We start from the raw sequence: 72089 nt of genomic DNA, 5'->3' as shown, positions 1-72089 counted from the left end.
AACACAAAGGTCTGCAATGGAGTACAAACTACCTAGTATTAATCCACATATTCTATACAGAAGGGAATACTGGGCATGCACACACAATCAGAGAAATGAAGGCAATGTCAGTTAACAACATACTGAAAGGTCATACAGGGCATGCTCACACATGTAATCAAAAGATGCCAATGTGTGCAAACAACAGTGGACCAGACATATCTGGCAGTCCCAGATGTTAGTGCAGACACTCCTCAGTATGCACCACCCATGCTTTGCACACACAGTGGATAGGAATACATGCATATATCCAAGGGCAATACACTATAATAAGCCACACATACATGTACATAGATGTGTGGGAGAGAGCGACTGTGACAAGGAGCCAACCATTATGAGGCTTGTCCCACCCAGCACACAGCCAAATTACTACAGCCACATAATGCTCAGATGTCACTCACTGTAGAAATTAGCCACAAGTATCTGTCAGCATTACAGACTGTGTGGTACAAGTGCTAGCTGTGCAACATGACCGTACAAGGAAGTAGTCATCTACCAGCTGTATACACATACCTATGGAATATAACCATGCGTGTGCCCGCATGTGGTGTGTCAACCTCTAGATGAATGGGTTATGGCCCATGCACACACACTGCCCTCCCCATAGCCCTACTATGACAAACCCGCTGAGGTCATCCACTTTAAAATACACCCTTAGGAAAAGTGTAGCCCAGTAATCTCTGTAGCATGTCCCATAACTGCGTACCTCTGTAGTGTGATAAAGTAGCTAGGTAGGTATTCTAACCCAACTTGGCAAGTGTGTATGTGTGTTAGTGTGCGTGTCTGTCTGTGTCTGTCTGCATAGACAGCAATGCTTTTTATGGTAGCCACACTCCTTACAACTCCCATACTCAACTTTGGCAAGGCTGCTGATGTCACCCACCTAGAAATACACCAACGGGAAGGTTGTAGTACAGTAATCACTGAAGCACATCCTGTAACTGCGTACTGCTGTGGAGTGATAAAGTAGCTAGGTAGGTGTTCTAACCCCAAATGTGGCAACTGTGTGTGTGTGTGTGTGTGTGTGTGTGTGTGTGTGTGTGTGTGTGTGTGTGTGTGTGTGTGTAGAGAGCAATGCATTTTAGTGTAGCCACATGAATTACAATTCCTACAGGGGCAGATCATGCTATCGGACTGCCGGACTGCAGCCCTCCCACCTAGAAAAAAAAAAATCTGTAAAACAAGAAAACAAAAACAGAAAAAAAAAATCACGAGTCCCTACTCCTCTGTGCAGACACATTAGAGATCTCAGACTGCCTTTATCAGCAGCCCGGATACAGACAAAGAGGTGCCCAGCAATCATTGCTGTGAGATACCCAGGAATCTGTGTGGTGACGATAACACAGAGGATCTCCGGACTGCTTCAGATGCAGGCAGAACCAATAAGGACTGAGGGATGAGCTGCTCTCACAGGACTTTTATTGCACAGGCTTCATTTGTGGATTACTGCTTCAGGTAGGTGTTTGGTCACTGGCTGGATTGTGGGCTTGCTACGTTTGTGAAATGGGTAGGACATTTATTTACAGCAGATAGGTGAAAGCTTTGTGACAAGAATTATACTGTGTGTGTGTGTGTGTGTGTGTGTGTGTGTGTGTGTGTGTGTGTGTGTGTGTGTGTGTGTGTGATGCTCCAGTTACTATATACTGGTGGCTAGAGAGAACAAATGGTGGTGAACAAAATGATACTCAGGCTTGAACCCTGTACTTTGGATGCAGGTGGCAAGGACCTAAATTCCCTATCCACCACCATTTCTAAAACAATTTGCAGATTTTTGCCTCATATTTGTTCTGTTCCTCATAAAATCTGTGGTTTCTGTATCTACATTTTTCCTTGCAAAGTCTGTAGTGCAGTGGTGCACTGGTAGCATTGCTAGCTACAGGTTCTCTGGTTTGATTCTTGGCTGGGGTGCCTTCTGTGTGGTGTCTGCATGTCCTCCCATTTTACAAAGATGTGTCTGGCATTTCTCCCTGCTCTGCTGAAAATTGTCTTTTGTTCCAAGTCAGACTAGTTTCCTGGTTAAATGTTTAACAATAACAGGTATTTGAATTTCAGACTTCATATTCTTCAGAAAGTACATGGTAACACAAAACTGTTTATTCTAGCAGTTGTCTAAGTTTATAACATGGATATTTGAAATTTGTCCCTATTTTTGGGACTGTATTCCCCCATTATTGGCTTTGTCCAGGTATTTTCTGCTAAGGTTGAGTGTTATCTATGGTGAGAACTGAATTCATTGAATGTTTGGGGGCTGTATCCCCCCCATTACTGGCTTTGTCCACATGTTTTTTGCTAAGAGGTTGAGAGCTATAGTGAGAACTGAATTCACTGAATATGTTTGGGGGCTGAATTCCTCCATTATTGGCTTTGTTCAGGTGTTTTGTGCCAAGAGGTTGACAGCTATGGTGAGAACTGAATTCACTAAATAGTAGCCATTTAAGTTTGTCTTCCTCTCTTTCACAAAACAGCTGATTTGGCATAGTGGTATGTTTCTCTGACTTTTGCACAGGGTCCCCTGGGTTAAAGGTGTGGAAGTGAAATGTATGGTGGTAACACAGCATTTTATTCTAGCAACTTTCCAACATTATACAAGCAATGTTTAAAATGTGTCCCTGGTTTTTGGGCTTTTGACCCCCCCCCCAATAAATTTCGGCTTTTTCCAGATTTCTCATGCTGCAAATTTCAGAGATACAACTGTGTGTCGAGTAGATTTTACAAGGAGCTGAGAGCTGCAGGGGAACAAAACTTTAGTGCTGCTTATGCTGAGTCCACTTGCATTGTTAATAGCATAACAGGTAATGTATGTGCTTTTTATGCAGAAGGCTGTGGGTTCTATTCCCACAGTAGATAAATGCATTACTGATACTGTACTGTGTTGTAAAGTGGGTGGATGCTGCAGTCCTTTTTGGCAAAGATACCTAGAGTAGTAACTGAACCTGTTATCAGTTTGCCATACAGTCCCTATTGTGATATTACTAGCTTATCATTTTTTTAATGCATGCAACATAGGCAATTTATTCCTCAAGGGCAACAGGCACTTTATTTGTAGATGAATAAACAATGACATATAAAGTTGTTTGCTAGCAGCAACCTCTTCATTGTTACAGATTTCTTTAATGTGAAATTATTTAGATGTCTTTTACTACTTCAGAGATTGTGCATATTTACTGATACTGGTGGACTGTAGAAGGTTGAGCAGACGTTTATGATGGAAATGTTCTGAATTGGGTAGTTTTGTCAGTGGTGCATGCATTTTGTTTCATTGTTTAATGGAAAAATGTTCAAAACAACAAATTTAAAATACCGTCTAACAACTGTACTGTATTGTTCAAGGAATATAATTTAGTACAATCAGGAAGGTGTATCAAAGAGCACATGTATGTTTCATATGCAAGGGGCCTATGATTTGAAAACAGTCCAAAGTTAATCTTTATCTGCCACTGGCAAAATGTATTTTCTTTGAATGTGGGTTTCAATGCTGTTTCATTGAATGTGAGTTTCAAGGGCAGAGAAGTTTTAATGCTAAGTCTGTTTTTATTGTGACATTGCATTGCTTTATTTAGCAGATGTCTTAGTGTTTGTGCTGTAAAATGCAAAATAAAACTTTCAAATGAAATCCAAATCATCATAGAAGTAAAGCAGTATGCACATTAGTGTTTATGGTAAATGGAGTGAAATAGCCAAGTAATGGATCATTGGAATGGCTGCAGGGGGAAGGGCTCCATTCGACCATGATTTTGTGAGGGGGAAAGGCAACAAACTCAAAGACAGCCCTGGCTGAACTATACCTCCCAATTGTCCAAATTTTCACAGAATGAATAGATTTTTGCTTCTTATTTTTGGTTTGTTCCTCATAAAATTTGTGGTTTTTGGGAAAATCCTTTAGGAATTGTCACTAAATAATGACACGCTGAGTTTCAGACTTCATAACCTTCATAAAAATGCATGTTAAAGTAAGACCTGTTATTCTATCAACTGTCTCAGTTTATACAAGAGCAATTTTTAGTACTGTTTAGATGTTCCCCCAAATATATTTGGCCTTGTCCAGATTTATTGCATTAACAGGTTGAGAGGTACATGCAAATAAATTGCTTTATAGAATTAGACATAGCCAAACCTATCAACTGTCCCCAAATTTGGCTCAAAATGTTGCTCTTTTAATAATCCCTCAGCAAAATAGCAATTTTGCAAGAAAACAATTAAGAAATAACTGTAATAATCAGAGTTATAGATTACTTTTATTTCAGAAATGCATGTAGATTCTTTTATTTTGTCAGCTGCTCAAGTTAGCAGTGCTAATATTAAAAAAGTGTCCCTTCTTTGATAGGTTTCCAGCTGTATTGTGTGGCTATTTTATATTTTTGCATCACATTTTTGGTCCATTTTTCATAAAATCGTGGGGGTTTTTTTTGGCAAATTATTGGTAAATCATCAAAGACTGAAGTTAGAAAATAATGGCAGACACTTGCGTTTCAGATTTCATATCCTTCAGAAAATTCATACTAATGCAAAACCTACTATTCTATTATCTTTCTAAGTTTATAAGAGCAATATTTAAAAATTGTCCTTATTTTTGGGCCTTTGTCCCACTTCTATGTATGGCTTTGCCCAGATTTCTTGCTCTGAAGTTGAGAGGTATGACAAATTTGCCAGGGCCATCACAGTCAGCCAGAGACATTTCAAATTGTGACATACTTGTTGCACCCCACTCCCCCATGTAGTGACTCTGGATGTGTCCAAGCAAGGCAAAGAGCAGTTATGCAGTGTAAATGTGCAGGGTATCCTCCCATCCAAGGTAGACACAAGTTGTACAGTGGCTTTTCATTTGCTCTTGATTTTGCAGAATGGTCTGGTTTCTGTCATATTTTTGTACTGTTGATTTATGCTTATTACTCAGAAAGTGCCTTTTGCTCTGTGTTTTAAGTAGCAATGCTTTAATGACCATCAGGTAAACTTGTCTGAGATCATAGCATGCAAGTAAGCTTTAATAAGCATACTGTTAAAGAATTGCCAACATTGAAGCCTTTCTGTTGTTGCCATGCAGAGAATACTTAACTAGATAATGTATAAGCGTTGGGTATTGAAATGCATACGGCAGTATTTGTAATGAAGGACAGGATTACATTATTTTAAGAAGCTCATTACACTTGTTGGAGACTTCCAGTGATCTCTGAGGGCTTTACTTGTAAACTAAACAGAATGCCATTCATGTGTGGTCCATAACCTGCACAGTAATCCTTTAAGCAATATATCTTGAGCTTGTTTCTTGTTTGCTTTTCATTTTTTACTTTGATCATGTTTTCCCCATGAAACAAGTAGATAGTTGTCAGGCAGCAGGTCTTTTTTGGATAAGAAATATTTTTACAAGTGGGGGCATCACAGAGATTGCTACTTTCAGCATCTTACTTGGTACTTTAATAAAGCTGAATATACATTATAATTAGAATTGCAGTGCAAGGAGAAGCGGTTTGAATTTAGTGCTGCTTGTTTTTCTTATACTTGATTTTGACTGGCATTCCAGTAATGTATTTAAAAAGTAATTTATTTTTTCATGCCTCACAACCTTTTTGTTTCCATCTAGATATTAAGTAAGCTGTCATGCAGCCAATGCATTGAAATATTTTTATTCTTTTACACTTCGTTTGTCTTGATTGAACTCTCATAATGAGGGTTTGGCACCCAAGGCAGCATATTTAATTAAAGTTAGTTTTTGTGGTTTTGAGCATAGCTCCTCCCCTTTCTAGTTGGCAGCACCCCTTCCCATTGACCCCACCCATTCAGCTATCTCCTGCAGCCCCCCCTTTGATTTGAAGTCACCAGCCACCACTGAATTCCTATACTCGACTTTGGCAAGCCTGCTGATGTCACCCACCTAGAAATAAACCTCCGGGAAGGCTGTAACCCTCTAATCACCATAGCATGTACTGTAACTGCATACTCACTGTAGAGTGATAAAGTAGCTAGGTAGGTGTTCTAACCTCAGACGTGGTAAGTGTGTGTGTCTGTGTAGAAAGCATTGCATTTTAGTGTAGCCACATAAATTACAATTCTTATACTTGACTTTGGCAAGCCTGGTGATGTCAACCACATAGAAATACACCTCCGGGAAGGTTGTTGCCCAGTAATCACTGTAGCATATCCTATAACTGCATATTGCTGTAGAGTGATAAAGTAGCCGGGGAGGTGTTCTAACCCCAGATGTGGAAATTGTGTGTGCGTCTTTTTGTGTAGAAAGTAATGCATTTTAGTGTAGCCACACGAATTACAATCCCTATACTTGACTTTGGCAAGCCTGCTGATGTCACTCACCTAGAAATACACCTCCAGGAAAATTGTAGCCCAGTAATCACCATAGCACATCCTGTAACTGCATACTGCTGTGGAATAATGAAGTAGCTAGGTAGATGCTCAAACCCCAGACTGTGTGTGTCTGTCTGTGTAAAGAACAACGCATTTTAATGTAGCCACATGAATTACAATTTCTATACTCAACTTTGACAAGCCTGCTGATGTCATCCACCTAGAAATACACCTCTGGGAAAATTATAACCCTGTAATCACCATAGTGCATCCTGTAACTGTGTACTGCTGTAAAGTAATAAAGTAGTGAGGTAGGTGTTCAAATCCCAGACGTGGCAACTGTGTGTGTGTGTCTGTCTGTGTAGAAACAATACATTTTAGTGTAGCCACATGAATTACAATTCCTATACTCAACTTTGGCAAGCCTACTGATGTCACCCACCTAGAAATGCACCTCCAGGAAGGCTGTAGCCCAGTAATCATTGTAGTGCATCCTGTAACTATGTACTGTTGTAGTGTGGTAAAGTAGATAAATAAGTGTTCTAATCCCAGACTTAGCAACTATGTATGTGCCTGTCTATCTGTGTAGACAGCAATGCATTGTAGTGTAGCCACATGAATTACAATTCCTATGCCCAACGTTGGCAAGCCTACTAATGTCACCCACCTAGAAATACACTTTTGGTAAAAGTATAGACCAGTAATTACTGTAGCACGTCCTGTAACTGTATACTGCTGTTGAGTGATAAAGAAGCTAGATAGATGTTCTAACCCCAGATGTGACAATTGTGTGTGTCTGTTTAGAGAGTAATACATTTTTGTGTAGCCACATGAATTACAGTTCCTATACTTGACTTTGGCAAGCTTGCTGATGTCACCCATTTAGGAATACACCTCTGGGAAGGTAATAGCCCAGTAATCACCATAGAGTGTCCTGCAGCTGCCTACTGCTGGAGTGTGATTTAGAACTGTGGCAGGGTTCCATCCTCACCCATGGCAGTTCTGGATGTTTTGTGTGTGTGTCCATTTCTGTATATGGAGCAATGCATTATAGGCTAGTCACATGCACTACATTTCACATGGCCCACTTTGGCAATCCAGCTGATGTCATTCTTTGTGAAATACAACTTTGGGGAAGGCATTCTCTAGTAATCCCCGTGATGCGTCCTATAACAACTGCATGCTGGAGTGTGGTATCTCCACACATGTCAGTCGTGGATGTTTTGTGTGTGTCTCATTGTCTATGTAGGGAGCAATACATTTTATGGTAGTCACCCACAGTACATTTCAAATGGCCTACTTTGGCAATCCTATTGATGTCATTCATTGTGGAATACACCCTTGGGGAATGAGTACTTCAGTAATGTGCATGTCGTGTACTATAACTGAGTAGTGCTGGGGTGTAATAAACTAGTTTGTTAGAGATTCTACACCCAAAGATGACAGGTGTGTGCGTGTGTGTGTGTGCGCATGCATGCGCGTGCGTGCGCATGCATGCACGTGTGTGCGCGTGTGTGTGTGTGTGTGTGTGTGTGTGTGTTTGTATCTCATATCCTGTGTAGATGTTGCTGTGAGCATGTGACACCTGTGGCCAATGTGGAGCGGGACTTGTATAAGTCATATATGGTGGCCCTACTATATAGCACAATGTCCATCATACAGGGATAACAGATGTGAAATAGCTGAGAGGCTGGGGTGCAAAGGCATACCCATACATGTGACATCAAGGTAAGGCAATCACATTTAGCAACCATGGTATTACTCAGAGCACACTCTCAACACGTCTCATACGCATACACACATGCCTAGGCAACAGCCAATATGTGGGTAGTATACTGCATATTGGCCACTGATAGTAACTATGGAGTGATAGCAGTGGGCTGCAGAGGGCATGTCCCCTATCCATCTGTCCAATATGCACGTACATGCTGACAGTGCACCTCCCCTATGTTCCCCAATGGACACCTGCACCACCTGTGGTGCCAACACATGTGTCCCGCAATGGACATACCATGCCTGACAGCATGCCTGTATGGACAGTTGCCACTAACACCAGGGAATACTGTCAGCATGCCATCAATGTAGGTGCAGGTAAACATGCTGCCCATTACTGGTCCCTGCCACAGGGGGCAAGACTGGCACATATGATGGTAATCTGTGTGCACAACATGGGCTAGATACCCCAGGTACAGATCCACATGTCACTGTACATGCATGTGGGAGGTGTGCACATCCCAAACACTGTCCATGTCATGGGGTAAGGAACACATACATGGCAAGCGAAGCACAACACTGACCAGACACAATAGTCACCCAGGTGACTGGATGGGGGATACAATACCCACCTGTATGAGCAGGAGCGGAAACTACAGCCCTGGGACACAATGCAGACCATTGTCATGTGGCCTAAGGCCAAGGTATACCAATCGCCTACTCTTGTATAGCCTGCTGCCACAGTCAACCATCACACACCCATGCAAACATGCACCCATGCATGTCAGTACTAGCACCCTGTGTGTTTGGCTATTTGTTGTATGGTGCGTATGTTCACAGTCACATTCACTACAACCCCCATGTGCATACAGAAGCATGCTGACAGATGTCAGACACCTCATTCTACCCTTTGCCCATACCACCTCCGTATGACCCATGTGGTGCATGTGGTACCTGCACCAGTGATGTGTTGTGGCAAACCCACCACTGATGTGCTGTACCCCTGGCCCTGCCAAATGTGTCGATGTGTGTATGTCCCTGTGATAGTGTAGCTGTGTTGAGTCTGGCACCGGTTCATGCTGATAGGCACGTGTAGGTCAGTAATCATTGTAGTGCATCCTGTAACTATGTACTGTTGTAGTGTGGTAAAGTAGATAAATAAGTGTTCTAATCCCAGACTTAGCAACTATGTATGTGCCTGTCTATCTGTGTAGACAGCAATGCATTGTAGTGTAGCCACATGAATTACAATTCCTATACCCAACGTTGGCAAGCCTACTAATGTCACCCACCTAGAAATACACTTTTGGTGTCCCTACCGTATCCCTGTTGCAGATGTCACGCACCATCACAGATATGTTCTGAGGGCTCCACAGCAGGAACCCATGTGGTGCATCCAATAACTGCATCAAACTGTGAATGCAGTACATAGTTGTCAGGAGTTTGGTACCCTGTGCTGGTAGGTGTGTGACACAAACAAGCTGTAGTTTTACTCCACCACCCTCCCTGACATGTCTCTGCCTCTGTCTGCCTCTCCCACTCCCTCTCTGCTGGATGTGGAGACCTACACCAGCTTTGCTTAGGCAGCAGCATGTGTATTTTAAGTGATGTTCATGATCAGCTAATGGCCTCTGCATGAATCGCAGCCCTCCCTTGGCTGATTGCATGTGGAACAGCTGTGGTAACAGTCCCATAGCCAATTGCATGGAAATGCACTCCGATATCTAGGAACATTCATGCTGATGTTGGCCCTTGTCATTCACTGTGAGCAGGAAATAGATCTGTTGGTTGGCAACCAGCATCTGTGATGGATTGGGGATTTACCTTCAACAACATACACTGTGGAAACAGGGAAACACACAGGAGGGGGATGTGTCTGACCCGCCTACAGACTGTAAGTGCTGCTATACTGTATGTGGCGTACTGTTGGTTTAACAGTATGTTTCTGTATTGATATGTCTTTCCTACATGTCTCCATACCTGCCATGTCAGTTCCATGTTTATGTGGAATCCCCATCTGCAGGGTCATCTGCAGACAGGGCAGTGTGTTGTGCCATTGGTTCCATGCGTTACCTATGCAGCATCTATCTGAGGACTGCAGATGGTAGTGTGAGGATTGCAGTCTGTAGATGGTGAAAGCCGTGACAGTTACTGGCGTCTTATGCCTCATTGGACATATGTTGCCATGGACCCTGTTACAACAGTAAATGTATGAGGTTATCACAGCAACATGTCATTAGTGGTCCTGTGTATGTGCTGCCAGCCACAACTCTGCCAACCTGTGTACATATGTCATGCATGATGTGGTGTGTATTTGCTGTACACCATAATTAGTGTCATCATATCCGCTAACATGCCAGTGAGATATCAGACAGCCCCACATATTATGTACAGTAGGGGTTATATTTGATGACATAACCTCGACATTCTGTGGATGTTTATACAGTCCTATGTGTGTGTGGGCATCAGTGTTACAGACAGCAGGTATCAATAACTTCTACAGGAGAACTGGCACACTCAGGGCAGCTACATATGTGTAGGAGGCTCAGGAACTACAGACAGAGTGTGAGTAGAGTTGTTTTATGCTTTGTATAGTACTAGTTTCACAGGGTGTGTGTGTACCTACTAGTTTACCTGGGAATGCAGTCTGTCTGCATAGCCCTCAACTGTGGGCCTATCCTCTTGGTGGGCAGAGGTGTGCCTGACATGTGTTGTCTGTCCACCACATAGGTCCTGTGTCTGATATCCCACTGGCAGTGTTTGTGGAGTGCTATCAGTACATGACCTACATATCAAGCTTTGCACATATGACATGCTGTGTGTGGGGGGGGTGTTCCATAGTGGGCTGTGAGTATATCACACTGCCATTGCTGCCATCAGTCCACATCTGTTGTATCCCCCACACATATGGTGGGGCTGGGGCCATATATGTGTGGGCGTTACCTACACAATACGTGCGTGCTCTTATGTACAGTGGTATATGGGCCTATATTATTGAGCCTGGGGGGGCACCATAAATGTCTGTAGCTTTTAAATATGTGGGGTTATCAGGGGTGAGCTGCCATAAGGTTTCTGGATGTAAAGTGCCATATACTTCACCAATACGTACATCACGTACATATTTTTGGTTACTGCAAACCTACTGCCACCCACCAGATGGACTGTTCTGTTTGTCAGTGTGCATGTGATGGTGCCAGTTATGCCTTGTTATGTCACAGTTACAACCCATGTGGTCACATGAAGTCCTTACCTCCCACTGCTGTTGTACAGAGTGTAGTAAGCAGCTGCTGAACTATACACCTGCATTGCACACTGTTGATCGTCTGGTATCCTGTGGCCCAGTCAGTCCTCACTACTGTACAAATCTAAGGACTTGGCTTGGACAATGATGGTTGTGAACCTTACATGACTATTGCTATAGTATAACTGTTTCACGGCTGCATTCCTCTGATTATACGGATGTCACTGTCTGAACAGCTATATGACATGGCATGTAGAAAAGTCATGGTACACAATGAAAGGTATTCCATTTCTGCATGCCTGTGTGTGGAGTTTTCCCAATGACCTCTCTGTGGGTATATGTTGCAGGCAACAGTCGTCATTAGTATGGATGGCCCATACAGTGTCTGGCTGTTCAGGGGTTAGCTGTAGGCATAGTGGCTGTTCCATATTGTGTGCACCGACTACATATGTATCCTGCTGTACATATATCTGCGTGTGTATGTGTAGTCACATGTATGTATATATATATATATATATATATATAATATATATATATATATATAGATATATATAGATATAGATATATATATATATATATATATATATATATATATATATATATATATATATATATATATATATATATATATATATATATATATATATATATATATATATATATATATATATATATATATATACATATGTATGTATGTATCTGCATATCTGTGTCTGTGTATCTGTATCCTGGGGATCTTGCTGGCTACCACAGTTTACATTACCTATGGGAGGCAGACTGTACTGCATAATATGTGAACAATACCAGCCTGACATCATACAGGTAGGATGTTGTACTCTAAACTTCCTGTGCCCATGTTGTGCCAGGTCCTGGTTATGGGATCTGCAACACTTGGTAGTGTATTGTGGGGCGTATGTGTTTGGCTGTGGGGGGGATGCCTACTTGTACATGACATACAGTGTGTGGGGCCTCTCAACCCCAGCAATGGTGCATGTGGACATATGTGTGTTTGTTAATCTGCCATTGCTCTCTACAAATGTACGGCCATATGTACCGATATATATATATATATATATATATATATATATATATATATATATATATATATATATATATATATATATATCTACATATGTTGACATATATGTAACTATGTCCATATATATCTACATAGCTGTATATCTGCATACACATATGTAACGTGCTGTGTATATGTAGACATATGGATGTAGACACTTATATGTGTCGATGTACCCATCAGCATGTATATATGTCCATATATAGTGATATATATGTATATAGTGTTAGAAAGCTATACATATATACATATACAGATGTGTTGTAGCAGTGTAGATAGTAATATATTTATACACATACATCTAGATGATGGTATACATTCTCTGTACAGTTGCATGACTGGACTGGTTGATATGTTTTGGTTATTGCCCTGACTTTCTACAGCTGTAGTGGCTTACTGTTAGACCATTGTAGCTGTGTTGTGGAGGTTCCTGGGGTCAGGAACAGCATGTGCTGGATATTGCATTGCACAGCATATCTGTTACAGCTGTGGTGGGGGGGGCATAGCAGTCATCACCAGGTTCCCCTCATGTGAGCCCCTAACCCCATCAACTGTGCATAAGGTCAGTTATATTGTGGTGGGGGTTCCGGTTGTTATTCCTATCTGGTGCTGCAATTCACATATCTATCCATATATCTGTATGTATATCTATATTAATATCTAAATATATGTGGACATATGTATCCACCCACCTACATACCATTGATGTGATGCGATGTATGTGTGAGTCCAACTTTATATGTACCTGTGTATCTCTCTACATATACATATCTTTGACTGTCCATATGTCCATGCATGAGTGGCTCACAATATTGACCTGCCCCACATTCATCTGGCCAATTGGTGTGGATGATGTCAGGCATGTGGTCAGTCAGGAATGCTGATACATTACAGTTGCAGACATCATGCTGTTCAGATTATGTGTATTACAACAGATCACTGTTTAACTAGCAATGTTTTACATGTATATGAACAATATTTCACTTGTCCAGATATGTACCCCATGTTTGTCACACTGTGTCCACAATGTTTGCAATAAGAGGTTGAGTGTTGTGCTATTAGTACAATTCCCCTCATGCAGATTGACTGTGCTGCATGATACATCTGGGTATACATGGGCTGTCAAAGCTATGTCAAACCCAGAGGTGTTCGACATGCTCTACTTAAAGAAGTCCCAATCCCTCAGAGTTACACGCTCTAGGGACCAAAACCTTGTCACCACAATAAACAGTACATGCCGGAGGGATAGATTCCTGTTCCGGAGACTCCCCATACTCTAGAATAAACTACCTGTCTATATCAAATAAAGCTCCTCATTAGTGCTCTTCAAGAAAAACCTTGATGATTAGATGGGAAATAGGAAATTCACCCCGGGGATCACTTCTGTGGCTCTGCTCGACAGTGGCACAAGAAAATTATTTTTTTGGGTGGCAAAAGCCAGTGTACCTTTTTGGCTGGGCTTGTATAGGCCCTAGGGCTGATAGACTTGTACCTACCTATGAACCTATGAATCTATGTCTGTATATCTGACATGGTGTAGTGTTAATTCACTATGATTATGGCAAAAAGGGTCCTGGGTTCGGACCGTGCAGTGGCTGTCAATTATGTTGCAGGGTTGAACAAGGGTGGTGGGATGCAGGGTGATTAAGGCACTTGTAAGCAGTCTTGAGCATGTTTGCGTGATGGTATGCATCATCAACTGCAGGTCACAGTTACAACAGGTTAGCCCCGACATTGCTTAATTTGTGTATGCAGTGCTCACTGTCACGCAAACACAGACCTCTGGTTACATATGCCTACAGGTAGTTTGCTTCAGATTAGCTGACCCTGGAAATGTAAACAAGTGTGCTAGTGCTGATATATGCTTACAACAGCTTATTGCTGCTTAACCTAACTACTGTTGTGTGCATTATGATACCAACACTTCACATGTGCATTTCCTGCAGTACTCCTGTTTATATATATATATATATATATATATATATATATATATATATATATATATATATATATATATATGTATATGTTATTTTGTGGCCGCAGTACTCCAATTCATGTATATATGTTATTGCGTGGGTTATGCAACATACATATTATCCATAACATGGTTTGCCATGGGAAATTGTATGTTCCAGTACGTTTCATGTGTCCCCTCCCTCCTTTCTCGCTGACATCCACAGGCTGGGCCCATTAGAACAGGTCCATCCAACCATGGCACGCCTCAGTCCATAATGTTGTACCGATCATTCCCTCCCCCCTTCCCCCTCCACATCAGTCATCCTTCCTACAGATTCCAGCCTAATCTAACCACACCACTACACCTTACCGACTCTCCACTTCTCGGGTCCCTTCGCGTATGTTGTCTCAGCCTATGGATCTTCAGGCTTCCCACACATGTAGTCTGCATACATACGTCACCATCTGTGCTTACTTTTTAGGCATAGTATGTTACCCTGAGGACTCTTTTTGACAGACGTTTGTGGTCATCCCACCAGGGATGGACATGTGTTTGTTTAAGTGTAGACACTGTGTCTCCCACAGGTAGTATCCTGCCAGTAGTCTGGGAGCCAGTGCTGTGCTAAGCTTAGCGGTGCATATTATTAGATTTGCATGATAATCACCTTTTGGAATTGATTTCCCTTTTGCCACTTATTATATATGTGTCATGTATCCTGGACACATGTGTACGGACACTGACTGGGTCCTGGGAACATCTACACTTTATTACATTAACACCTCACATCTGGACTTACGGTTGTACTCCAATTAACATATGTATGTTCTGTAGTCAGTTATGGTACATATGACTGCATAAGGATGCCTTTCACAGGTTCAGTTTGGTTATAATATGGTGGAGTCATGTTTACTACTACCCCATTCTTCTGTATGTCTGTCATGGCTTGGTGGATAGCTACTTGGACTATGGTGTATTGGGTCCTGGGTTCTTGACCTGCATGGCTGTTTATTTTGTTGCCTGGCTGACAAAGGCCCATTGGATACAGAGTGATTAAGGCACTCTAAAGCAGTCGTATGGCTCTATGCCCGCTTACTACTGTGTACATATGCCTACTATTACCTATTTCTGCTTACACTTGCTTACTAGTGCCTTATTTCGTCTGACGCAGATACGTCACATGTGCATTTTTTGCGGTACTCCAGTTCATATATATCAGTTATTTAGTGGGCTTTGCAACAAAAATATTGCTTATAATGTGCTTTGCCATGTAAAATAGACTGTGCTACAGTGGGACCCAAACTGGGAACACCTGCTCATTGGTCGGGTGCTCTACCCACTACACTATTGCTGTTTTGCTTGATTTGCATATTTCTAACATATTGTACTACCCGTGTTTCCTTCCCCCAGCCCCCGAGCTCAATGTACACAGCATGAATCCATTCTCCAGTTGCTAGGCAGCCATAGCACACCTCCACACATTTCCCTCCCTGCACGTGTCGGTACTCCTCCATTATACTGTCTCAACCCAAGCGTCTGCAGGCTCTTCATCTGTTTAGTCCACGTACATTTGAGCCTTCCCTTGATCCTCCTCCGATACTGGTGGGAACATCTATGTGACCCACAAGGTTTGGTTCATCCCGTCAGGGATGGACCTGTTGTTGTGTCACGAGTAGACTTTGCTGGTCTACACTGTTTCTCCCACTGTTAGCATCCTGCCAGAGGTTTGAGAAGCAGTGTTTTGCTCATACACCAGGCCTGCCTCATCTCCCGGTTCCACGGATCCAACTCCCCAGGTGTGACATTCTGTGCATGAAGCATGCCCACATGCCCCCACAGCGTGCACAATTTTTAATTCCTCTCTTCAGTATTGTGCAAGACTAATGTTCTCACAGTATGTGTGGACAGGCACTGTTCATTGATATACCTAGACTGCTCAGAATACTGTGACTGAGCAATGTGCATGTTTACTGGTATTGATCTACATACATACCTACACTTCCTACACTGTTGAATGACTGTGCTGGATGATATGAATGTGTATCTGTCATGCTTTTGTGGTAACTCACTTAGACTATAGTGTGCAGGGTGGGGGGGTTGGAACCTGGGAGTGCTGATTATCTTGTTAATGGGCACGACAAGAGCTGTTGGCTACAGAGTGCCTAAGGCACTGTGGAGGAAGTGTAGGCAGGTATGCACTGGTGTGCACGAGGCTCAGCCTTGCTGACCTCTAGTTATGGTGTCTTACACTGAGTTGGCCTCCACATTGCTTAACCAGTGTGGGCATTGCTTACCTCCACCAAAACAGGCATAACCTCGCTTGCTGCCGCATACCCTCACGCTACTTCATGTATTTAGTTCACATTTGTTGTCCGGGACAATCCAACTGATGCTTCCCCATTGTCAGCGGTGGCCCGGGGAGTGGAGATCCACAGTAAACCCCAGCAACACATTACAAATACTACTGAGGTGCACACATTCATAGAGAGTAACAGACTTACCATAGCTACGTACCACATTCTTCATGCTTAGTTCACATTAACATGATGGTATTGTACATGCTTAGGTCAGGCTTACATGTTGGGTATGACTGTTGACAAAGATGAGTTTAAGGTGAGGTGAGATTCCAGTTTAACAGTTCTGGATAGGTTATACTCAGGTATTTGGGTTAGGTTTGGTTATGCCATACCTGTGTGGTAGAGTAGAAGAGAATAGTGAAGGAGTAGGTAGGTAGGTAGAGTGGGAGGACATTGTAACTGTATAGAAGGCCATTGGAATGATTGGTGGGGGAGCAATAGGGAAGGTATGCAGGATGTTGGGATTTGTATGCGAGGCAGGACAGGAGGTGTCAGTTTCACTAGTTGGTGTAAGGGTACAGAGTGTTAGTTGGGGGGGGGGCTTTGCCAGGTGGTGAGCATGTGCTGATCCAAGTGTGCTTGAGGTGTTCCTTCATGTGTTATTTACATGTGTCATGTGGGACAACTGAGGTAATGCATCTGGGTAGGGGGTTCCATATTCTGCCAATATAGTTGGGTAAGAGGGTGTCACGTACTTGTGACTGTGAACATTAATAGTAATGAAATGGGTCGATAGGTAAGTGATGTTAATGGATCACACAGAGGGGCAGATAATAGGGGAAATGTCCAGGGATGTGCACGAAGGCTGACGGGAAGGTCCACAGCTGGCCATTTTTTCTACAGCAACAGCTGTGTATATACACTGCATTTGGGGGTAGGTGTGGACATGCACATCCCTGGGTGGGGGTGTTGACAACAATAATACCTTGTGATGCCAAGCAGTTCGGCTTACATGCCAACAGTGGGGTGTTGCAACCATGTGTTCTTTGGTGTTATTTAGTGGGATTTGCAACAACACATCTGGTTATACCATACTTTGCCATGTAAAATAGACTGTGCTGCAAATGGGACTCATACTGGGCGTGGCTGTTTGTTAGGTGGCGGTGCTGCCCAATGCACACTATTACTTACATCCCTGGGGCAGTCCATATAGAACTGCTCCAGCCAACACCTGCACTCCTAGGCCCATAATTGCATACCCATAGTTCCCCACCGCACCTCCTCTACAGCACTCATTCATAATCTGTGTGCAGGTTGGGTCTAAACACACCACAACACACTGCCCACTCTCCACTTCACGGGACCCATCTCATACGGTGTCTCGACCCATGGGTCATCAGGCTTTCCCACCCTTGTAGTCCATGTACATACCCACCCTGCCTTGATAAGTCATTGCACAGGCTGCCTCCTATTACAAAACAATTTTTGGGGTGTCCCACAAAGAACGCTCCTGTCTCTGTTCCACGATTAGATTTAGCGGGTCCACTGTGTTCCCCCTCCTCTGGTTGTATCCTGCCTGTTGTTTGGGGAGCATTGGATTGTTTACATTGTTTGTGTGTTTGTTTGTATGTTTCCACTGTCTGGCTGGGGGGGTGTTGATGCTATGTGTTACACATTTGTTGATTGGGCCCCTCACCCCCATTGGCACGGCCTGTGAACATATGTAATTCTTAAGTGCTGTATCATATCATAGATATATATCTGTGTATATATATCTATCTATATATATATATATATATATATATATACACATATTTTATATATATATATATATATATATATATATATATATATATATATATATATATATATATATATATATATATATATATATATATATATATATATATATATATATATATATGTATATATATATATACATATATAATGACATGTGGATGTATGGGTGTCTGCATATGTACATATCTATATGTGGGTGTTTATATATATGTCTGTCTATGTATGTATACATTTGTACTACAGAGAGGGAGAGGTATATATCTATTTAGTTATGGGTATATATACACAAACACATGCATACCTCTACATATTTAGCTACATATCCTGTAATGTTGACTGGTATTGCTGGATACTGTGTTTCGTGTGCATACCGGCCAACATTGTGTGCCACATATGCTTTGCAATACCTACAACTTAATCCATTAGTGTACATGGAGTCACATGTGTAATCTGTTGTTAGTACCAGGAATACATTTGTCCCATGTGGGACAACCCGAACATTGGGTATTTAACTTTCGTCTGCACCCAGAGTTATATAGGTACCCATGGCTATGTGCATGGACTACGGTGTGTGCCAGACCTAGGATACTTGAGTCAGGACAACATACGGGATGGGTCTCGAGGGGGGAGTGGAGGTGCGGAAATGTGTGGTGGTGTGGTAGTTATGGGCCATTAATCAGGGTAGGGATGGTGGCTGCGTGTGTGCAGCCGGTGGGGGGAAGCAGAACTGTGGTTAATGAATGTATGGGTCAGAGATGGACTGGGTTGGATGGGCCCGTACTGCTCGGCTTGCCTAGTGGGTGGGGGAGAGGGGTATGTGATCTCAACATGTGAAACATAACAGAGGGCTAATTTAAATCCCTATTTCAAGGACACACGTACAATACTATGAGCTTGCTAGTGTCTTGCAGGGTGGACGTTTGGCTGGGTGGGGGGTATGGCAATTCGTACGTGACATATATTGTTTGGTGCCTCTCAAGCTCATTAAAGATGCCTGTAGACATATATGTTTTTGTTCATCTACCGTTGCTATCTACAGATGTCTGGCCATAGATACCTCTGTGGGTATATATATTTGCTAACATATTTCTAACTATGTCCGTATATAAATACGGAGACATATATCTGCGTACATATATTTAAATTGCTGTGTATATGTGGACATATAGATGTTAACATATATATGTGTAGTTGTCAGCATTTGCATGTATATCTGTTCATATATCTGTGTATATATATATATATATATATATATATATATATATATATATATATATATATATATATATATATATATATATATATATATATATACATATATGTATATGTATATATCTGTGGCTACATCTATAGCTATGTTATATCCATTTAGATAGTAATATATTTGCACACACACATCCATCTAGCTGTAGGTATACATTCTCTGTACTGTTGCATGACTGGGCTGGGGTTATGTTTCTGACAAAATACAATTTATGCATATCTGGCATAGCTTAGTGGTAAATCATTTTGTGTATGGTGTGCATGGTTCTGGGTTCCAGCCTTGCAGAAGCTGTTTGTTTTGTTGCTGGGCAGAACACCGGCCACTGGATACGGTGCGCTTAAGGCACTTTAAAGAGGTTGTAAGCAGGTTTGCACAGAGGTAAGCACTGTGAACTTCCAGTCACAGTGTCTTACACCCAGTTAGCTTCTCCTTTGCTTAATCTGTGCCGGCAGTGCTTAAACCCACTCAAATGCACTTACACATGCTTACTGGTGCTTACATATGCTTACTGCTGCTTGTCTTTGCTTACGCCTGATTACTGCTGCCTTATTCATTATGATGCTGACTCTTCACATGTGTATTTCCTGCAATACTCGTGTTCATAAAAATGTGTGTCATTCAGTGGGTTTTGCATTAAAAATATTGCTTATACCATGCTTTGCTGTGTAAAATAGAATGTGCTGTGACTCAAACTGGGAATGCCTGTTCATCAGGCGAAAGCTCTGCCCACTACACCATTGCTGACATGTTTCATTTTCATATATCGTCTTTGTTATCCTCTTCAGTCTTTTAGGCTGCTTTCATCATGGCTAAGCAATGGGCACACCTTTGCACCTACGGTTAGCTGTACTTGGAGCTTTAGACACCACTACAAGGGTTTCTCCTTTTGATTTTTATGTCCTGTTGCTGTTGTATACATGGAGGACTGTTGATGGGGATATGTGGGCATCTATGAGCGGTATCACTCATTTATTTCCACTTTCTTCTGTTCAACATTGCAGGGGCATGTTTATTCTGAGAGCTTTGCTCTCAGACACACCCCCTGCACTTGTACATGCTCCATGTAAGCCTGGGGGCTTGGACAGCGGACCTTCATTACTATGCATGGTGCGCTGCCATCCTGCTCCTAAGTGGCTGCTTCCGTGTAGGACTAGACTAGTCCTGCAATAGTTTACGTAGACTCTCAAAAGTCAAAGGCACTCTTGCTAAACCAAACTAGGAACTCTGAATCCTGATCAAATCAGCTAAAGCCAGGTATTAGATAAAATAGCTGCCCAGACAACAGATAACCACAAAACCTTATTTAAGTATGTTAGAAATCTCAGAAGCAATACCCAGCACTGTACATAGATTATAGTGAATGATATAACAAATTCACATCCAGAAGACATAGCCACTCTACAGCCAGATTAATTCAGCTCAAACTTTACCCAACCTTCTCACCTCCAATATTCTCAGATCAAATACCCACATCTAACTACTCTCCAATCTCACAAGAACAAGTTCTCGAGACATTATCTAAGGCCAAAAACACTACATCCATGGAGCTAGATAATGTGCCAGTTTACCTACTGGCTAGACTGAAACATGAATTGTCAGATCCCTTACAGATGCTATTGTACATTAGCCTCAAAACAGGGTTTGGGTCGGATGACTGTCGGACAGCAATTGCCACACCCTTGCACAATGGTGGGATACAGCAGCCCTGGTAATTACAGATCCATAAGTCTGACCAGCATAATCTGGTAGTCTATGGAAAGGATCACTGTGTAACTAATAAATAAGGATATGGGTGACCTACATACTTTCAACCCAACACAGTTTAATCCTGCTTATTTAACCTGGTTGACATCTTCAATAAAGTCAGAGAAGCAATGGATGAAGGCAACTCAGTACAAATTGCCTATCTGGACTTTGTAACATTTTTCAGCACCATCCCACACTCAGGAATTATAACTAAACTCTCTCAGATAAATGTTAACCCCTATATAACTCACCGGATAGCAAACTGGCTTACAAATGGAGCACGGAAATTAAGGGTAGAAGGCCTCTAAGGCTATCCAAAATATTTTGATTACATTTACTAATATAATACATAGGTTTAAAATGGTAGGATATGTAAAAGTGATTCTGAATACGGGTACAGGGAGGCTACTATGCAGAGTTGATGCATATGGTTGTGTACGTTTGGAAAATAGTAGGTAATTTTGACATCCCTCTGCTCTATAAGACTTACACCCAGACTCAGTCACAAAAATCCTTTGATTTTAGAAGTTTTGTTTAATTAACACTACAGAGGGATGGGTGGTTAGGCACACAAAGGGAGGGGGGTAAGAGAATAGAAGTCACTATGCGGAAAATACTAACACTAATACACAACAGTATATATTTATATTATCACATTGCTTATTGTGTTTTATTAACACTAATCAAAAAATATTTTTACACTTTCAGAAATTATATCTTTAGATTCATGGAACGTTAAGGGAATTTCAGACAAAAGTAAACAGAATCTAGTCATGTATATTATATATCAAAGTAAAACAATGATAACCTTTCTTCAAGAAACTCACCTGATCTCACAACTCTGAATCAGGGAGAGAAAAAGCAAATGGGTTAAGCATATAATAGCTGCTGGACACGATTCTACTTCCAGAGGGGTTGCTATCATTATAAACAAAGCCTATCAGGGGGAAATTGTTTCCTTGAAGACTGACTTGAATGGTAGATGGGCTATGTTTACCTCAAATTTCCATAGCATAAATAAACCTTTACTTTTCCTAAATATATATAGTCCCTGCTCTAACCAACAAACGTTTATTTATGAAATCTTTAACTTACTTATTGAATTTCCTAATCATTTATATATAATCGGGGGAGACTGAAATGCAGTAATGGAACCTGACAAAGACAGATCCAATAAAGAAACCAAGCAAGCACCTATCATAAATATAGCTCTTAGTGAATTACAAAATACTTTTAAGTTATTTGATCCATATGAGAATTTCCAACATGACAAAACAATATCCAGATATACCTTCTTTTCTATGGCTCATAAATCTTGGTCTAGAATAGACACCTTCCTAATCTCTCAGTTCTTTCGGTCATATAAGCTAAATACAGCATTTCACCTAGATCTATCTTGGATCATTCTAAAATTAATATTTTCATAAACCTGCTAAATTTCAGCCAAAACATATTTTATTTTAATAAGTGGACTTTAAACCAAAAAATTATTCAGAAACAAGACGTAGCTAAAGAGATAAACAGTATACTCATTCAATTAGATGAAGAAATCATAATTACTCCAATACCTTATGATAAGCAATGGGAAGCTGCAAAAGCAGTTATTAGAGGTGTCAATTCAAAAATCTGCCTAGTGTAAGAAAAAATATAATAATACCAAAACCACATTAGAATCACAAATTGCATCAGAACTACAATTACAACAAAAATATTCAAAAGAATTAGAGGAAAAATGTATGGAATGGCAAAAAACAACTACATAAGCATTACTTAGAATATCAATACTCAGAATGGGCTCAAACACCCTCAAGATTTCTAGCCAGGCTAATAAATAGTGGCCAACCAAAAATTAAAGAATTACATTATGAATGACATAAATTTCAGGAAAACCAAGACATATTAAATGCATTTGAGAACATATATAAAAGGCTGTACAACATGCACTTACCACCCTCAAATGACAAATTTAATGAGTTCATTCAAAATTTAAAATTTCCACAAGTTACACAAGAACAACAAAACTTTTAGGGGCACCACTACACCTAACAGAGATAAAAGAAGCAATAAAAAATCTCAAGCCAGGTAAATCTCCAGGACCTGATGGATTTACCACTGAATTTTATAAAAATATTCTCAGAACCGGTCTCTAAAATCCTACTGAAAGTATATAACTATATAATACAACATGAGATAACAGACTTATGTATAAATAATTCTAAGACCATCCTTCTACTTAAACTGAATTCTGTCCCAACGGATCCCACAAATTATAGACCAATAGCCCTCATAAATACTGACTTTAAAATCTTTGCTCAAATGTTAGCCAACAGGTTGAAGTATATACTTCCCTCTATTATATCGCATAATCAGTTAGGTTTTATGGTACGTAGGCAAACAAGTGCACTCTATTACTAGACACAGCTATCAGATTACTAAAAACAGATAAACATCCCAAATACGTTATTGCCGCAGATGCTAATAAAGCTTTCAACAGAGTAAATTTAAACTTTTTATTTAATGGTATGCCTTTATTTGGTTTTCCTAAAGAATTTATTAATAAAGTTAAGGTTTTATATCAGATGGCCTCAACTTCCATTCAGATTAACAATAATAAAACAAAACATATCCTCATTTCAAATGGCACAAGACAAGGGTGACCCCTTTCTCCTTACCTCTTTAATTTATACCTAGAACCCCTACTTCTTTATATATCACAGAAATCTTTTCTACACATTCCAAAAGTATTAAATACTAACATTATATGTTCAGCATTTGCTGACGACTTAAATGTATACTTACAACTCTCCACAACAGATCTTCCTAAAATACTGACAGCCACTGAAAATTTCTCAGAGATTTCAAATTACAAACTAAATCCAAACAAATCCCAACTTTTCCCACTAAATCCCATAGGACATATGCACTTTTACTTCCCAGAGAGCAAAATAAAGATAACGTATCGACTAAAATACTTGGGGGTGATATATACTCCCAATTTTAGTGAAATTATTAACTTAACCCATACCTGGAATACTATTGAAAATTATATGAACAGATGGAAAAATATCAATATGTCTTTGTTATCAAAAAGCAGTATCATTAAGATGAACATGCTACCAAGAATTATTTTCCAAATGAACGCTACCTTCACAATTATACGTCAAAATTTTTTTATAGACATGGAAAGAAGTATATCCAGATACTAGAATCAAAATTGAAAAGCTTATACTTCCTAAATCTAAAGGTGGGTTAGGGTTACCTGATTTTAAATTATACTACAGTATTATCCAGGCATATATACTATGTCAAATCTTAAATTATGAATCAAACACAAATGTATGGTCCCCCTTATGGTCTAAAATTTGGTATGAACAAATTAAGACACTTGGGTGTAATTCTAGGGCTCTCCTATTCTTAAACTTAAACCAAAACTCTTTTTATGTTAAGAATTTATATCCACTTATTAAACAAATGGTTTTAACTACTCAAAATCTCTTTTCATCTGTACAATAATTAAGTGCACTCCTTCTACTGCAACCTATACATCTTAATCCTAATTTGCTACTAAATAATAAATAGATAAACTTGCAAGAGTATCCCTTAATAAGAAATATTACAGTATGGGAAATTTATAAATGGAAGGAATGTGACATTACACAATTATGAGAGCCATTAAATCTCCCAAAGACATACGTAATTATTATGAACTCACTCAAATACCTTGTAATCCCTAAATTTCATACTGAAAATTTTGATAAACAAGATACTAGTTTGTCCCAGTTAATTCTAAAAAATCTAACTACCAAGGGGAAAACAATCTCTAGAGTCTATAAACATATAAATGATATAAAACATCAGAATTGTACTTTATTCTCCTCATACTGGCAGAAGAAAACCCCACAAATTACTGAACAAAATAAAAAAGATGCCATTGAAAACACGCTCAAATTCATCCTGTTCAAAAAGTTATTCTACACCCAACTTATGATTAACAATACTTTACCCCTCAAAAAAATGATTACATCTAATAACAAATACTCACCTGAATGTCCTCACTGCAGGAAACAACCAGCAGACATTCTACATGTTTTGTGGGATTGTAATAAAGTTCATAACTTATGGTGTTCACTAAGGGCAAGACTAGAGAAAATGGGCTACCAAAAAGTACTTTATCCTGGGAAACAGTTATACTGCACATAAATATGAATAATCTTCCCAGAGTCTTACAGCATGTCCTCACCACCATATGTTCTCTAGTCAAATTCTATATTACAAATAATTGGACTATTGCAGCCCCACTCACATGGGAAGGTTTTAGAAATGTAGCAATCAAATACACTACCTCCCACAAGCTACTATATGTTACTAAGAAATGTAAATATTACCAAGAGTATTGGGAATACTTATTAGATTTCATTCTCAAGAGGTAAAAATATTAAATCTAAAAGTGAAATATGCAATATATGTAAGACAATCAATAAGGATATACTTAGAACCTTTTTAACATTGTCATTTTATAAATATTTGCATAGATAAGTTGATTAAAAAACTACATACCCTATATAAAGAGGTTTTAGTTTGACTTTCCCTAGTATATGTAATAAACAACTAATGGTACTGTTTTATTCTTATTATCACTGCAGAATATGTGGTTAGTACAAAAACTGGATTTTGGAAGTGACTTCTTTGTATATATTGTATATAGAATGTTATGTTCTGTTGAATGTTGTGTGTGTATCTTATTGTATAATGTCTTATAGGTTATAACCTAAAAAACTGCAATAAAGAAATTAAAAAAAGGGGGTAGAAGGCCTCTCCCCCAAAAGAACTGTCAATACTTTTTGTAGACCAAAGCTAATGTTAATGGACTGTTCATGATCAACTGTGCTAATGAATGCAAACCTGGTGCCATAATAAATGCCACAGAGGACACTGTGATCCTACAAGATGGTCTGTCTCAAACACATTGGTGTTGCTAAAACCAGGGACTGAAACTAAACATCAGGGAATGTACATCCTTTGGCAAACATTAAGCCCTTTGCAACCATCACACTGGCAACACCCTCCTGAAAACTGATCCAGTAGTTAAAGATCTAAGAACCTTTTTTGACGAACTTTTATTTGATCAACTCTTATCCACTTTCATAAGTAAGCCTTTTTTCATTACACAACTGTGCTGTCTTTTTTCACTGCTCAACTTGTGTAGAACGAATGGTATGCAGAACCCTGGACATAATTGTTCTTCTGTACTTGGCACTCATTAGGCCAATTATTGAGTATAATGCTCTTTTTGGAATGTAAGTACTTGTCACAGCTGGAATGACCTCATTGCTTTCACATTAAAAAATACAAGTTCCTAAAATTATTAAGAACAATACCAACCACTCAGAAGCCTTATCTGTCTACTCAGTGTTATATATTGTACTAAGAGGTAACCTCCCCCTCATGAATAGAGCTTCAACAGACCTTGGTCTGTCAGATCTATTACACATTCAGAAGGTCAATGAATCAGAAACATCAACTCAGAGGACTTCAATCTCTTTTGCAAGATTAGCAGAATATGCTGGAGGGATAGTATGTATCACAGAGAACACCACTTTTATGGAATCACCTTCACCTCCACATTAAGCAGAGTACTTTTCTTTCTCTATTCAAGCATAAACTGAACTAATGCATGGGTAAACAAATCTACCCCTTTTTTAGTTCCAACGGCCATTACGAATAGGGAAACATGTATGCGCTGAACATATACTTGCGCGGCCTATCTTTGGAGAGTCATGCTTTTGTGGCCCATCGTTGCAGATTCATATTGCAAAATATAAGGGCGAGTAATTACCATGGGAATACAGGTTTAGACTTCATAAGATCATCCCAGATCAATAGAATAATAAGCAGCTATGAATCTATAAACCTAAGCAACTGCATATGGATTTAGAATGTAGATGGGAAAATTTACTCTGTAGATTGCTTGCAAAGCCACGTTTTTTTTATGACTACTACAATACTATCATTGCCAGTTTTTACTAATAGTAAACCTCAGTGTAGAACACTTGTGTATCAAACCTCACAACTTTACACTGCTCACTACATTCAAGTCTCTCTTTACTCTGTTCCATATTACTTCCTTGTTATATTTTAATCTGGCTCATTCTCAGATGCCCTTGTTGCCACTAGTGAATGAAAAAGGGGTGTCAGTAACCAGAGCACTATTATGCAGTGTATAACATGCAGTATAAACATATACATATACATATTTTTGATTCATTCTTCAGTTCCCTATAAATAAGCACTCTATGTTGGTTACATCCCGAACCATGACAGATGACAAAATACGTGCCTTTGACTTTTGTGAATGGTATGGAAAAGAGTAGCTTTCAAAATGCTAGGCAAAATGTATGTTTTTATATTTAAAGTTTACAAAACAGCCTCATAGGTAGCTCATTTTCAGTGCATGATAGTACATTCCAGGGTAGACATAACTTGTAATAACAGACCTTCCAGAGTCAATGAGGCTGTCTGTCTGCAGCATGAGGTCTCAAAACACCTCTGGGCTGTCAATTATTCCATAATAGCAGTAATGTTTTCAGTTACCATTGCTTAATATGACTTCTCAAAAGCTTCTATGTTTGGATAACTGCAGTATAAATGTAATTGCTTTACTTAATCTTTAAGTACAAGTGTTTGCTTCCAACAGTTCCAGGCAACTTTAATTTATATTTAGTATCTCAAAGTTTTAATTGTTCAAAGTTTTATTACAAATTATCATTCACAATTAATTGAATTTATTCACCCTTTTCATTACTTTTAATTCTTTACTAGTTAGACTCTTTCATGAAATATTCAAATCAGACTCATAATCGGAAATATTTGCTTCTAAGACACCCCATATCACCATTAATGTGACCTCCCTAGTTGTTAGTAGGATTATAATGTAGTATGACTTTTGTCCTGATCAGTAACTTCTCCCATCAGTAACACATAGTACTGTCCATCATGCGACTGCAGAGACTTCACAAATTTCTGTAACGATTACCCTTTACAGCACTGTTGTCTCAGTGATAGAATTTGCAAAATGAAAATAAATATGAATGGAAACATTATGAATAAAATGGAGCAGGAATTAAGAAATGCTGATGACAAAACATGATAATGCAGTTTTATTTAGTGCAAAGGATACACTTCTACCACTGAGTAGTTTTGCATGATTGGAATACATACCACTGCAAACAACAAACAAGGAAAACAGGTAGAGTCTTACAAACAATGAAAAATAAAAGGCAGCTGTTGCAAGACAAAAGCGACGCTTGGTAGGTGGCAAATCCTTTATAAGCAGAAAACTCCAAATCCAGAAAAATACAGAGAATATTCATCCAAGATAAAACAGTGCAAGCAAACACAGCAGTATTAAGCGCTTAATACTGCTGTGTTTGCTTACAATGTTTTATCTTGGATGAATATTGTCTGTATTTTTCTGGATTTGGAGTTTTCTGCTTATAAAGGATTTGCCACCTACCAAGCATCGCTTTTGTCTTGCAACAGCTGCCTTTTATTTTTCACTGCAAACAACATAAAACATGGACCCAGAGCTTAGTGTAAGAAGATGGCAGTATGCAATTTCTGTGGGAGGCAGGTTTATATGCTAGTGGGTCTATATTAAAAGACCAAAAAGGTGTTTCAGTGAACACCTCTAAGTTGACATTTAATGAGCGAACGTACTAAAGCGTGAATGCCCAAAACAGCAGTTTCTTACCGTGGGAAAGAAACCACTAGCACAAACACAAACACAGACACTTTAAAACATAACAATGTGGGGAGATTCACCCCCCCCTCACACCACCCCTAACTAAATATACCAACTCTGAGATCGCACTTCAGTGAAGAAAGGGGCGAATACACAGGGATGGCCGAGCAATTTCTTTCCCAGGGAAATAAATCGCTGTTTTGAGCGTTCGCGCTTTAGTGTGTTCGCTCATTACGTGTCAACCAAGAGGTGTTTGCTGAAACACCTCTTCAGCCTTTTAATATAGACCCATGCTAGTCCACTCCTTCCAAGGAAGAAGACATTATTGGTGACACTTGGATGTTTCACAAGTTAACTTTCCCATTGTTGAGTCTGTTTTGAAATTCACAAAAAACTCAACATCCGAGGAAGTAAATGTTTTATATTAGGGTTATCAATTCTATTCTTCAAGTTAATTCTGATAGACAGGAGGAATAAAATGTTTTATGGGAAAATAAAGTTTAAACATAATATTATCTAGCATGTTAAAATCAAAAACTAATGAGAACATATTAAAAAAGGTAAGTTGTCTATTCTCCGGGTCTATATTAGATCACTGAACGCTTAAAAAAGTGAACGGTGATTAATCAACCCTAATTTCGAACTGTCAGAACAGCATTTTTTTTCCTAGGGGAAAGAAAATTGCTGTTCCACAAAAAAAAAAAAACACTTTAAACATTACATTAAGTGGGGGGCTGCATCCCCACACCCCTCTACTTAAATATACCAACTCGGAAACCACACTACAGTGCCAAAAATGGCAAAGTAATGAAGTGTCCAAGCAAATTATTTCCCATTGAAAGAAATCGCTTAAAAGCCACTTCAATATTTTGCCGTTTCAGGCTTTTGAGTTCAACCAAGATGCATTTGAAAGAATGTGTCCTTGGTCTTCTAATAGGGAAACTATTCTCATTGGGTATTATACTGCATAGAGCTCTGATAAGCTAAGTGATGCCAAAATAAAATTATCTCTTGCGTATTTATCACAAATAGGTATTGTAATCTGACACTGAGATATGCAAGAAGGCCATGTCCTTTCAACTCTCCCTCTGAAATTGGCTCTATTCAAACCCCCATCACCTGGGTTATAGTAAGGGTTCCATCTGTCTTCACCATGGAATTAAGCCTAGATTTGGGCTTTTTTAATGCCCTTTTATTTGATACAAGCCTCAGTTCTTTCTTACTCATTTCAATTGGTTAACCAAGAGTTTATAATGGCACTGTGTTTGCATAATAGGCTTCCAACTTTTGGACCCCATCAGACTTCAGTCATTCTTGTAGCTCTCTCTGTTATTTGTAGCCCAAGGTAGAGTAGTAGAATTGGGCTTCTGACCATTTATTATTTGTCCTCAGTTAAAGTGTCCTACGTAAATGCAAAAAGGTCTAAAAATAGGCAACTAGAAAAGGTACTACTTAGTACAATAAATCTGAACAAAATGAAAAATGCTTCAGGTAGGATACAAAAACAAAGCCAAGTTTTACATTTAATGCATGTTTTAACTACCATGTGACTGCATTTTTCTGGTCTTCAATTTGGGCTTTGAAAGAAAAGAAATCATTGTGGGTGCTTTTTTACACTGTATTAAAATAATTGTCATACAACATAATCACCCAATGTTTTAGTGAAACAATAGCAGTCTTAGTTTTAGGCTTTATTGGAAGAACAAAATGTCTCTGCAGTTGTTTTTTTTCTTTTGTTTTGTTTTTTTTGTCTTTTTTTTTTGTTTGTTTTAACTTAAATAAAATATTATATACTACTGATCTAATCATTCACTGTTCTCATTAAACAAGACTATCTTGTCAAACTGAACTGTTACACCAGAGAGTACCACTTCCAAATCAAAATGTTTGAAACTACATTCATTCTTTCTGTCAAAACATCCTTTGCAATACTTATTTTTTATTAGTAGAGCTTACATACTGATATGCTTTAATCCAAAATTCTAAATGCATTAAATGTCTTGCTCACAGAAAATAAGTTAGATGTACAAATGTCTATGTAATTATACCAACAGTTGAGCAAAAAAGCAAAATGCTTACCATTATTTTAACATATCAGTTTCCTGTACATAGTGGTATTGACTACATTCCTTACATTTGTATGTGCCTGGTGTCAAACCAAGGTAGAAACATATGATCATAGTTGGACTGTTAAATGTTTTTATCAGATTACATCTTCTCATGCAAGTTATTTAGGAGCATAACTTTCAGGAGATGCGATTTACTGAATACAACAAAATGCATGTTAACATTATATAAGCATGACACAAACACAAAAGCATAAATAATAAATTTTGACATCAAAATTTATGCTTTGCAGAGCAGTTCCATGATTAGGGAAAACAGCTCTTTCAACTTCATGCACTAATGTACTACAATAATACCTACTATATTCAAATCTGTTGACCATAATGTCCAGCTGCTCCTCATGTTGCTGTCACTAGTTGTGCTTTATCAAGACTAAACTGCATATCCAATGAACCAAACCAAAGAACAAACAAAAATAAAAATAAAAAAAATGGAAATGAACCACCACAAAGAAAATAAGCTGTCCACAGCATTAACACAGCACATAGGTTTAATGCATAGATCCAAAATCACAAAGGATAAGCACTTTCATTCCGTAAAAATTCTCAAAGGAACTTCATCAGATAATTCATTAAAACATTTTTTAGTTTAAATACACTGCTTAAAATATATAACTCATACATTAAAACACTATAATCAGCTATACCCAATCAAATTATGTATAAAACACAGACACCCTAAATTAAACAGAAAATACAGAAAGTATCATCCCTATAGTCATGAATGTCTCATTAACTCATAATAAACTTTGTGCCTTAAGTATAAATCTAAAACACATTTTACATCAGATTAAATAAAACAATATACACATTATCCTATTCTAGAATTAAACCTCAATGCATACTCAATAACCCTCTTGTTTGTACCTACCAGATAAGTGCAATCAACACCCTATCAAATCTCATGAAGTGACACACACCCCTAAAGGCAACTATTGGTAACATATTTACAAACTTGATACATTGTTACCTAAATGTAGCTGTATAAATGTGTTAGAAACTGTAAGATCATTTTTGCAACATTTTAACTACATTTTAAATAAAACGTTATTACACATTATCTGTTTAGAGATTTTAACTTGAGAATGCTACTAATGGAAACTGTTTCATTCAAACCTGGCTAACACTGTGCATTTAAGCATAATTGCCAGGATAGTTCTATTTTTTCCAGGATAATTGGCCATGCCCCTCCTCTTTTACTTAGCTGTACTGAGTCAAGGAGTATAAATCTAAAATCATGTCCATTAGAACTAGTGTTATGTTTTGCTAGGGCATTTAATTCACTCTGATCCCTAATATTTCTTAATTGTTCACCTATGCGCTCTTTAAGTTTACACTCAGTTTTTCTTATATAAAACATGTGCATTGTGTACAAATAGCACAATAAACCACCCTTTCAGAATTACAACGACATTTTCCCATTAGTTTTTATTTAAAGCCATTTGTTTTTGAACAGTAGGATTTTCAAAGTGACTCTTCAAATTGCATCTCTTCTTGTATACACAAATGGGACTACTACCTACACATTTTCTCACCACCCTATAATTTTCTAATAAACCCCAATTCTTAATAAGGATTTTCCTAATAAAGTAACTATCTGTAGAAAAGGTTTTTATGAAGGTTGTAGCATAATTGGAACCATCAAGACCCTCATCATTTTTCGATACCAGACTTTCAAACGTGTTTATAGGGGGAAACTATATAGGCACATCAAGGTAACCTACAGTTGCATCTTATTTTCTGTATGGTGGTTCATTTTAAGTTTTTTGGATTTTTTCATTTATCAAGATAAAAAAATGTGACCTCTAGGAATATTATGAGTCTACACTGAGTTGAGAGGATGATATTCCTTTGTTTTTCATTACTGTACAATCTTGTCTATTGAGATATCTCATCTCAATGCATCTCCGATTCAGAAAAACATATAGGTTGGTACTTATAGTCTGTGACTTTGCAAGTGCATAATAGTCATGTGTGAATAATGGTGCTGCACAGATATGCAAATAATCTGAGAGAAACATATGTGTGATGAATATGGATAATCAAAGCAATTTTTAAAAATATGTAAATCGTATAAAGTTCATAATGTTGAAATTGTTATTTCACAACATTGTAGGATGGATATGCTTTGGCATATGGTTCATAGGTTCATAGATTAGTACTAGGCTAACTGCCCTTGTGGGCCATTTTAAGCCTAATATTATCCTCCCTTGTCAAACCCTGCCTGCAGCTTTGTAAAGCAAACAAAACACAACCATTAGGCCACCCACCCCCCCAACCCCACCCCAACCCCAATATCAAGGACAAGCATTGCTAAGCACAGTCACACTCAAAGCATTTTATAAAAGCTGCTGACTGCATAACAGCTGAAAGAGGTTTTTAAAAAAGGAAAAGAAAGCTATATTCTTTTATATAGGGATATACTTTTTTAGACACCCTGATGGTTTCATTAAAGAATAGAAAGGGGATGATAGGATATATTGAAAAAGGTGAGAAAAGCAAAGAGGTGCACATACATGGGAAAAAGGAAGAGGATTTGTGCTGGAGGAGCTGAGATAAGATGGCTACTGTGTTTATGGTGGGGTTAGACCTCCCTCATTTTTCAATTTTTTTTTTTTATAAGAGGATTGTGTGGCTGGGAAATAGGTGAGAGGGTGAAGGAGAAATAGTAAGGGAAGAAGGGCTGAGAAAGTGCCATGTAGAATTTCAGTCAAGAGAGCCTCAAACATATCTACCACCAGATGTTGTTGCAGTGAAGGACCCCAATATTAAGGAGGTAGGGGCTTGTGTTGGTGCAGTAGCTGGCACCCATGGAGTGAACGTCTTCTACATGCTTAAGAGAGGCTTTGACTTGCTGAATTTTCCTGTCCACTACCTTTACCAGTACATCCACAACCAAACTCTAAAGCCCCCTTTCTGTGAAACTTGCGAGGCTGCCATATGCCAGAGTGCCTACAGGACAAGCACATTCACTCTGACCCAAAGAGGACTTCACTGGATAAGCAGAGGGCGATCTGTCCCTAGCCCTGGAGGTACATGTCTGGACTGCTCCTGGGGAATTTGAACCTGTATAAAAAAGAAAAAAAAAATGGGAGAGATCAAATGAAAAAAAAAAAAATAAGAAGTACATATGCAAAATAAGAAAAATACAGAAAAAAGGATGGGATAAGACAAAACAAACAAAAAAGCACAATAAATAAAAACAATCATCTTGTAATGCCATTTAACAGCACAATATCGAAATGCTGCAGTAAAATCTTTATTAAAGTAAAACTTGTGTACAGGAAGTGCTTACGCTTACAGTTGGAGGTAGTGATTTGGGATGTGCTTCTGCACTTGGGAAGAATGCAAGAGTAGTGCTTTTGCATACTTATGATCAGTTGAAACATCAAGGGCCTTTGACGTTCTGATGGGGTGTCTGTTTAAATTACTTTCAGTATTGAGACTACAGCTCCCAAAAACAAACCAAAAAAAGAAATCAGTAATTACTGCAATTAATCAGGTTAAAAAAACATATCATTAAACATTTTTCTTTATCTGTTTAGTTTTCACTTGCATTTATTCCAGCTGTGAAACAAAGACAATATTGTCTACAAGAGCATTATTGAACCCAATTCTAAAAACATTGCTTTATAAATTTTTCTGTTACTATTACTGTTGTATAATAGTTTCTAGTAGGTACTGTTAAAAAAGAAAAATCTTTTGGACACTTGCTTTACTAACCAGAAGACTCAACCAGACGATACAATTGTCTCTACTGCTGCTAGCGATTATACAGGATTTCTTCCTCAGCTATTAATAGAAGAGAGAAGTCTAATCTTAGGTTCATAGGTAGGTACTAGGCTATCTGCCCAAAGGCAGTTATAAGCTTAACCAGAATGTGTTGGCTTTCGCCGCCCCCTTAGATTAGTTCCCTGTGCCTCTATCCAGCAGAGCCACTGAAGTGATCCCGGGGTAAACTTTCTGTTTCCCATCAACTCATCAAGGTTTCTCTTGAAGAGTGCTAGAGCTTTGCCTAATGTAGATTGGAGTCTTGTTCCAAAGCATGGGAAGTCTCTGGGACAGGAATCTATCCCTCCAGCACATCCTATTTATTGTTGTGCTGAGATTTAGATCCCTAGAGCATGTGGCTCAAGGGGAAAATGTTTTCTTTAGGTGGAGCATGTCCATGAATTCTGGTTTGGACATGGCCTTGTATGTCAGGCAGAGATCACCTCTGAGCAGGTGGAATGCAACTGAGTCCAGCTGGAGTTTCTTCAGTTGAGCTGCATAGGGCATCTGTTTGAGGCCAGTGATCCTCTTGGTGAGGTACTTCTGTGATCTTTCCAGCTGTTGCAGGTGTCTTGTAAGGTACATCCCAAATGGGGCGTTGTACTCTATGATGGATCTGATGAGTGATGAGTGGAGGGGGCACAATGACCTCTTTTGATCTGGATGCAAACCCTTTTGTGATTAGGTGGGCCACATAGAAGGATTTTCTAACCACTTTGGAAATATGATTATCAAAGGTGAAATTACTATCTACTTGGGTCACCAGATCCCTTGTTATGTTTTCTATATTTAGGGGACTACCACCTATGTGGAAGTTTGTAGGTACTTTGTTATTTCCAAAGGGGATGACTATGCACTTTTTGGCATTTTGCTTGAGGCCATGATTTTGACACCAGGTATCCGTCTCAGTGAGATCCTTTTGGAGGATGTCTGTGTTAGCTGGTGAGACAATTATAGCTACTAGTTTGCAGTCATCTGTGAACTTTGTCAGCCATAGTCCTTCTGTGCTTGTCTGTACCTCTGAGAAGTATATGCCGAACAGGAGGGGTCCTAGGACTGAGCCCTGGGGAATGCAACTTGTAACCGGTTTAGAGTCAGACCTAGCTACCGCAACTCTCACCATGTGGGTTCTGTCCGTGAGACAATTGGCAACCCAACTTGTGACATAGGGGTTTATGTTCAGGCTGGTGAGCTTGGCTATAATACCAAAATGGGGAATGGTGTTGAAGGCCTTTGCGAGGTCTAGGTAGGCTGTGTGTACCACCTTTTCCTCATCTATGGCCTTGGTAACTATCTCAAAGAAGTCCACCAGGTTTAGGAGGCATGATCTGTCCTTAACAAACCAGAACTGGATAGGGTCCAGTGTTTGGAGGTTTCCAATGTCTCTGCTAATGAGTTCCATGATGATGCACTCCATAGCCTTGCAGACCAAGCTAGTCAGGCTTATAGGGTGATAGTTCTTGGGGTCTGTTGTGGCTCCACCTTTGTGGAGCTGAATAACCGTTGCTGTGCAAAACTCTATGGGTACGTAGCCTGTGGAGAGGCTGAGTTTGAGCAGTGTGTTTAGGTGAGGGGTTAGTTCATCTTTGAGATCGTGTAGGATACAGCCTGGGACACCGTCCGGTCTCGTTGATGCTGTGTTTTTGGCTTTGGAGAGAGCTATTTTAATCTGAGTGTCTGTGATTTTAGGGGCTCTACATTCTTCTGGTATGGATATGGGCCCTTTTGGGGGTGAGAGGGGGGTGAAGATTGCACTGAACCTGTCTGCCAGGATTTTGGCAATATCGGTTGGTTCAGTGTATTTTGTACTAAAATCCACTTACGTAAAAAAACTTGTAAAACAAAGAATTCAGTGAACCTTGGATCCTGGTTTCCGATTAAAACATCTTTATTACAAACTGGACCAAAAATACACACTGCAATGAAAAAAACACTAAGCGCTTTCACCCTAATAGTAGGGCATCATCAGAGTAACTAAATCACACTACCATCATCCCTTAAATATTGAGTGGTTAACACAACCAATTAGAATAATTGTTTGATTTGAGTGAATAATTAAAATGAATTAATCTATTAAATAAAGGCTGAACCATTACATTTGCTTAGCATAGTTAACTAAAAAGGAGAGAACAGCAATACTTATTTTACAGCCAACTTGTCTGGTACAAGATTAGATTCGTATATTTTACATGTTATAAACTGAATAGTAGAGTAAAAACTTTAACAACTTTAAATTGTTAAAAAGCGTAGTACTATAAAAAAACACTTTGGATATAGAGAATATATAAAATTGTATATTAAAAAATATATGTTAATAAAACTGTGTATTGAAATCTGTGTATTAAAAACTGTGTATTAAAAAATATATGTGTTAAAAAACAGTATCAATTATATTCAGGCAACATAGTAGATCCAAAAATTAAGAACCTTGTGTGTTTGATCAAATGTATATACTGATGTGGTGATTGAAACCAACTAATAAAAAATGTCAATAAAACTAGTTGCTCAACTCCTTCTTTGGAATAGTGTCAAAATAAATAAATGTGTTAGGTATTCAATATTAATCATTAAATATTAAATATTAAATATTAAATATTAAACATTAAATACGGATATATATAAATATTAATGTTTAATATGTAGTTATGAAATTTAAAAAGTGTAATATAAAAATTTATAAATGATTTCACATTATTTAAAAAATATTTATGTAAATATAAATGTTTAAAATTGAATAGTCGTGTGTAATCATTAAAATGACATTTCAATATTTACAAAAAAGACACTTTTGGTAAATGCATATATGTAAGTGGGCAACATACAGCAAACAAACATGGGTGGTGAGAAGAAAAATCTGTTTCTAAATAAATTGAGATTTGAGCTTAAGTATGCTAAAGATGGATATCTTTTCATTAATGCCAGGCATTGTAGTGGCATTTAGCCTGAGTTGCCACAAACATTCCATAGCCTCAAGTAACGTTTTTTCATCACCCCCATTCTGTTTTTTATTAACTATTCTGTCAATAACAAAAAATATATTTTTTTTAAAATTAGGACAGTTGATACTATGGTTGTAGAGAGCATTAGTCACTTTATGTTTTTTGATATCACTTAAGTGTTCAATAATTCTTGTTTTTAGTTTTCTAATCGTTTTTCCTATATAAAATGCTTGACAGGCCGTGCATGTAGCTGCATAAACGACCATAACTGAATTGCAATTACATAAACCTGGACATCGGATGGTCTTCATAAAATTGTTAATGGTAAGATATGGAACATCATTGATATATCTGCAAACGTGGCATGCTCCACATTTGCTCATCTTAGATTTCGTGTGCAAGTCGTTATTAATACAATCTTCAAACAGTTTTTTTAAATTTCTACCTCTGCTAAAAGTAATTTTGGGTTTGTTACCCAAAGTGTCAATAATTTCTGGATTCAATTGTAAAACACTGGTCCAAGATTCATGTACCGCTTTAACTATTTGTTGAGAACTGTTATTAAATGGCAAGATAAAAGTGTCATGTCTAGATTTTAATAAATTCATACTAATGTTTGGTTTAATGCCTTGAAAAATGATTGGTTGGAAAAGTGTGGACCTTTTTGTTAAAATTTCTTTGCTAATTGGTCGAACAAATTCTGTAGGGTAACCTCTGGCCAAAAACATATTCATAAGTTTGTTCAACTCTTGTTGAAAAACCTCATCGTTACTGACAATTCTAGACAGTCTAACCATTTGTCCTTTTACTAGATTCTTCTTTTGGTACAACGGGTGACAACTGTCAAAATGTAGAAAAGAATTTGAATATGTTTTCTTCCTGTAAATTCCTGACTCAAATTGATTGTTACCAATAGAAAGCACAATATCTAAAAATTCAACATTGTTAGTAAATATATGACTTGTAAACTTAAGAAAACTGGTGGTCTCTCCCAAGTAGATAATAAATTCATTAAATTCATCTTGGGTTCCACTCCAAAAAATGAGGATATCATCCAAGTAACGTAAATATAGTAGTACCTTATTCCAAAATTTGCTAGTAAAAATGTGTTCTGATTCCCAATAGGCTAAAACCAAATTAGCATAAATGGGGGAACATCTGGCCCCCATAGCTACACCCTTCGTTTGTCTGAAATATTTATTGTTAAAAAATAAAAAATTGTTTTCTAAAACAAGTTCCAACATTTCAGTTAAAAGTCGGTTGTCAGCACTGTTCTGTCTACAGTATTTGTTAAGACATGCTTCAAACATATCAAGACCTTCATCGTGTGGAATCACAGTAAAAAGATTGACAACATCAACTGTGGCCATAATAAATTCAACTCTAAAACCAAAGTTGTTCATAAATTGTCTCACAAGGTCCAGACAGTGCCATGAGTCTTTTAAAATATGTGGTATAGAATTTAAAATATTTTTACACTTAAAATCAATGAAAGCTGCTAATGCTTCTGTCTTAGATCCTTTGGCTGACACAATGGGTCTGAATGGGGGAATTATTAACGTGTTTATGAATTTTGGGAATCCCAAATATAGATGGTGTGATTGGGAATTCCACTGAGATGTAGTTAAAAGTTTGTTGGTCAATTCTACCATCCATCAAGTATTCATAGAGCAACCAGTCTATCTTAGTATATGCTCTTTTAATCTCGTGCCTACTAACCTTTTGGTATGTTTCAGTGTCATCCAAAAGTATTGACATCCTATGACAATAATCAGAACTGAGCATAATAACCACACCCCCACCCTTGTCTGGTTTCATTATTCTATATTTGTCAGATCCAGTAAGTTCTTTGAGACAAAAAATCTCAGCAGATGTCAAGTTGTGTTTATTAGTAGTTTTACTATTAATAATTCTTCTGATTTGAGTCTCACACAATTTTTCAAAAATCTGTATAGTAGGGTTTTGGGGGGTATAAAGGTGCTATGATGTTTAAGAGTCATGTAACTAGAGTCTTGTAAAGGATCCCCCGAATTGTGGAAAAATAGTTTTAAATTTAAAAGTCTAGTGTATGTTTTAAGACTTACCAAAACTTTCCCAATATCGTGTTTAAAAGTGGGTATAAATGTGAATCCTTTACTAAACAATTGTAAATAGTTGTTGTCAAATTTGTGCCATGTAAAATTATATAAATTCGCACCTGAAAAAGGTAATATAGAACAACCAAAATTTGTCATAATAGACGTCTCCTCAAGGGAAGTGTTACTAGAATTAAAGTCTGTCGCAATTTGCTCAACATTTTCCTGTGTGTCAGGGACAGTATTAAATGTGTCAGCATAAAAGCAAGTAATAGTACTCTCCCTGTCAAAAAAACAGTTGGCAGGCCTCTGGGTGTCTATCTCTGCCAGGAGTTGGTCCTGTGTGACGGGTTGTTGTAATACTTGTGTGGGTATTGGTTGTAACTGCCTTGTCTGTCCCTTATCCTCTCTGATCTCCTCAGAGATGGTTGTTCTAAAAAAAACAGGTTGGACTTCATCATTGGTATTGGTGTTGTTATTGTTTGAGTTAACATTGATGTCAATGGGATCAAATCTATTCAAGGTGCCTTGTTTACTTCTATTAACTTGCATATTCTTGTATTCTCTAAAATGAGTATAAACTTTGTGATTTTTGTAGTCACAACTATCTCTCTCAGTTTTGGTGTTCTTAATGTCTAGCCCTTTGTGAATAAACCTATCAATGTCCCTGTAGATATTCTCTAACCTAAACTTGTTGTGTTGGTACAACAAATCTGCTTTAATACTGTTGTCTAAAAGACAAAGTTTTTCTTTTAATACATTCAGTTTGTCAGTGTTGTTACGAATGATCAATCTTAAAAGGTCTAAACCAGTTCTATCAAAAAGCTGTAATAGTTCCACAAAAGTTTCTGTACCTTCTTGAAAGCCGTGGGGTAGCTTAAAAATACGTAATCCTTTTGGAACCTGTTTTAATTCAAGTGAACGTTCCAAAAAGGCATTGTCCATTTGAAGGGACTTAAAAGTTTTGAGTGTTTTTTCAAATTCTAGAATTTGGGCATTGAGGTTGCCCATGTCCCTAGAAACTGTGTAGTTTCGTTTATTCAAAGCTGGAGCTGTTAAAAAGAGTTGTAAATCCATGTTGAATGCGTTGTTGTGGTTTGAATTGGAAGGAAGGTGGCGTGCTGTCTGGTTCCGTTCTTCCCTGCTGTTCGACCTATTGTTGGGGGGCGGGACAACCACACCTCCATTTCCTGATGTCACGCCATGGCTCTGTGGACTTATTGATTGTTGCCTAGTAACTGGTCTCTGCATACTAGTATTCGGTGTAGAGTGTAGTGTAAAAAGTTGTTCTTGAGATTCGGTGATAAGTACTTCTCCCTCAGATCCTTGCTTTTGAAATTGGTCATGCAGCGCTTTAATAAGTTTATTAGTGATGTCTAAATGTTCCTGTGGCAGTCGCTGCATATCTGGTAGGTTGGCCAAAAAATGAATAAGTAAAGCAGAAGTGCATAAATCTATAAAGCAGAAATGCGTGAATCTACAAAGTCTTACTAGACTATGTTTCCAAGGTGGTCAAAATAGATGAATAGTAGCAATTTCGTATGCAACGTTCAAAATAGATATCTAAGCGTACAAAACTTTGGCGTCCACTCAATTGTTGTGGGGAAACTGTATATAAAATATGTGTAAAAACGGGATGATGGAGTTAGACGTCGTATAAAATGCCACTAGGACTTGCTGTGTCTTGTAAAAAATGTTTTATAGAACAGTTCTTGGCTCAGTTCAAAAAAATAAATAAAAAATAAAAAATTCTACGAGACAAGCGTTGAAATTCTGTGAAGCACAGTGATAAAACGATGATAGAAACAGTAGCTCATCAAACCTCCGTTAAAAATCTTTGTGCAATCGTTGTAGACATTACAGTCTTGTGAAAAGAGTAGTAGTTGAGCGGAGGTTGAGTAAAAATAAGTTCATTCAAGAACGTAAAAAAACAGTTGTTTGAATCAGTCACAGTTGGTCCTCTGAAACACCAACACCCAGGATACAATCAGGCCGCTGAATAAACTGTAGTACTAAAATCCACTTATGTAAAAAAACTTGTAAAACAAAGAAGTCAGTGAACCTTGGATACTGGTTTCCGATTAGAACGTCTTTATTACAAACTGGACCAAAAATACACACTGCAATGAAAAAAACACTAAGCGCTTTCACCCTAATAGTAGGGCATCATCAGAGTAACTAAATCACACTACCATCATCCCTTAAATATTGAGTGGTTAACACAACCAATTAGAATAATTGTTTGATTTGAGTGAATAATTAAAATGAATTAATCTATTAAATAAAGGCTGAACCATTACATTTGCTTAGCATAGTTAACTAAAGTGGAGAGAACAGCAATACTTATTTTACAGCCAACTTGTCTGGTATAAGATTAGATTCGTATATTTTACATGCTATAAACTGAATAGTAGAGTAAAAATATAGGGGTTTATGTTCAGGCTGGTGAGCTTGGCTATAATACCAAAATGGGGAATGGTGTCGAAGGCATTTGCGAGGTCTAGGTAGGCTGTGTGTACCACCTTTTCCTCATCTATAGCCTTGGTAACTATCTCAAAGAAGTCCACCAGGTTTAGGAAGCATGATCTGTCCTTAACAAACCAGAACTGGATAGGGTCCAGTGTTTGGAGGTTTCCAATGTCTCTGCTAATGAGTTCCATGATGATGCACTCCATAGCCTTGCAGACCAAGCTAGTCAGGCTTATAGGGCAATAGTTCTTGGGGTCTGTTGTGGCTCCACCTTTGTGGAGCTGAATAACCGTTGCTGTGCAAAACTCTACGGGTACTTAGCCTGTGGAGAGGCTGAGTTTGAGCAGTGTGTTTAGGTGAGGGGTTAGTTCATCTTTGAGATTGTGTAGGATACAGCCTGGGACACCGTCCGGCCCCATTGATGCTGTGTTTTTGGCTTTGGAGAGAGCTATTTTAACCTGAGTGTCTGTGATTTTAGGTGCTCTACATTCTTCTGGTATGGATATGGGCCCTTTTGGGGGTGAGAGTGGGGTGAAGATTGCACTGAACCTGTCTGCCAGGATGTTGGCAATATCAGTTGGTTCAGTGTATTTTGTGCCATTCTGCACTAACTCCAAGTAGATCTGAGCATTGCCACTTAGATTCTTGACATAGCTAAATAATGCCTTGTGGTTATCTTTGGAGTCCTTGGCAATTTTTCTTTCAAAGCTTGCCTTGGACGATTTTATGAGGGATCATAATTTCTTGCTAATACTGATCAGGGATGTCTTCCCTTCATGGGACTTTACTCTTTTCTGTACTAGTTTCCTCCTTCTATTGTATAGCTTGTTTATGGCAGAGGTCCACCAGACTAGTTTCCTTTTCTTGGAGGAGTGAGACTTGGTTTTGCTTGGGATAGCACGACACATGCATTCTTGTAGGTGCCCGTACAATGCATTAGTAAAGGATTTTGCAGCTGGGACAGCATTATCCTTTAGCATGGGGGCTTTGAAACTTTCCACCTCTGTCTTAAGTAACATGAAGTTTGCTTTTGAAATGTTTTTCATGGTGGTCAGATCTAACCAGTGAGGGGTTGACCTCCGGTGTGGAACACCGGTCACCCATGTTGGTGATGACCAGGTCCAATATGTTGTCAGCTCTGGTTGGAGTGTTGACCAGTTGTTTCAGGGCATTTGAGTTTATAAATTCTAGGAAATGTTGGGAAACGGAGTTAGTACTTGAGTAGTTCTTCCAGTTAATGTTTTGGGTAGTTGAAATCACCCAGTATTAGGGTGCTTGATAGGACGTTTATGTTACCCAGTGTTTCCAGAAATGCGGAATGGGGGTCCTGGGACATGGTGGGTGAGCTGTAGCAAGCTCCAATTTGAATTGCAGTTTGCCCATTGTTAGTTGTACATGGATAATCTCTGAAGCATCATGCTATGCCACTAACCTGGAGGTGTGGGTATCTTTGATGAATATGGATACTCCCCCGCCTTTTGTATTTTGGTCCGGGTTCAGTGTCCAAAATGTATGCTATGAGTTGTAGCCTGGTAGTGCTGGGGTGCTCTCTGGAGCCTTAAACCAGGTTTGTGTTACTGTACATATATCGATTTTCTCCATACTGAGGAGTGCCTCGAGTGTGTGCATTTTGAGGTTTAGACTTCTGGCATTGAGTAGTATTACCCTCAGATTTTTGTTACTTGTGGTATTTACGGTGGTGGGTTTGTCTTTTGAGCCTTGCCTAAAAAAGGCACTATGGGGGTGGCAAGAGCCTTGGCTAGTATTCGAAAGCCTAAGGGTGACAGGTGCAAGCAGTCTCCAGTGAAGCAGCGTGGTTTGTCGAGCATGTCATCCCAGGCAGATAGACACTGGATCCCCTTTGAATGACACCAGAAACTTTGCCAATTTATTTTTTTCTTTATACCGTGGTATCATTCTTGGTGAGGGCAGTATGCTACTCAGGCTCAGGGTCATGCCGGCCTGGGCTACGTGATCAGAGAGCTCTTCCATGTCTCTTTTCATGTAGTCCAGGGAGGTACGGATCAGGTCATTCACACCATCATGGACAATGACAGAGTCATATTTGTACTTGTTCTGGAGTGACCTGAGTGCTTGTGTTATGTGGCGGATCCTTGCATCCGACAGGCAGCTAACAGTAACCTTATCCTTATTCAGCCTAGTGAGTGGAACATCAGTGTGCCTGACTATAGAGTCACCTATTACTAGTATGTTGGGTATGTTATTTTGCCTTAAGGGCTGTAATTGTGTGGCACACTGGTTTTGTGAAGTATGTGTTTCATGGTTTGTGTTGGGGGGTGGAGGTTGCTTGGATGTCTGCTTTGGAGGGCTCTGTTGCTTTTGCAGATTTTTATTTAGAGCCTCCGAGTATGTTTTCATGTATTTACATGTGTTTTTTGCTGGTGCTGATTTAATGGGTCTATATAAGACTGGTGGTGTGATGCCAGTATTTCCCTTCTCCTCTTGACTGTCTGATCCAGTCTTGGATTGAGAGAGCTTAGCCTCCAATTTGGCTGTATAATTGCATCTCTCGCATGTATTAGTGTTTGGTGGTAGGAGGATAGGGTTGTCTGTGTACATGAGGCAGTTGTAACATTGCCTCAAAATGCCCAGATTCACCAGTTGGACTGGAGAGTACACCTGAAACTGCCCTTTGGACATACCTGGATAGGTACAGTAAACTGTTTACTGAATGGCTGGTAAGGTTGAATAGAGAGCCTTGTCCTTCTGTAGTGCTAGGGTTTATAAGTGCTTGCTATGAGTTTTGAGCAAGTGCCGGGCTGAGAAATGAATGGCTTGAGTGCTTAAGTTGAAAGTTTGTCTAGTTCCAAGGGAAAAATTGAAGAGGAGTTGTTGTTTATCTGTATTTCAGTTTCTTCCACATATAAGTACAAACAGCAGTGGCCTTAGGTCAGCTGGTGCTCTAGGCAAAAGGGCTCCATGGCACCCCCCCCCACAACACCCAGATGCCCATCATCCTGGTCTACATACACCAAATAAATACTGGAAAAGCACCCCTGCTACAGTGGCGCCCTAGGCGGCCACCTAGTTGGCCTATGCCTAAGGCCGGCTATGAGCACAAATATGCGAAATATCGTCTCTAGGTATTTCATTTTTTTTTCTTTTCTGTTTTAACTTCAGTATGCATACATGAAAGAATTACTAATATTCCATTTAATTCAGGAGGATAATGGAGAAATAGAAAGTGAGTCTCAAGTTTTGTTTTCAAAAATGCATGCAAAACTTTTCTTCTGGTATAGTTGAAGTGCAAAGGCTGAAATGTATCAATTCAAGGAAGGGTGCATTTCCTTTCCTGCAGAACTGTGTCTGATATAACAGAAGTAAAACAGCATGTTGTGAGTGTCATTTCAGCCATGGTTTACATAAGGCCAGAAATACTTATGAACAACCATCTCAGTTAAGCAATTGTTTTTAGTTATATTTATAAGTCCAATAAAATGTTGGTAAACTCCTCTACAGTTACTCAGCAGCAAATGCCTGGAATAAACTGCCTTTAAGTCTTAGATCTATCACTAACCCTAAGTCCTTTAAAATAACTTTGAAAGAAAGTCTCTACAAATCTTGGTCCTGCTCATGCAATAACCCTACTTAACTTCCCGTAGTTGCTCCTTCTGTGACCTGAATTAATATTCCTTCCCTCTTTTAAAACTTTATATCCTATTCTCTCACCTTCTCTGCTGCTTCCTTATACCCTGCTAATCAGTTTCCTTTACTCCCTGTGCTTCCTAACCTGTTGACTGTTGACTCACCTTTTACACAAGATTTTAATTCTCCTGTTTACATCACAAGTCTTAGATGACCTACTTACTGTTCCTACTGCTTTCTTCTACCCTGCTGACCTCTATTGCTCTCTGTATTTATGTATATGTTGTACAGTTGTAGGATGCATTGTGCAGCTTTATTATGTTGTCTTTTGCTTGCTGCAACTGTCACTGTTGTAACTTGTCCTATGTATGCTTAACCTTGATTCAACTTGCTCGTAGTAATTAATTTTGCTCTTGTAAATTACTCTTTGTATTCTTCTATTATTTTTTATTTATTATTATTTATTTCCAGTTTGATAACTGGGGAAGTCCACTGGGCCCGAAAGCTCATTTTCAGTGGAGGCCCGAGGAGAAAAGCTCCATAATAATAATACATTATACACATGACACTCCGTGTTCTAATGGCATAACACCTTTAACAATTTCCAAAAACATAGCACATTTAGCAGTTTACATAAGAAATTAATATTTTTATACAATTGTATTGTTAGCATAGAAGAGAGAGAAAAAAAGTAATTATACATAGATCTTGAATGCAAGAGAAGTAAAACAGAGGAGAAGTGAAGTAGATGGAGAAGAGATGCCAGGAGGAAGATCAAAAAGAAGAGCTAGACTAAGATTCGTTTTATGTTCGAGTCTAAAAGTACATCTTATGAAAAAGGCAAAAGATACATTTGTGAGACTAGACATGCATGTAGGCAGTGGGGAGGAGACGATTTAATAGGAATAAATAGAGAGTTTAAGCAGGGGAGAGAGTTTACACAGGGGTGAGAGAGGAGATAAAGAAGTAGAGGGAGGGGAGCTGAGGAGAGAGTTTGAAGAAGAGGGACCGGAGGGGGAAAATTGGCACTGGGATGTAATAAGATCTAGGTAGGAATTTTTGGAAAATTTCTCTTTGGATCTCCACTGAAAAAGGGCTTGTTGCCCAGTCGGACTAACCTAGTCAACAAATATCTAATAAAATAAATAAATAAATTATATATATCACACAAAACTGTCTTCATGAAATATTATCTATTTCAACTTTCTCCTTGCAATGGTAAAGAATTATAAATCTGTAAATGCAACACTTATTCATAACTTTATATATATATATATATATATATATATATATATATATATATATATATATATATATATATATAGTCGGCATTATTGATAACCGAACAGTAGTAAAAGATTAAGACAATTATCTTTAAGTTCATAGGCGCATACTAGACTTAATAACCACTACAGCCTTTATAAGCCTAGACATGCAACCCTAATGTGTCCCACAAGTTATATGTTTTAGACATTCATATAGGGGTGATTTCTGGTTACAACATGATTTACTGCCTCTGCCCATCAGAGATGTGCACCCTTCTATTTGGGTTGTTATAACACAGCTCCATTCAATATGTATTATTGTGTAAGATACAATGACATAAGAAAGGCAGTCCCACAGATGACTGCAGAGAAACTTAACAGGCATTTTGTGGCAATGATATATTGGAAAGCCTATATAGCACAGCAAGGTAGATAGTCCTACAGAAGTCCATTCACACCATATCTCTCACATACACAGCACAAGAGGTTTCTACTTCTCCTTGGATTAATATGGTGAGCTGTTTGGTGCTCTTTTTTTCCTTCACATATATATGTTAACACCTTAAAACATTTGCAGAAACCACCCTCTAACCATTTCATATCCAAGGCAAACATCAAGCATACTACAGCACACAAACATATAGTATATAGTGATTGGATGCTATAGGTGACAGCATTTCTGGAGGGAAGCTGAGGGGGAGAGTAGGATAAAGTTAGAGCTGAATTTATCTGCCAGTAAATTTGTTATATATGCTGTCCAGTGTGGATGGCTCCATTAACAATGAGTTCTGCACAAAAAGAACTATGCAAACGGTATCCAAGCAAAGTGCAGGGAAGAGACAAATGTAATAAAGACCTGAGAAAATTTTGGCATGACCTTATAGTACCATTAGATCTCTTATTTACTAGATCATATAAATATGGGAGATTCCTCATACAGATTATTATTTTAATACTCTTACTTGACATTTCTGTTTCTTATTGTAATCTTTTAACACGGTACTGCTAATCTTCTTTCTTCAAAATAATGGATGTCTGATATAGCTATGCTACTCAGTTTTACGCATTTCATAATATTGGTACAACTAACTATTTTCAGGTACAGATATGTGCCTACAAGTACATGTAGTTATGCAATGTTTTAGCCACCTTTATATATATATATATATATATATATATATATATATATATATATATATATATATATATATATATATATATATATATATATATATTTATATATATATCTATATATATATATATATATATATATATATATATAAAATATATATATATATATATATATATATATATATATATATATATATATATGTATTTATACAGTATATAAGCGTTAATTAAGAAAAAAAATTACTTACAGTAAAATTCTAGCCATTTTGCCATAACCTGGTCAATCACTTGGCCAGCTGGCAGCACTCTCCTCTTGCAAATTATCATATCTGCGATGGCAGTGCTGACTGGAGTGGGTTATACCTGTCATGTAACTCCAGCCAGATACTGATTTTTTTCCACATACTGTGATGTATGTATGCCTGGATCTTCTCTAGGTATGAGTCATACAAAAGCCAAGACATGATTAAGATGTCTTTCTCAAACCAGCTAGAAGTGCAGCCTCATGCTTTCACAGGGGTTGCCATCATTCAAAGAGCAAGAACCAGAATGAGGAAAGTGTGGTGATGGATGTATGAAGCAGGGTTATAACCATTCTTTGTTGGTTAAGATATCCTCTTGACCAAAGCCTTTTTGCTAGCATACTCAGTACAGCAGGTATTGATACTACTGGCAAGCATGGTGAAACCAGAAACTGCTTTGTTACCTAGTGATTTTTCTTAAAGGATACAACTTACCTATCCTTTCCATGTCAGAAATTATTTTAAATATATTGGTAGTCACTGTCATTATTAATGCTTATTCATAAAAGTAAAAAAAAAAATATATATATATATATTTTTTTTTTCTTATTTATCTATATAGGTTTATTATGAAAATGTGGAAAGTCACAAAAAATTACATTTATGTGGTCAAATAGTATTGTCGAATTTGGTGATGTTTCTTGTAAAGAATCTCAAACATGATTACCTCAAATGTGGCATTTGAAATAATTTGAAATACCAGGAGGTGACATTTGACTCTTAGGCTGTTGTGGTAAAGGCACATTTAGAAGTGTATCTCTGAAGCACAAGTTTTTACGATACACCCCCTGCATATTATTTATTCCAAATCCAAGATCACACTAAAGTGAGGAAATGGGTAAGTTTTCCAATACCCATTGTAGTGCAATCTGTTATCAGAACATCAAATGCACATTAGCAAATGTACACTACCATTCACTAATGTGCATTTGAACATTTTTCAGAATGGCATTATGGAAATGGGAAAAGATGCATTCGACTATCCCAGTTTCACATAAGTGCTGTTATACATTTTGATAGTAAACCATGGCTGGGATTCAATAAAGCTAAATCACCGTGTCAGAATAGTGAAGCAGATTCTGCACGGAATATGGTCGCTGAGTGATCTAGTAAACAAGCCTGGGTGGTGTGCACGAGCCTGCCAGCACTATTCTGACATGGACACCACTGAATAATGCTAATTATCTCATTTGTTGGTGAAAACCATGCAAATGAGGTGAATTAGATATTCAGTAAGCAGGCAGGTATCCATGTCAGAGCAGTGTCCTTTGCAGAAATGTATTTGGTTACTAACCATGTACATTTCTGCAAAAATCAAAACAGAGGCATGACAGCCCAAAGTAAAGCATGTATTATGACTATTAGGTATGCCACTGGCCAAAAATATGGCCATTGGCATGGAAAACAGTTGCAAAATTATAAAAAATCAAAGGGTTTTTTTTGCCAATTTCGGCAGTTTAAGTATAGCACAGCAGCATGCAAATGAGATCGTGCAGAAAATAAAAAAAATGTAAAAAGACATTTTATGTTTATTTTATTTTATTTTACATTTGTTGACCGGGATAGTCCGACTGGATGCATGTCCATTTTCAGCGAGAGCCTGGGGAGAAAAGCTCCAAGTAAACAGAAACATTAAAAACATGTTACAATTATAATTTTGACAAAGAGTACATAAGCAAACAATAATAAACATGTTCCACAGGTTAGAGTTAACCCCTGGTAAAAGCCAGAGGTAAATTAAACAGTAGCTGATTAATACATTTTACACAATCTAGAAGAGAGTTAGCCAGGCTTGATACAACGACATAGCCAGTTTAGTGCCAGATGTTGTTTGAGTCTAGTTTTAAATTGTCCTACGGAGGAGAGTAAAGTATTGTCAGCTGGAAGTGAGTTCCAGGATCTGCCTACAGAGTTTGCAAAGAGAAAGTCACCAGCTGCATTGTTAATTTTGCTTGTCTGAATTAGTAGTCTGTTAGAGGATCTAAGCAGTCATGGATTGTGATGGGGGGGGGGGGTGATAAGGTTTTTAAGTGCAGGAGTATTATCTGGTTTATAAAGGATTTTATAAGCCATGATCAGTTGGTTATACTGAATAAAACTAGGTAGTTCAAGCCAACCAAGCTGGTTAAGATTGAGGCAATGATGTGTCCTAAAAGGCAGCCCAGTGGCAAACCTGGCGATGTGGTTATAGCAGGTTGAAAGTTTGTTAAGTACAGTCTTGTTTATATTAGAGAATATAGGGGATGCATACAGAAGTGTTGAGTAAAGGAGTTAGTGAGCTATGGCAATTTTATCTGGAGGGGTTAGGAAGGCTTTTATTCTGTAAAGTGACCCTAGTTTTTTATTGATAGTTTTGATCGATTGGTTTACATGTAGGTTGAATTTTAGATTATCTATAATGACATCTAGTAGTTTTGTAGAGGGGTCAGGGAAGATAAATGTGCCATCATTTGCATTTATGGTAAAGTTAAAAGCAGGAGACCTTTGTGTTAGTAAGAATAACAGCATTTTAGTTTTTTGGGATTTAGCCTCACAACAAGAGGTTCTCCCATTTGATTCTCAGCTGGAGTTCTTTCTGTGTGGAGTCTGCATGTCATCCCCGCAGTCGAGTGATGTTAAAGACATGCAGGTAGGTGCAAGTGTGAATGGGCATGCCTTCATTGAAGGTTGGGTGTTGGGCTAGCAACTTGGCACCATAAAAATCCACTGCCAATCATGAGCGGATTGGAGTTCTGCTGTGGCGACCCCTAACTGAGAAAAGCCGAAAGTCTTTAGTATCAAACGACATTCAGAAAGCCAGTTTTCTTTTGTTAAAAAAATTTTAATTTCAATAGCATGGTATTTTAGTTTAATTAATTGATCTGATTGTAGTGGATGTCTTTGTAAATACTTTAGTTATTTTGTTGAATATTATAATAATACCTATTTTTAATTACTTGTATAAAATTGTTATGATATTTCTCTTATATGTTAAAACAATAAACTTGTTTTGAAAAAAAGAAAGCCAGTTTTCTATAGTGTTAAAGGTGAACTGGGTAGCATGCCATAAGTCTGTTGGAGATGTGACGGAGCAGATCAGGGTGGAGTCATCAGTGTATTGGATACAGCTGACTTTTGAGATGACAGTATACAGGTCATTAATGAAGATGGAAAACAGCAGGGGCCCTAGTATAGAGCCTTGTGGTACTCCAAGGGTGCTGGGTAGTTGGTTAGAGAGTTTGTTCTGCCAAAGAACAGCCTGCTGTCTCCCATTCAGGTAGGATGTAAACCACTGAAGGGCCTTAGTATCTAGACAGAATGTTTGCAGAGTGTGTATTAGACGTTTGTGGTCAACCATGTTGAATGCCTTGGAAGGTTCCAAGAAGAGGGCGGAGGATATGTGATTGTTGTTGCTATTATGGTTTATGGTGTTGGTGAAAGCTAGTAGGGCTGAAGTAGTGCTGTGGTGTGGATGGAAGCCATGTTGGGTATCTGCCATGAGTTGATTCTGGATTAGGTGGTGCATGAGTTGTATGTGAATACATTTTTCCATAATCTTTGCAAGTGGAGAGAGTATGGCTATTGGTCTATAATTGGAGAATTCAGTAGAGCTGCCTCCTTTATGAAGTGGGATTACATAGAATATTTTCCAGATGGTGGGAATTCTAGCTTCTGTTATGGTTTGATTAGTTACTATTGATACTGGGTAGGCAATAGCATCAGCTGATTTTTGAAGGTACTCGGCAGGGAGTTTATCAGCAAAGAGTGTGGTGGGTTTTAATTTTTTGATCAAGGTACGGATAAGTGACGGGGCCACTGGTTGGAAGCTGAATGAGGGTAGGTTTCTAGGGGTGGTACTTTCAGGACCAGGGGAGCTAGGAGGTAGTTGGCTTGCTAGGGCTTGAATTGTCTCAGTAAAGAATCAGATAAAACTATTTGAAACATCCTCGGGGGGTTTATCAATAGTAGCAGCTGGGATGGGGATAGAAGTTTGTCCAGGATGAAGTAGATTATTCAATCCTGCCCAAAACTTCTGAGGGTTGTTTTGATTTACTGTCTGTATGTTGCAGTAGTACTGATTTTTTTGTCTTGTAAAATGGATTTTTTGGTTTCGTTAATAGATTGCCTATATTTAATTTGATCTTGGGGGTCTTTAGTAGAATGCCATAAAGCCCATAATGTTTTTCTGTGGGTAATTTTGAGTCTAGACTCTGTAGAAAGCCATGGTGCAGTTTTTGCTTTTGTTCTCTTTAAACGAGCAGGTGCATCTAAATCTAGGATCTCAAGAAATTTGTTATTAAAGTATGCAACTGCCTCCTCTAAGGGGAGGTGTTTTAAAATAGACTAGTTACATGAGTTAAGTTCTTGTTGGAATTTGGCAGGGTCAAAGTCTTTTTTGTTTCTAACTTTTCTGAGTAAGGGTTTTTGGGGGTTAATGGCTTTGTGCTTAACTATGTAAGTGAGAAGGTGATTGCTTAGGTTGTCAGGGAGGGTATCAGCAGTGTACAGCTGGGGGGTGACTATTTCTGAGTACCCAATTGAATATGCTTTCTTTTTGGTTGGGTTTACCTAGCCTGGTATGGGTGGATATGATTTGATTAAAAGCATACAGGTTAATATGGGTTGATGGGATTCTGAGGAACAGGAGCTCCAGTCTATGTTAAAATCCCCGAGTAGTAGGGTTTCTTGGGGGTAATGACATGATAGCCAGTGCCAAGTTTCTTCAAATGTAGTTATATTGTTACCTGGGGAAAATACATGCATATGATATTAACTCATTCACTTTGGAGCAGCTCAGAAAATGCTGCCTGCTTACTTCCACCAAAGGAACAACAGTGCAGTCTGAGCTCATTTTCAGAAAATCCATTTCTAATACCATACAGAAAACAAATGTTCATAACTTTTTAACTATAAGAGTTAGACTAAAATTGTAAATGTGAAAGTTGTTCAGTAGACACTGACCTTTTCAACAGTATAAATCTTGATAGTGCACATCAAAGTCATTATTAAATATTTGGCAAGGAATGTTGATATTGTGCATATTTTTTACCTTTTGGAAAAGCAAAGCAAGATATCTTGGTCAATGTACCATGTAGACCCACAAAATGTGTATTTAATTTGTTAGTACGAATGTCAGCTTTAAAATGATACCTTAACCATTACTGTGTGATGCTCCTTTATGGAGATATTCACAGAAATATGATAAATATAATATTTCTCATAATTGATAAATAAACAAAGCATAATATCTCATCACCTGTAACAGATAGAGGCTGAATATCAGTGTACAAGTTATGCGTCTGAATGTCAGCTTCAAAATGATGCATTAATTGTGTGATCACCATGCTCCCTTGCAAATATATGGGCATAATAATGAGAAGTATTGGAAATGTATAATTTTCATAATCATAGAAGACTAAATAAGCTGTGATATCTGTACATGTGTACAGTGCACAGATACAGTTCATTTACCATGTTGTAAGGAGTAACACTGTCTTCAAAATGAGGTATTACTTGGCACACTGACATGCTAAGTTATTTACCAAAATATGAAAAAAAATAATTATTTCCATAACCTAACTCCAAAACAAACTTTGATATCTGCACAAGTGTACAACATACAGGCACAATTACTTTATTATGTTGGAAGCAGCAATGCTGTCTTCAAAATGAAGTATTACTTAGCGCATTCAGATTCTCCCTTGTGAAGTTATTTACCAAAATATGAAAAAAAAATCATAATTTCCATAACCTAAGTCCAAAACAAAATTTGATATTTGTACTTGTGTACAATGTATAGGCAGAGTTCTTTTACCATGTTGGAACTATCAATACTGTCTTCAAAATGAGATATTACTTAGCACATTCAGATGCTCCCTTGCAAAGTTATTTACCAAAATATGAAAAAAATCATAATTTCCATAACCTAAGTCCAAAACAAAATGGGCTATTTGTACTTGTGTACAATGTATAGGCACAGTTCTTTTACCATGTTGGAACTATCAATACTGTCTTAAAAATGAAATATTATTTAGCACATTCAGATGCAGCACAAGGATGTTGGGCTCAGTGTGCACACCGCCTTCCTTGACCTGGCCAAATCCTTCAATACTATTCCCCACTTGAGTATAATAGATAAACTCTCTCAACTAGGCATCAATCTGTATGTTAGAGATGGGTAGCAAACTGGCTCACTGACAGAATGCACCTAGTCAAAATAGAGGAAGCCACCTCAAGCAGTAGACCTGTAACAGGTGGTATAACCCAGGGATTGGTCTTGGGGCCTCTGTTGTTTGGGATATACTTTTCTGAGGTGCAGGAAAAAAACAGTGGGCTATAGCTGACCAAGTTTGCAGATGACTGCAAGCTGGGCGCTGTCATCAATTCCTCTACTGATGTGGACATCCTCCAAGAAGGTATCACCCAAACAAATGATTGGTGTCAGAAACAAGACCTTAAATGAAGCAGTCACCCAAGAGACCCCTTGAATAAAGTGTTGATGTATATACAAGCACCTGAATGAAATGTTTTCCAAATGACCATCCAGTCATATTTCCTGCCATGTACATGCACCATATGAAACATACAGCCACTGTTTTGAGCACAAAAGCTGACCAGTTAGCCCCTAAGGTCATATGCCTCACTACCACTCCACCCATCTGTAAAAAAAGAAAAAAAGGAAAAAAGAAATCACCTCTAAATGAACTGCAGCCAAAATATACAGGTTTATCACCCTATCTCCCAAGAGAGACCACTGTCATACTGATCACAAAGTGAAGTAGTCAGTCTGACAAGATATATTCGTGCATGTTTGTGTGTGTGTGTGTGTGTGTGTGTGTGTGTGTGTGTGTGTGTGTGTGTGTGTGTGTGTGTGTGTGTGTGTGTATGTATATAGGTGCAAGCACTTTATGTACATACATATCCATATACACACATATATGCACAGATACAGGTGATAATTGCTGCACATAACCTGTTGAATAGGCATTCATTATATTACTTTGTGCAGCTATGTAACACAGACTCATTATCATCAGTAGGGCGAAGAGCTGAGTAATTCAGTAAAATACTATAACACATAGATTTTATAAAGCCCTCCCTCCAACCTAAATTTCACAAATGACTGACAAAGCCAAGAAAAAATCCCAAAATATAAGGTAGCTCCATGCTGGTAGCAGCCAAGAAGTAATAACTTTAATTTCACTCTACTACTTATACTTCACAACTACTTAGTATAATCAGAAATACAGGTAATCTCACCTCAAGGTAGAGCCTATCTGATCCCAACCTAGAGTTTAGAGAGGTCCACATTACAACTACCTCAAGACTTGCAATTCAGGATCTCAAGCCCCTCTGCACCTCCAAATATGCGACATCAACAAAACCTGCTTGTCTCTCAGACGTTGCTCCTTCTCTGGAAGAGACTTCCCATACACGTCAAACAGAGCACCTTCCTGACCCTATTCAAGCGCAACCTTGATGAGTGGATGGGAAACCACAAATCTGTCCCAGGGGTTCCACCTATGTTGATCACTGACATGGATGACAGGTGCTGACTGAGGTTTGTTTTGGGGGATAAACTCTTGGCTAGGCTTGTAAGGCCCCCAGGGCCATTAGGCTAGTAACCTCCTGGGATCCTGTGAAGAACCACAACTCAACAAAAAACAATTCTTTGTCTGCTGGACAGTCAAATGGCTATAGGGAAGAGCTCATATGACAAAGATATCTACTTTAACTGGAATGGCGGTGCTGCAATCCTGAGCATGCCACCCTTCAGAGGAGATTATAAACATGTACTACAAAGGCAAGCAATGCATGCAGTGCAGTGGACCATTGAGTCATAACTATTTTTCATCACAATAACTGTGTTTCACCTTCTGGATAGAATTAAGAAAAATAATGAAATAAATGGTGCCTGAAAACAATTGTCAACCAAGCTGAAAGAATCACAGGCAAGGCATTTCTGAGGTTACTCACTGACAAATGTGGAAAAAGAAAATGTGGAAAAGAAGAAAGGCTTTATTCACCCTATCATTTTACCCTCCCTACAGCCACTCACATGACCATAATGGTTGCCTAGACATCCAACCCTTCAAGTCTTTCTGACTCTCTCATTCCAGACCATATAGTTTCTGTCCCCATAAGACAATATGCCAAGTTACCCCTATTTGTATGAGATGGCATTATTTCTCATTCCTAGTCAATACTAAAAAGAACAACAACTAAAGGAACTAATATAACAATACTTCAACATTGCTGACATTCTATCGGAGCCAATGAATCTATCAGGTTCATCTTATTGGCCTTTTTAAAGTTACAGCAGTCATTAACATCCATCCTAGTCTTGCCCTAGTAAAATCCATGCAACTTCCACTCTTCCCTGCAATGTAGAGTTATATCTTCTCAGATTAGAAAATCTTTCTTCAAGTGCAAAATTACCCAAGCAATTATTTCATTTCACAAATCCAGCAATATAAATCAAATATTATTTCCTTAACATAATAAATGTAAATCATTGCCCATATAATCGTTTTTTTTTTACTTTACAATATTCAAATATTGGCAAAATGGCAAAAATGTTAATTGTGAAGTGAAGACAAAGTGCACTACGATCCTAAAGGGCACCAATAACACAGACATATACACTCTCTTCATAGTGATCAGAGATCTATGAACCTCTCACTTGGAGCTTGAATCTCGATTCCTCACCCCTAAGGCTGCCTCAGCACATGTTCCTTCTTGACACCCTCACCTCATGCAACCTTTCTCTAATTGCACAAGCAACTCCTGCAGTGCCCCGCCTGCCGACTAGGTGCCAGATACTTACAGGTACCCGTTCTCTTCTTTAGCGAACTCTTTCACAGAGAGCTGCAGTTTGTTCCTTAGACGCTGCCCGCAGATGATTTAGTTGTAAATTATACTGCTTACTGTTAAATGACCAAACAGAATTTCAATTACAAGTTCTGTTTGGTCATTTAATAGTAAGTACATGTGTAATATGCATGAGACAAGAACTTCAACTGATTATGCCCTTCATGTTGCTGGTTGCAGACAAATTAGCAGTCAAAGGTTTAGATGCAGACACCCAAAGGGAGACTCCTTGAATATGCAGACAGCATAGCTCATCTCTGCTCCCATTCAAACCACAATGTAGGATAGAAAGTAAACATGAGAGCCCTCCATGTGAAGGTGGAACACACTTTATATGTAGATGAAACTAATACATTATAGAAGGCAAGCAAGCAACTATGCAGCCAAAAACACAGAATGGAAGGCATTCGCAGCTGCATAGTTTAGTTGCTTGCTTGCCATTCGTGGTTGCCTGGCTTAAAAAAAATCTTATTCAACTGCATTTTTTTTTAAATAGAAGATGAGCTGCTTAGTATGCAAAAGCTCAACCCTCCATGCCCTACATTTCCAGCACCCATGGATCAAGTTTGTGAAAGTTGTATAAAGTGTATGTACAGCTGAAAGATGTTCAGCACAAATTTTCCTCCCTGTGTTCTCTTAAAATTTTATCACTATTACATCTAGCATTGTCTCATTGGGTTCTGTTGCCGATGTTTATTATTATTGCAAAAAGATCAGAATGTAGCACTTCTGGGGTAGCGTTTCTTTAACTGCACCATACTGCTCATTGTTTGGCACTTTGGCAGAAACAGTGGCCGCCCTGCAAGTCATGGCTGGCTGCTCAGCTGCAGATTGCCATCTATTTTGAATTATACGATCTAGCTGCTAACACACGCACATACCTCAGTCCATCCTGTAAAAGGATGGAGGTGCCATATCTGCAACGTATCAGTTGATTAATAATTCTTAGCTATATGTGACATCATCATGAATTGGATTAGTGTATTTTTCTGGGTTTTGGCTGGAGAAAGACACATTTCTGTATTTTGGAAACTGGTAAATCTGATATAAGAAATTATAATTACTTTTCGGTTTTCACGTTAAACTTGTGTTTTTTTTTCAGTCTTGTATAAAGCTTCTTTCATAAAACAAGGACACCTCTAGGATGTGTAATTTGCTTACCTTCTGAATTTTTTACAGGGCACCTTATTCATCTGTTTCCAAGATGGAGGTGTGTGACGGAAGTGGTGGCTTGGATTGCAAGAATCTGATTGGCTGCCACCACTTGCTTTATCAAGAACATTTAAACATGATTTTCTACAAGAACTTTAATGTGAACTTAATGTAAAAACAAGCTGAATCATAACTACATAAGGTAATTTACACATTCAGTTAAGATTTCAGCGTTTTTTATGTTAAGCTCAGCTACAAATCTTGAACACAGTTTCTCACACTTATGGAAGGCACTCAGGGTAACAGCTTGCAATTAGCATCTTCTCATGGCACATTCAGTGTTAAGCACAGAGGTGCCATGAGAAGGTACTCGGGGTTAATGAGTTAATGCATTTACTTTTGTTTAGTTGCAACCTAGTTGCAAGAATTTTGGAGTTATTAATCTGCAGTGGATGTGTTACATCTATGGTCACATTTAACTCAGATTTGTAGAGTATAGCTACCCCTCCCCCACTCCTGGAAACACTATCCAGCCTGTGTATGTTATACCCACGTGGTAATACTTCCTTGTCTGTAGTGTTAGGTTTTAACCAGGTTTCAGATAGAAAGAGAATCTCAGGGGACTGGACAGCCAGGAGTGCATGCAGTTCATGTACCTTGTTATTCATGCTTCTAATATTGAGATGACAGACTAGGAGAGAGTTAGTTGGTCTATTGATTGTAGGATTGTAGCTTAGGTTACTAGTAGAGGGGGTGTATGTATCAGAAGTGGGTGGGCCAGGGTTGGGGTGAATGTCACCACCAAGTGTTAGGCTAGGTATGCACTTAGTGATAAGCTTCAAGAATTTATTTATAAGTTTGTAGTAGTGTCTGGAACTAGGGCTAGTGTGCCAGGTGCAGGTGTGTTGATAGAGTGAACAAGACATCGAGCAGGACCTAGTATTATATGTATGGTTGAAGGTGGGAAGATTTACAGCTGGGGTGATAGTATGGCCATATGGGACTTGAATTCCAGTGAGAAACTGGTTTTCATGCAAGCATGGTGAAACCAGAAACTGATTTATTACCTACTGATTTTTCTTAATGGAAATGACTTACCTATCCTTTCCATGTCATAAATTATTTTTAAATATATTGGCAGTGACTGCCATTATTAATGCTAATTCATAAAAGTAAAAAAAGGTAATGTATACTGAACTGAAATATGAACTGAAATATGAATTTGCCATTATAGTGGGTACCATGCAGAACCAAAACAATAACAGCAACACTGGTAGCTAAGGAGATAGGCTCCGGTCTCACAGGCATCTGCATCCAGGGTACTCCACCAGTTCCTGGATGTCATCTGAACACATGCTGTTGAGCACATATATTTCTCCAGCACTTGTGAGGAGAGGACCAGCAATATGCATCTCTTCCACCATGTAGCAGACTACCAAGAGGTACTGGGTGCCACAGACTGCATGCACATCCACATCAAGGCACCACCCGGAGAAGAGGGTAGAGTCCATGTCAACCGCAAGGGCTATCACTGCATCAATTGCCAGGTCATGTGCAATGCCCAGGGTATTATCATGAATGTGTGTGCTGGCAGCCCTGTTAGTTATCATGACTCCCACATCTGGCATGCCTCATAGCTGTACGAGGTATTTGCCAAGGGGGACATCCCATATGGACATCTAGTGGGGGATGGCGGCTATGCACTGGGACCGTGGATGATGATGACACCCATCAAAAATGCACACACACACACACACACACACACACACACACACTGAAGAATGCCATAATGAGGCACACACAAAAAACAGGATTATAGAGCATGTGTTTGGGATGCTTAAGTCACGGTTCCACTGCCTTGATATATCTGGTGGAGCCCTACAGTACTCTTCAGCTACATGTGCACACATGTTCATAGTATGTGCCATGCTACACAATATGATCCTGTGGAAACAGCCACGGCAGGAATATCACAGGGAAGGGCCACAAAGCCCCCCACCATTGCCAAGGTCCCCACAGGCACAGAGGGACTCGGAGGAGGAACCCCCTGAGCCTGCTCCTGTAGGCAGATGGAGGCATGCCCGTATGTCCAGGCCTTTGCAAAGAGGCAATGCATAACACACACTGACACTGTAGGGACCCAGGGACTAACACCTCTCTCTGACTCGCACACACAGTAAAATGGATGCCACACACATCACACTACCTGTACCTCACCATGCATAGGCTGTGCACTGCATGCATCTGACAGAGCCAGCCCTCAATCACTGTCCTCACAACTGCTGCAGGCACAAGGTAAGTCAGCTTTCTTAATAATAAATGAATGGAGTACTATGTTCTAGTAGTATATCTATGGAATTGCTGCATGCATGCAAGGGAATGAGGTAGCCTACTGGGATAGCAGCAGACAACTGACAGATATGTGGGACACCAGAAAATGTCTGCCAAATACTGTCTTCCTCAGACTATGCAGTAGTCCCCAAGGTGACAAATCTCACTGCAATATATGTGGAGGGCTAACCATTTGGCGGGTCATAGGTCACAATACCTCTCAACCTCTTAGAACAAAAAATCTGGACAAAGCCTTAAATGATGGAGGGACAAATAGGGACATATTTTAAATATTGCACTTACAAACGTAGGAAGGTGACAGAATAATAGGTTTTGCATTAGCATGAATGTTCTGAAGGATATGGAGTCTTAAACTCAAATGTTTGTTATTATTTAATGACTTCAATCCTCAGCTATTTGCCAGAAAAGTACAGATTTTAGGAGGAACACACCAAAAATATGAGTCAAAAATATGGACATTCTGGAAAATCTGTACAGTCGAGAGGTGCACATGCATGGATGTCAAAGTGGGGGTCCTATACTCACCCCTCAGCCTCATCCAGGAACTCAGCTGTAGAAAACCATAAATAAATGTCTGGCAAAGGCCCACAAATGGGGACAATGATGAAATACTCCCCTACAAACTTACACAGTGATATCACAGCAGGTCTTGCAGTTGCATTAAGGCTCTGAAGGGTAAGAAGTTCAAAACCCAATTGTCTGCCATCACACCTTTACCTGTGGTCTTAAGTGGTAAGCCTCTGTTCACCAACACAGGCAAAATACTATGCTAAATGGAACCGAAATGTAAAGCCAACATCAGCACAGTCTGTGCAAATGTGTACAGTTGACAGATGTACCCCCCCCAACACACACATGTTCCCATAGAAATGTAGTAACATTTATGTTCATAGGCTAATAGCAGCAGAGCAGACATTGCCATGGCTGCCTCAATCATTTTGACAACTTGTTACATGTCCACAATATATGTGGTTAATACTGTCAGGATGTGGCCAGCACTTACTCCTGGCTGTTGTGTCTCAGTGGCCTAGGTACAGTACTGTGGTTGACAGGGTCCATGTTCTAAGAACTGTAGTGCCAACTATTTTGCATGTCAGCTATACCTACAGTAGGAGTGGTGCACACTGTCCAGACATCAATATCTGTTACTGCAGGAAAGCTGGAGATGTCATGGACAGGGCCACACATATGGACAGCACACAGATTGGAGTAACCTACACAGTGCCCACCACACCTCTCAACTGTACAGATGTTTTGAAGACTCCCCAGAGGCTTGTATCCTATTCTCAGTTTGTTTATCATGAAATTGTGGTTTTCTGGCAAATCACGAAAGACAAAAGTTAGGAAATAATGACAGATTGTAGTGTCAGACTTCATGCCCTATAGAAAAATGCATGCTAATACAAAACCTATTATATCACCTGTCCAGGTTTGTAAGGCCAATAGTTAAAGATGGACCCTATAATTAGGCTGTTGTCCCCCAGTTACTTATGGCTTTGTCCAAATGTCTGGCTCTAAGACAGTAAGATGTATGCTGCCTAGTAGGACAGCAGGTACCTCTAGGTCAGTGTAATGATAGGTCATAAAAGGCTGCCAACTCACTGCATCAGCACTGACAACATGTCAATGGCCAACATCCAAATCCCTGGAATGATGGGTTGTCACAGAAGGGGCACAAGTATGCCTTGTATGTCTGTTCTGCTTGTCCTAACAATTGCATTTGCCTGCCAACTATTTGCAAAACAAGAAAGGGACATGTCAAAACATCAATGGCAGACAGTGGAGAAGCAGACATCATACAATAAGATAAAACAGGCAAATACCAAACTGGCCCCCCAACTGTCTATGTTTGGCAGAATAGTATTAACACCCTGTCCCCATGTGTGGGCCTTTGTCTGTCATATATGGGCCTGTACAGATGTCAGTCTGTGACAGTTTGACAGCTAGGCCAACCTGTAGCCTCATCATAACATGGCATCACAAGCCATCTGTACTGTTGCAATGAAGGACAACCTGCTAAATAGGAAGTCCATAACCTTGTGTGTGATGTTACAGCATTTACCCTGCTCACACCAGAATTATAGATACACAGCAGCAGCCACTGTGGCCAAAGCCTGTGATTGGAGTACAGAAGGAAAAAGACACACATAAGAGTAAGGGGAATCACTGGCCAGAAAAATGGAGAATGTGCACACCAGAACAAATTGTGCAGTAACATATGTGCCCTGCAGTGTATGAAGTCAGTAATCTCCACCTGAAAATACACACATACCCACATAATTGGATGTCTGCAACAAACAAAAACCCAAACAAAAGACACCTCAGAGGCAAAAACACATGAGAAATCCACAAACCTAGACACCACAGACCATGCATACTCCCCACACCAGGGTCTTGCAAACATTAAGGATTTACCATACACCCAAGATATTACTCATAAAAGACTGCACTGTGAGGCACACAGATGAGCCACCGACCAGGCAGGATAAGGTGAAAGTCACAGCTACATGTCTGTCAGGTGCCATAATCTGCCATATCACACATGCACTCAAGTCACTCCACAACAGGTAATGATATCAATCTGGCCTGGTCCATGGCAGTGTGAACAATGTCAGATTTACCTCCCTGGACTATAGGAAGACAGACATGAGTCAGCCTGCTGAATATGTGTTCCATGCAGATATGTCCCTAGCCTTAAGCAGCATTCTGCCTTCACCCAGGATGATGGCTCAATACAAACAGAAAGTGATTATTGGTAACACACAGCACACTTACTGGTGTCATCCCTGGGGTATCCAACACCTGGCAGCCTGGGAACATATGATTTACAGACCACACTGCTTTGCTACAGATGGCTTGCATCTGTCTCACTTGGCCTACAGGACTCTGGCAAAGGCCCTTGCCTCACCCATAGTACCTTTGTAGGGAAAGTCATGTGGTCCATACTTCCAACATAAAACACCCAATAAACCCCAAATCAAAGGCCATGCCGCTAAACACTAGGAGCATACCTTTCAACCTCTTAGAGCAAGAAATCTGGACAACACTATAAATAATGAGAGGATAAAGGCCCAAATATATGGACACAGTTTAAATATTGCTCTCACAAACTTAGAAAGGTGGTAGAATAACAGGCTTTACATTAGCATGACTTGGCAGAAGGTTATGAACTCTGAAACACAAATGTCTGTCATTATTTACCAACTTCAGTCTATAATTATTTGCCACTATCTTGCCAGAAAACCATACATCTATGACAAACAGACAAAAAATAGACAGATATCTGGACAATCTGAAAAAACTGTACAGTTGAGAGGTATACCCACAATAGGATATGACCTTTCAGGCAAGAAGAATACCACAGAAGCCTGAAAGGCATAGAGTGATGTCCTGCTGTGGACAGTTGCATACCAGTTATAACCAGTTGCATGTGCAACTGTCCGTAGCAGGACATCACTCTATGCCTTTCAGTGAAGTCCTGCTGTGGACAGTTGCATACCAGTTGTAACCAGTCACATGTGCCAGCATAAAGGTGAGCACCACTGTGTAATAGTACTGAGGTAGGGGTTGTAATATCACATCACCTGCCTTTGGGTGTGCGCCTGTTTTTAGGTTAAAGTATTATGAGGCCTTTCCCATTCATTACATGGAAACATTCCCCACTTTACAAGATCTGCTGATGTCATTTACCTTAAAAGTACCTGTGGACACTTGGCAGCCCTATAAGTTCTGTGGTGTTTGCGATAACTACAGAACACCATAGTTCAAATAGCTAGATAGGTAGGAGTTCTAATCTCAATCCTGGCAAATGTAAAAGTGTGTGTGTGCCTATGTATCTTTGTAGGTTAAATATTTTGAGGCCATTCACACCCAGTACATTTCCCATTGGTCTACTTTAGCTGTCCTGCTGATATCAGTCACCTATGAAGTACCTTTGGACAGCCATCAGCTCTATAAGCTCTGTGGTGCATGTAGTAACTGCAGAACACAATAATACAAATAGCTAGATAGGTAGGGGTTCTAAGCTCAGTCCTAGTAAATGTAAATGTGTGTGTGTGTGTGTGTGTGTGTGTGTGTGTGTGTGTGTGTGTGTGTGTGTGTGTGTGTGTAGGTTAGAGATGTTGAGGCCAGTCACACCCAGTACACTTTCCATTGCCTACTTTAGCTGTCCTGCTGATGTCAGTCACCTGAGAAGTACCTTTGCATAGCCATCAGCCCTATAAGCTCTTTGGCACATGTGATAACTGCAGAACACTATAGTACAAATAACTAGGTAGGTGTTTTAATCTCAGTCGTGTGTGTGTGTTTGTGTGTGTGTGTGTGTGTGTGTGTGTGTGTGTGTGTGTGTGTGTGTGTGTGTGTGTGTGTGTGTGTGTGTGTGTGTGTGTGTGATAACTGCAGAACACAATGGTACAAATAACTAAAGTAACTAGATAGGCAGGGGTTCTAATCTCAGTCCTGGCAATGTAAAAGTGTGTGTGTATGTGTGTGTGTGTGTGTGTGTGTGTGTGTGTGTGTGTGTGTGTGTGTGTGTGTGTGTGTGTGTGTGTGTGAGTCATATCCACTGGGAGAGGGTGGGTTTTACAAGTTTTAGGCATATTCCACCCAGTACACATCCCACTGGCCGATTTACAAGGCCCGCTGATGTCATCCACCTTAGAAGTACCTGTAGACACTCTTAAGCCCTATAAGATTTGTGGCACTTGCAATAACTATGTAACAATATGGAATAAATTACAAGATAGTCATGGGGTTCTAATCTCAGTTCTGGCAAATGTGAGTGTGTGTGAGCGTGTGTGTGTGTGTGTGTGTGTGTGTGTGTGTGTGTGTGTGTGTGTGTGTGTGTGTGTGTGTGTGTGTGTGTGTGTCTGTATGTGTATAAGTGCTTATAAGTGTGTATACATGTAGGTTAAAATATTTGGAGGCCTTTCTCACCTAGTACAACTCCCATTGCCATATTTTACAAAGGCTTGTGATATTATTCACTTTACAGGTACCTTAGGACACTTTTCACCCTATAAGCTCCATGGCACATACAATAACTATATAAAACTGTAGTACCAATAACTAGATAGGCAGGAGTTTTAAACTCAGTCTTGGAAAATGTGAGTGTTTTGTGTGTGTCTGTGTGTGTGTGTGTGTACATGTTTCTAAGTGTGTATATTTGCAGAATACAGTATTTTGTGGCCTTATCCTCCTAGTACACTGCCCATTGCCATACTTTACAAGGGCTGGTGATGTTGTATTCACCTTAGAAGACCATTGTGACACTCTTCAACCGTATAAGCTCAGGGATGTGTGCAACAACTGCATAACACTGTAGTACCAATAACTAGATAGGTAGCGGTTCTATTCTCAACACTGGTAACTGTTATACTGTGTTTTTGGGTGGGACAGTATCCTCTAGGGGGTGGGTTTTACCACTTTAAGGTGTGTTCCACACAGTACACTTACCACTGTCCACTTTACAAGGGCTGCAGATGTCATCCGCCATAGAAGTACCTGTCTACACTCCTCAGCCCTATAAGCTCTGTGGTGCATGCAATAACTGTGTAATACTACAGTACAGGTAATTAAATATGCAGAGGTACTAAACTCAGTACTATAGTACTGTGTATGGATGTGTGAGAAGCATATTCCCTGTGTGTGTTGGTTATACCATTTTAAGGCCTGTTGACTCACTCACCATGACATTACTTTACAGAGCCAGTTAATGGCATCTGAGGTACATGCACCATGCTAAACTGTACAGCCCATACCAGCCATCTGTACATATGTATATGGAATATCCAGATGTTTGCAACCAATGTTTTCTTTGTCCCCTAACAATGGGCATGTATGAGACACATTGCCAAAATGTCATGGTCACTGTAGACAGACATGGCAGCAGCAGACCTCATACCTGTCTGACACATCATACTGATAGTCTGTTACTGTATCACTGTATCACATCATCTTGCAATAGTCTACCTGTGTTACAGTCACCAACATACCCCCCCAACCACTCACAGACAGAAATCAGGTGAAAACCATATGGGAAGCTGGGGCAAACTGCAAACATTGGGCACACCCTTCACATATTGCTGTGACACACATGGGAATGGATACAGAACAGGTCATTCAAAGGAATGCACTTTCCAAAGTGATTGTGTTGTTACATGACAATAGCTGTCATTAATCTACAATGTCAGTCTGTAATGATTATACCAGATGCTGGCCAGAAAGCCACATGTTCATGACCAGTGTAAAGAAGTCATGTGTCAGAGATCAGGACAATCTGCACACATATACAGAGGTCAGAGGTATGGCCACCATCTGTACCATTACCTCCCAAGCTGTTAGAGCAAGGAATGTTTACAATGCCATATATAATGGGGTGACAAAGGCCACATAATAGAAACAACTGCCAAATATCGCCACTACAAACATAACAGGGATAGCATAACAGGGTTTATATTAGCATAGATGGTCTGAAAGTTATGATGTGTGCAACTCATAATGTGTGCCATTATGTTATGACTACTGTCCACAATGGTTTGGCAATGATTTGCCAGATAGACACAAGAGGATGAGGAAATGGACCACTGATATGTGGCATGCATCAGGAAAGTCTTTGTAGACTGTACAGTGGTATGTCTGAACCATCCTGCAGGTTGCAGTCCATGTTTGGCAAGGTGTAGCCTGTGATTACAACTGCAACTGTTAAAAGAGGTCCCAGAATTGTAGAACAAGAAACATGTCATACAGTGCTGTACTGATTGCATAGAGAAGTGATTGCACATCAGAAGCACCTTAATGTCTTGAGAAATACTGTAAGCAAAGGTAATGTCACACAAAGAAGGTGTCATACTAGCATACCAGAGGATGTCCTGTGTGTTGCACTTGCCAGTGGGCATGCTATGTGTTGCCAACTGTCACATTACTGCAACTTGTGTCTCACACTCCACAATCGATAATGTCAAACACACATTGTGTGTTGCTTATGTGTGTGCAATATGTAGACACGAGAAGGCCCTGTGACTAGTGTGTGCCCACAAGATGGGTGAATCTGTCAGGGTTGAAGTGATGGCTAGGCTTGTGAGGGACCTAGTAGCAGTACTCAAGTAACCTCCTCTGTAGGTATGAGCCAGTGTACTACAGAACACTGAGGCGACATCTATGAAGGCTAGCTGGCTGTGACAAGGGGTATGTATGCAAGGCCACACTGTCTGCCAACAGTGTCCCTCACACACTGTTGCATGCATACTCACCTGGTAAACATGTACATATACAGCTCTACCTTGGCTATGAAGCAGTCAATGTGTTTCCACTCTGTCATGTTCCTCATTGGTAATGCAGACACTCATACACCTGGAACACAAACAAAATACAGCATGTGAAACTACATTCAGTTAAAGTTACTAATGCCAATAATGCATCATAGCTATAAAGGTACATACACTTTGATGTGTACCCATAACAAATGCAAGCAGACAGCACCGTACACAGCATTACATAGCTGCACTGTACTATAGTCACCCTGTGCATCAGACCCATATTAGCATGTCCCTGCATCAATGGCATGGATGACAGGGATGTGACACAGGTATCATCATATGCACAGAGTGTGGTGTGGTTTTGTCAGAGACTTAGGCTGGTCCATAAAGCTGACATAATGCATGTGTGTTTGGAGGGGTGTTCTTGAAATGGGCTGTGCAGAGGTGTTGTGTGTGTGTCAGGTGGTGGCATGCCTGTGATTGAGATGTTTGTGTGCTTGCATGCACACTGTCATGCCTTGTGGCTGCCCTTCACAGGGGTATGTTAGACAGCTGTGGACCATACATGGAAAGGTGTACAGTTCACCATCTCTGGCCACAGACATGGGAACTGGTCCTGCCAGGCATCTCACTGGCACCACCAGGCCCAAGACCTGATGCAGTACTACTCCCTGGTGGTGACTGCTGTCTGCTGGATCTGTGTCCCTGGCAGGACTGGCCAGGATCACATGCCCATGGCCTGCTCCATTGTGGTGTGAACAGCACCCCCCCTTTGGTAATGCTGATGGTACTGCCACTACAGGAGTGTGAATGTGCACAGCCCCGTGGACCCTCAGCTGATGTTGGTGCTGACCTACATCCACATGGCCGACGCCCATCTCTTACCACTCACTCCAGCACAGACAGTTCATGGTCAAGGATTGCTAATGTCTCACCTCGCCATCTATCCATGACCTCAGCATAGTGACGTGTGGTCTCAGCAAGGTCATGGAGGTTGTCACGCATGGCAGGAAGAGTTGCATCCAAGACACTGAGTACCTGTCTGGTGTTCCATTAATTACGTGTCTGTGCCTCCATGATGGTCCAAAACATGCATATGGTGGCACCTGCTGTGGCACTTGTGACACAGGGGCTTGATGGGCAGCAGTCCTCTTTTATGCACCCCTGTCCATCCACCTGTGTGGGACCTTGCCTGCTCCCTGGCTATGGCTGGTGTCTACACTCACACTTGCCATACTCACCACACTAGCCTGTTCCATGCAACTGCCCACCAACTGTCCATTATCTGTGGCTGCTGGGGACTGGGTATGTGTGGGCATTGTGACTGTGTGCAGGGACATTTTGGTCGGCAGTGGTATGCCCACCAATGGCACAGATTCAGCCCCTGACAACTCCAACTGTGCTTCACTATGACCACCATCATCATCAGAGTCTAGAAAGACACTGATATCAGGTTCTGAGCGGGAGTGACCCCGACCCCCATGTCCACCTGTGAGGAGAAGACAACATATGTAAATTAATACCTGCACTAAAAGGTTTGCTGGTATACACACACACACACACACACACACACACACCCACACACACACACACACACACACACACACACACACACACACACACACACACACACACACACACACACACAGACATATACAGGTGAGGAGGCACAAAGGCATTATACAGACCTGATTATATCTGACTGGTGTCATGCATGACAGTCAGACCACAACATACAAACTCTGGACAGGCCCTCAACATCATGCAGTGCAGGCATTTCCACTTAATGTTAGTACTAATATACAACTCTGAGATATGTGAGTAGTGTTAGTAGATGATGGGCCTTCACCTAGCACGTACTGCACCCGTGGACACATTATTGCTGTTCAGAAGTATAGCACAGTGGCAACTCCTTCAGAATATACCTCTCAACTGTACAGACTTCTGCAGAATGTCCAGATGTTTGGCTCATATTTTTGGTCTGCACCACATAAAAGCCATGTTATTCTGACAAATTACTGGGATGATATGAGGATTGTTGTCACTAAATAATGACATACATTTGAGTTTCAGACTTCACATCCTTCAGTGATTGTATGTTAAAACAAATTCTGTTACTCTAGCAACCTTCTAAGCTTGTAACAGTAATAATGAAAATATGTCCCTAAGTTTGGCCCTTTGAGCCCCCATTTTGTCAGTCTTTGTCCAGTTTCTTTGCACTGACAGGTTGAGAGGTATGGTACAGAAATGTTACATCTCCTGCAAATAGGCTACTGTGATGACTACTGTGATGCAATGCAGTGAACCCCACCACAAATGAACTTGCGCATATCACAATATGGAAAAGATTAACAGTTGTGTGCATGGTAAAATGCATACCCTTAACATGCCTAGTGCATTGGTGAGCCACAACAGAACATCTCCATACTCTCCAGCTTCAGGCCACCATTCCACATCCAGACAAGAGGGACCTATGTAGTTGTGGGAGGGCGGTAGTTTTAGCAGACTCACATGTGGTATTGGTACAGGATGAATGCTGCATTTCTGCACATGTACAGTACAAGCTGTGATACTACACAGTTTGCTGTCATTCACCATAGATGTTTACTTCTGTGCATTGCAAAACCCCACCCACAAATGTAGTGTGACCTGACATATGCATCTAGACACTCTAAGGATGCCATTATGGCTGTTACAGTAGTTAATTGATGTCCACTGGGGCCTTACCTGGATGCTCCTCACCTGTTGTCTGGGTGCCACTCACCTCCATGATGTGGGTGTGTTGCAGTTAATGATGTGTGGTGGCTGCCCCAAGGTTGGCAAGAAGCTCCTCAATAGGTGTCAGTGGGGCCTGCATAGCAGGACCCCCACCTGTGGCTGAATGGTCCCTGGCCACGGCAGCAGCCCTTCACCGGGCATGATGGATGAGGTCAGTTGCCCTGTGTCTGACTTGTTCATAGGTTCAGTCATGCTGACCAATGGTGTTTACGCTGGTTACCAGGTCTTCTCACATGGCAGTCCACTCCTGCAACTGCTGTCAGCTATGGCCAAACATGGCCCGATAGTGCTGGATGATTGTTTAAATTATTGCTGTGATCTTGGCATCACTGTATGCAGGGTTTTGACTGCACTGCATTCCACCTGGAAGACAAACAGGGAAAGACATCTCAGGACCTCATACATTGGTTGATGTTATTTACGGAACCTGCACATCAACATTGACTAGCACTATCCACCACTTCTGACCACATCATATCTCTGTCATGTAGCAGCACAGTACAAGCTTGCATTGCACTCCTGGTCCTGCTGTATCATATTCCTCCAGTGAGGGCCATTCATTTGCATAATCCTCCATTCATCATTCACATTTGTGTAGAGGGATGACAGTGGCCATCTTCCATGCAGATGGGATGTTGCTGGTACTCAGGCTTTGTTTAACTACAGTGTGTAATGGAGCTAAGAGCACATGCTTGAGTTCATGTAGGATGCAGACAGGGATGTTATCAGGACCCATGGAGACTTAATTTTGTTGCCTTTCACTAGGCATTATGGACCTGCTCCCTGATGATGGGGAGGGGGATGGGTGCTGTGCATATCCAACTATACTGACGGGGGGACAGGGGGT

This window comes from Protopterus annectens, chromosome 3.part1 (assembly GCF_019279795.1).
Source record: "Protopterus annectens isolate FY-2018-M chromosome 3.part1, PAN1.0, whole genome shotgun sequence".
Lineage (NCBI taxonomy): Eukaryota > Metazoa > Chordata > Ceratodontiformes > Protopteridae > Protopterus > Protopterus annectens.
The sequence above is the reverse complement of the archived record's forward strand: the minus strand, read 5'-3'. Positions refer to the sequence as shown.